General features: G+C 44.1%; 1 protein-coding gene across 1 annotated transcript; it reads right to left on the bottom strand.

Moving 5' to 3' along the window:
* Window positions 1–36,158: 36,158 nt before the first annotated feature.
* On the bottom strand, window positions 36,159–38,558 carry LOC147705840 (E3 SUMO-protein ligase KIAA1586-like). The gene has a single exon (XM_086929568.1). The coding sequence runs from the start codon at window positions 38,556–38,558 to the stop codon at window positions 36,159–36,161; it is 2,400 nt and encodes a 799-aa protein (XP_086785694.1).
* Window positions 38,559–72,089: the final 33,531 nt, after the last annotated feature.

Genomic DNA, 72,089 nt, shown 5'->3' with positions numbered 1-72,089 from the left:
ACATTTCTAGGAAAGAGATGCGTTTTTAACGCTTTCCTGAACGGGAAGTAGTCCCTGTGGCTTCTCAAGGAGAGTGGCAGGGAGTTCCAGAGTTTGGCCGCTGCAACACTAAATGAGCGGCCACCCATCCTGACTCTCTGAAACCTCGGGGCCACAAGCAGTTGTGCTGAAGAAGAGCGGAGGGGCCGCGAAGCAGAGTACCAGGCAAACATATTCTGCAAGGGCACTGGACCCTGTTGATGTACCGCCTTAAACACCAGGCACGCCGCTTTATACAATACATGCAGGTGCACCGGTAGCCAATGTAAATCTCTTAGAGCTAGAGTAGAAGAGCTAAAGTTAGAGCGGGAAAGAGCCAACTTGGCGGCCATATTCTGCACCCGTTGTAACTTCCCCAGCAGGTTTTTTGGGGCCTCCAGAAGTAGCGCATTACAATAGTCTAAACGACTTAGTATGGTCCCGCGAACTACTTCCGGTCTGGCCTGGGAGGGGAGAAGGGGCTGAACTTTACGCAACATGCGTAGCAGCATTATGCACGTAGAGATGGTTCTATTAACGTGCATGTCAAGCTGTAAATTTGGGCCGAAGATCACCCCCAAATTACGAGCTGATTCCACGGCCGACACTGGCTCGGGAAAAGTGGCAGGTCAAAAGTTCTCTGGAAGTACCCGCGGGATCCGGTCCATGGAGCAATAGAGCACCTCCGTCTTTGTGCTGTTAAATTGTAAGGAATTGGCCCGTAGCCAATCAGCTGTGGCTGCCATACAGCAATGAAATGTCTCCAACGGGACTGCGTTGTTTCCTTCCAGAGAAAAGACCAGCTGGGTGTCATCAGCGTAATTAAAAGCCGAGACACCAAAAGATTTTATAAGCTGGACCAGGGGGCGGAGATACAGATTAAAGAGTATAGGGCTGATGGTCGAGCCCTGTGGGACCCCCTGCCCTACTTTCCGTGGCTCAGAGCGAAATGGAGGGAGCGAGACCAACTGCTGCCGGCTACCGGGATAGGATATCAGCCAGTCTCTTGCTCCCTCTGTGACCCCACACTCCTCAAGTCTCCTGATAAGGGTCCGATGGCAAACCGTGTCGAACGCGGCCGACATGTCGAGCAGCACTAAAAAGGCTGCCCGACCACTGTCGAACGAAGATTGTCCAGTACGGTTACCAGTGCGGTCTCCGTCCCGTGCCCAGGGCGGAAACCAAACTGTGTCTCATCGAACCATCCGATTTCCTCCAGGAAGCCTGAAAGTGAGCGGGTCACCCATTTTTCCATGATCTTAATAGGAAAAGGGAGCAAGGAGATTGGCCTATGGTTGGAAAGACAGGCAGGGTCCAACATTGGTTTCTTGAGCAGAGGTGACACTACTGCTAGCTTCCAACACTCGGAAACAGATGCCAGATCCAAAGACTGGAGGCAGATGGAATACAAAGGCTGGAAAAGTTCCGCCTGGAAAACCTTCCAGAATTTGGGAGGCAGTGGGTCGAGCGGAGAACCCGAGGACACCGTATGTGCCATGCTGCAAAATTCCTCAAAGGAGGGACAGGGAAAAAGTCTTAGTTGGGGTCGACTGGAAGAGATGTCCAGAGCTCCCAAACTAAGAACTAGGTCACTCATCTGGGGTCGACTGGGTGATCCGTCCTGAGCTCCCAGACTAGGGCCAGGGGCACCCGGCTGGGGTCGACTGGACGGGCCAACCGGAGCTCCCGAGCCGAGAGCTCCCAAGATGAGAGCTGAGTCAATCAACTGGGGTCGACTGGGTGACCCGTTCGGAGCTCCCAAGCCAGGGCTGGAGACAACCGGCCGGGTCGACTGGACGGGCTAACCGGAGCTCCCAAGCCGAGAGCAGGGGGCAAAGAATTTTTTAAGCCCTCTAAGATCTTTGCGGTCTTCTCCTCAAAAGCACCCGCCAGGGAGTCACACAGGGCCTGCGACGCAAAGACCGTGTTGGCCACGCACACGGGGTGGGACAAGTCCCTGACAATTTTAAACAGGGCTTGAGACTTATTAGGCGCCTAGTTCAGAGTGGTTTCCAGAAAAGCCGCCTTAGCCAATTTAATCTGCGCCTTATAGCCCTGCAGTGCCAGCCTAAACGAGGCCCTTGCTGAGGTCGAGTACTGCTTCCTCCAAGCTCTCTCAGCGCGTTTGCAGCTCAACTTCAACTGCCGTAGCTCCTCCGTGTACCAGGGACAAGCCCGGTTCAATTTACCTCGAGACCACAAAGGGGCGCAACCTTGTCTAGCGTGTTAGTAATAGACCGGCACAAAGTAAGATAACTTTCCTCCACCGAGTTACTCAGACAGAAGTTATCTGGTAGTAAAGAAGGCAGTGAAGGTGAGCTGAGTAGTCGGGACCAACGTCTGCCCAGTTTATACAGTCCGACACCGGCTGGGTATTTGTAAATGATGTAGAGTTATCTAAAAATAAAATTATTATTTATTTTAAATACAAAGATTATTCATAATTATGTTGTATTTAACTTCTACGCTATCCAACGCTTTCCCTACTGTTGACCTCTCTGGAGTAGGAATAGTAATTTTTACCCCTACGCTAGCCAACGCTTTCCCTACTGTTGCACTCTCTGTAGTGGGAATAGTAATTTTTACCCCTATGCTATCCCACGCTTTCCCTACTGTTGCACTCACTGGAGTGGGAATAGTAAATTTTTCCTCTACGCTATCCAATGCTTTCCCTACTGTTGCACTCTCTGGAGTGGGAATAGTAATTTTTACCCCTCCACTATCCAACGCTTTCTCTACTGTTGCACTCTCTGGAGTCGGGATAGTACTTTTTTCCCCTACGCTATTCAACGCTTTCCCTACTGTTGCACTCTCTGGAGTGGGAATAGTAATTTTTACCCCTATGCTATCCAATGCTTTCCCTACGGTTACATTCTCTGGAGTCAGAATAGTAATTTTTACCTCTACGCTATCCAACGCTTTCCCTACTGTTGCACTCTCTGGAGTTGGAATAGTAATTTTTACCCCTATGCTATCCAATGCTTTCCCTACTGTTGCACTCTCTGGAGTGGAATAGTAATTTTTACCTGTACGCAATCCAAAGCTTTCCCTACTGTTGCACTCTCTGGAGTGGGAATAGTGATTTTTACCCCTATGCTATCCAAATTTTCCCTACTGTTTAATTCTCTGGAGTTGGAATAGTAATTTTCTACCCCTACGCTATCCAACGCTTTCCCTACTGTTGCACTGTCTGGAGTTGGAATAGTAATTGTTACCCCTACGCTATCCAATGCTTTCCCTACTGTTGTACTCTCCGGAGCGGGAATCGTAATTTTCACCCCTACGCTATCCAACATTTTCCCTACTGGTTCACTCTCTGGAGATGGAATAGTAATTTTTACCCCTCCACTATCCAACGCTTTCCCTACTGTTGCACTCTCTGGAGTGGAAATAGTAATTTTTACCCCTACGCTATCCAACGTTTTCCCTACTGGTGCACTCTCTGGAATTGAAATAGTAATTTTTACCTCTACACTATCCAACACTTTTCATGCTGTTGCATTCTCTGGAGTGGGAATAGTATTTTTTATCCCTACGCTATCCAATGCTTTCCCTACTGTTGTACTCTCTGGAGTCAGAATAGTAATTTTTACCCCTACGTTATCCAACGCTTTCCCTACTGTTGCACTCTCTGGAGTTGGAATAGTAATTTTTTCCCCTATGCTATCCAACGCTTTCCCTACTGTTGCACTCTCTGGAGTGGAATGGTAATTTTTACCTCTACGTAATCCAACGCTTTCCCTACTGTTGCACTCTCTGTAGTGGGAATAGTAATTTTTAACCCTATGCTATCAAACGCTTTCCCTACTGTTGCACTCACTGGAGTGGGAATAGTAATTTTTTCCTCTACGCTATCCAATGCTTTCCCTACTGTTGCACTCTCTGTAGTGGGAATAGTAATTTGTACCCCTATGCTATCCAACGCGTTCCCTACTGTTGCACTCACTGGAGTGGGAATAGTAATTTTTTCCTCTACGCTATCCAATGCTTTCCCTACTGTTCCACTCTCTGGAGTGGGAATAGTAATTTTTACCCCTCCACTATCCAACGCTTTCTCTACTGTTGCACTCTCTGGAGTCGGAATAGTACTTTTTCCCCTACTCTATTCAACGCGTTCCCTACTGTTGCACTCTCTGGAGTGGGAATAGTAATTTTTGCCCCTATGCTACCAACGCCTTCCCTACTGTTGCACTCTCTGGAGTGGAATAGTGAGTTTTACCTCTATGCAATCCAAAGCTTTCCCTACTGTTGCACTCTCTGGAGTGGGAATAGTGATTTTTACCCCTATGCTATCCAAATTTTCCCTACTGTTTAATTCTCTGGAGTTGGAATAGTAATTTTTACCCCTACGCTATCCAACGCTTTCCCTACTGTTGCACTCTCTGGAGTTGGAATAGTAATTTTTACCCCTACGCTATCCAATGCTTTCCCTACTGTTGTACTCTCAGGAGCGGGAATTGTAATTTTCACCCCTACGCTATCCAACGTTTTCCCTACTAGTTCACTCTCTGGAGATGGAATAGTAATTTTTACCCCTCCACTATCCAACGCTTTCCCTACTGTTGCACTCTCTGGAGTGGAAATAGTAATTTTTACCCCCACGCTATCCAACGTTTTCCCTACTGGTGCACTCTCTGTAATTGAAATAGTAATTTTTACGTCTACACTATCCAACACTTTTCATACTGTTGCATTCTCTGGAGTGGGAATAGTAATTTTTATCCCTACGCTATCCAATGCTTTCCCTACTGTTGTACTCTCTGGAGTCAGAATAGTAATTTTTACCCCTGCGTTATCCAACGCTTTCCCTACTGTTGCACTCTCTGGAGTTGGAATAGTCATTTTTACCCCTATGCTATCCAACGCTTTCCCTACTGTTGCACTCTCTGGAGTGGAATAGTAATTTTTATCTCTACGTAATCCAACGTTTTCCCTACTGTTTAACTCTCTGGAGTTGGAATAGTAATTTTTACTCCTACGCTATCCAACGCTTTCCCTACTGTTGCACTCTCTGGAGTTGGAATGGTAATATTTACCCCTACGCTATCCAATGCTTTCCCTACTGTTGTACTCTCTAGAGTGGGAATCGTAATTTTTACCCCTACGCTATCCAACGTTTTCCCTACTGGTTCACTCTCTGGAGATGGAATAGTAATTTTTATCCCTCCACTATCCAACGCTTTCCCTACTGTTGCACTCTCTGGAGTGGGAATAGTCATTTTTACCCCTACGCTATCCAACGTTTTCCCTCCTGGTGCACTCTCTGGAGTTGCAATAGTAATTTTTACCTCTACGCTATCCAACACTTTTCCTACTGTTGCATTCTCTGGAGTGGGAATAGTAATTTTTATCCCTACGCTATCCAATGCTTTCCCCTACTGTTGCACTCTCTGGAGTGGGAATAGTAATTTTTACCCCTACGCTATCCAACACTTTCCCTACTGTTGCATTTTCTGGAGTGGGAATAGTACTTTTAATTCCTACCCTATTCAACGTTTTCATTACTATAATTTTTTGGGACTTTGAATAGTAGTTTTATTTATTTAGATATTTATTATTTTTTTAATATTGTAGATAATGTAGTACATAATTAATTTTAAAAATATTGAAAGTATATAATTTTTTTTAATTTATTAAACATAATATTTACTTTTTATTTATGTTGTTTTATGTGTGTAGATGTATTTGTAATTTAGAATCTTTTTTAATAATTGATAAGTCATTAAAATAATTATTAAAACGTAATATTAAGTAAGTTTATATTATATATTTTATGTATATGGTTAATTAATGTTTTATTATATATGTCATATTTTTAACTATGTTTATTTTATTTATAAGTATTATTTACACATTGTTTTCAACAGAAAAAAAATATTTTTAATTATGATATTTTTAACATCGATATTTTAGTTTCGATATTTTTGTACTTACCATGTTGTAGATAGGATGTCGTTCTTCTTGCCTTCGATATTCCTGTGTCGACATTTCTGTAGGTTGATATTTTGTAGGTCGACATTCTGTCAGTGATTCGATTATTATCTAAGAGTTTTACTTTAGAGAACTTAAGTTAGGTAATGCTATTGCTAGAGAGACTCTAGTCCTTCCATTATCCTCCTGTGAAATAGTGGTGGATGGATTGATACTAAGTTTAGTTAATATTAGTTCATAATTTTTTGAGGTCTGCGTGACGCCTCCTCTGTCACTGAGTACTGCTTACCCCAGTCCTTCGTAGAACCTTTTGTAGTTTGTTTAGTGAGTGGTAGGCTTAGCAGTGTCAGTCAGTAGCAGAACAACATCAGACGCAACCAACCAACAATTTGGCGTACACAAATTTATGCACGTGTCCTCCATCTCATCTATGTATTTTTGAAGGCTAAAAAAATGGAAATGCAGACTTAGTGAACAATTGGCCCGTCTGGAATCAGTGGGCTAGGTCAGGTGGTACTTAGGCTTTGTTAGTATTCTGGAATCAGAATGATTATGAAACACTGGATTAGAGTTCATAAATAAGTAGACAGTACGTGAATCCCCCAAGCCAGTAGTCAATCTTATTAGATAAGGCAATTTTATTGCAATTGTTGTTTCCTAAAATGTTTTTGGAGCATTTTTTAAAAATAATGTATTTGTTTCACAGCACTCATTAAAGTTTGTCTCTTTCTTTATTATATCTTACATGATCAGCAGCACCCAGGGGCAAGAAGACGGGCTCCGAGTCAGCGGGACAACCAGAGGACCGCTCCTCTACTGAGGGCCCTGCTGCTGGCCCCAGTAAATCCTCCAGTGGTCAATATTAACAATTCTATTTCCCTAACTTTTACTGCACCTTATTTTTTCTGAACTATTAATTCTGGTTCCACCTCCTAATTCTATTTTTCACAAAAGCTTCTTTGATCCTAACTATCTGTTTCCAAATTCTGGTTATCCCTGCCTCTATGTTCCTTCTGACTGCCTCTGCTATGACTCTCTGTACTACTACTATTAGTCTGTCTGTAGCTAAGCTTCCCCAGTTGGCCACTCTTTATTTAAGGTTTTCTTTTTAATAAAACGTAGATTGACCAATAGCTCTGTCCTTTGGGTTGTCCTTTTCTAGACTTCTTAATCTTGAGGCTTTGACAATTCCCGCCAACAAAATGCCCAACCAGATATTTAACTAGTATTTTTGACAGGATAGTAAATACTACTACTGTTGTGGGGATTCTGCACAGCCACATACAGAACTATGCACAAGAAAATAGGATGTTGGTGATGGGAGGTTGGGACCGCAACCTCCCGTCACCAATCCCATCAGTCAGAACCCACAATCCCCTGACCGACTAGCTAAAGTGTCTCATTAGGTCCCGAACCCCCACACGAAGATACCCAATGATTACACAACCCAGAACATAACACTCTTTCGCTCACTCACTCGTGTAAGTCCACCCCACCACACCGAATACCACCGAGTCTATGTGTAAGTTCAAATGGTTTATTTTCGAATAACAAGCTCTGTACGTTGTTCTTATGCATTTTGCTCCAACAGCAAAATGCATGAGATTAAAACAGTGAACATTTGTTACAAGTGCATGATAGAAGACAAAAGATCTGTGTGAATTCTGGGAAACCCCTCACCATAGTACGTAGAAATACTGGTAACATGCATCATAAGCTCTGCAAAATTCTGGTTTGTAGAAGGGAATCTTCTGCCTATTATGAGAAAAATGGTACGCGTTAGATAGTATAATGCAATTATGCAAGCATTTCGCAGTCATGTCAAAAAGTGTAACATGTTATGGCTAAGCAATATGGACTAACTGAACTCCATAACAAAGTGGCTTGTTTTTCGACCTCTTCACTTGTACGCAACACTCACGTGGGCTCAAAGGCGTCTTACTGCACAACAAGTTGCGAGGTAACATGTGCAAAAGACATGAATCTAAAATGATTACAAGGCTCAGACTAACTTTCCATGCAGTAGAGTAGGACTATATGACCTTAGGGACCATAACACTACTATTGTCTACTGACTCTAGTACGCGATTTGGACTAGTGATGATTTATGTTGTATATGTATGTATTAACTTTTTTTACAATTGTCCTAGTGAAAACGAATGAACTGGGGGAGGTGTACAGGCATCTAAAATGTGTAATGCTTTTTCTAGGCGTTCTACCAACCACCAGTGCTGGCGGGGCCAGCGGCGATGGCGATGCGGCCATGCCGGAGGGGGCAGGAGAAGATGCGGTACTGCAGGAGCTACAGAGGGGAGAAAGCAGCTGTGGCGGGCAGTGGTAAGTTATATTCATTACTTCTTGACATTACTACTAGCTGGAAGGGTGTTCACTTCACTCACTGTACTGTTCAGACTTATTAAGTATGATGAGGTAGTGAACGGTTGAAGAAGACACACTATTAGTAATGCATTAGCAATAGCAGTAGCAACGTGAGCTGAGTAACCAATGGCCTCTTCTATCTGACTCCAATGCAGCTGTGAAAGTTTTATCGAGAAGACTAAAAGTCAGATCAGATGACCTTGATGGATGTGTTGAACAAAACGGGAAAGAAGGGTGGAATGAGGAAGGACGGGCGAGATGTACAATGACTGGCAGAGAAGGATACGTTAGAAGCATGCATAGGTGGCTGATAAGAATCAGATTAGATGCATGGGTTGTTTAAGGTTAGGTGGAAGGTGAAAGAAGATGCCTGCCTGGGTGGGCGACACAGTATGGGTGGATATTAGATAGCAAGAATCATCAGCGATGTTTGGGTCAAACTTAAAGCCAAGGCAAGCAAGGAAGGAGCGGACGCATGAGTGGTTGTTGGTGGAACCAACTAAGGTTTGTTAAGAGATATATAAAAAAGAATGATAGACATTTATTTTTAATGGATGGATGGGGGCCTGGATGTATTCATCACAGACAGCATAGGTGGAGACTGTCACTGGATGCAGAGTCTTACTTTGAAGAGAATGTAAAAGAAACTGTGCCAGAGTAGCAAAGCAGAGGGGGATATAAGTAGTATTTTCGGAATGCGGTTGACTCACAGTAGTTTGCAAGCACATCATATATATATTTAGTATCAAGCGCCTTCCTCCGACTCGAGGTCCACTCCCTACCTATGTTAATTTATTTGCGATTGAGTCAGCCAGCCTGCAGTAGGTGGCCTATTTGTTGGTTACACAATGAAAGAAAACAAAGTACCTTATGCAGTAGTGGTCAGTGGGGGGAGTGCTGGTGGGTAATGATATGGGGAGGGGGAGGAGCAGGGTGGGGGGTAGTAAACTATGAATTATGGCCAAATACAGGTAAGTAAACATAAACATAAATAAAACGAATTTCATTGTGTGCACTGCACCGCCAAATGCAATGCAGTGCACACTATGAAATTTGTTTAATTATTTATATGTTTACTTACCTGTAATTGGCCATAATCCATTGGTTACTACTCCCCACCCTGCCCCTCCCCCTCCCCACATCACTGCCCAGGAGCAATCCCACAACTGACCGCTACTGTACTGACCTTATGTCGTCGTTCCATATATAAGCAATGATAATTGGATCTGATATATAATAATAATCTGCCTTTTTGTAGTAGCCAGGGCAGAGAGAAAGTGAAATTGAGCAATTGCCCTTCATGTAACAGAGAGTATGGCCAGAGACACGCATAATAGAAAAATACAAAGCTTCCCCACCTGCAGACAGTAGTAAATAAAAACTAACGGGAGTCTGCATCATGACACGTATGTTTGTCTTGGGTTATGTAATTTAGCTAAACTAGAGATAAGAAAAAGACTTGTGTTCTGTGTACTGGAGAAGTGCTAGTATAATGCCTGAAACTCCAACAAATGTTAGAGGCCGAGGAAGTGGGAGGATAGATACTTACCACAAATGTTGCGTACTGCGCTTGCTAGTGCTAATGTGCCACTATGTGTTTAATTAATTTTGTGTTACTGTTTTGCTAAGAGTATTGGTTACAATTCTTCTTCTTTCTTGATATAGATCCTCTTTCCCAAGAAAAACCCTCATGGAAGGAGTCAGCAGCCAGGGCCCGGCGCCGGAAACTGGAGGTATCTGCCAAGAGTACAGTCGGCTGGTGCCTCAGGCAGAGGAGCTGCAGCCTCCTCCAATGCCCCGGGCCCCAGCCAGGCCCTGTCTCCAGTAGTACGGCGCCACGGTCAGGCAGCCGCTGCACTTTGTCAAGCACTGCTGCCCCCCCACCCTGGATGCAACTGCAGGGCATTTCACCACCAGATGCTCCTCCGGATAAAACGCCTAGAGGAGCAGCTAGAGGAGAGGGTTAAGATCCTGGTGGACAAACAACTTAAAGCCCGCTGAATCTTGAACTTTCTAGGACCCCATGGCATTGCCCCTTTTTTATTACTTTTGTTGGTGGGTGGGAATTAAGCATTGGAGTTTATGGACATTGTTTGGACTTTTTCATTTTGGACATTGGTTGGGGTTAGGGAGAGGGGTGGGTCAGTTGTGGGATAGTTTATTTTTGCTAGGGTAATACATAATATTTATTTATACTTAAAAATATGATGTTAATGTTTAGTGGGTTGGTTACTGTTTTACGGATTTATGTCACATGGTTTCCTTGCTGCTGCAGGGCAGCATCCAGTGTTGGATTTAAATAATCTGCCAATTTTGTAACACAAAAACAGATAGATGCGTTATCCCTCACTGAGTTAATATTTGTCCTACTAGTACTGTCAGTCTCTCCTCCTAGTCCATTATCCCTCCAACCAAACTTATCTTACCTCTGATTGTTGATGATTAAGTTCGGCACAGCGATGGCTGCATGGTTTCCCAAGAGAATGGAAAAGACCATGGTTGTGGTGGTAGTAGTAGACACTGGCAGTAGAATTTGCAAAAAAAAAGAGACAGTCACTTGCCTGAGAGAGACTGTGGGATGAGTATTAGAACTTAAGTAAAGTACAGTACAGAAGAAGACGGCCAAACAAACAAAATTGCAACTGCTAAGGCCAAATGAAACATAATGGAGGCGGAGACAGCCTAGTACAAAGAGGTTACAAACTGTAATTGTGTCGAGTGAGTCACTTAACACAATCGTAATTTGTAACCTTTACTGCTGTGTGGTAGGATGATAATGATGACGATGAAATCAATGCCGGCAATTAGTATTAGGTCCCTTTGGAAAATAAATTGGCTTGCACATAAACTGAGCATGGGTGGGCAAGCAGAAGAAGATCCTTGCCCTGCCTTCAAATTGAATTAGTGTTGCTTTCACCACATCTGTCCAGTCAAGCGTGTGATCAATTGTTGGTGGAGACTGGTGGTGTACGCAAGACAATGCAAATACATCCCCTGGTGAGGCACTCCGTATGTAATCATGAAAATGATTCAAAAAGTTGTAGTCCAAGTACTGTTTTTTATTCAAAGGTATTCATGTTAATGTCTTTTTAGATGATATTAACAGAATATCAATCCAAAGCGTGATTTCATTCCTTCAAGAAGATAAGTGTGAACTCCTCCAATGCATTTCGGGCGGGGGGCCCTTTGTCACCGAGCGCTGTAAGTAAGACGGGTAGGGGTAAGCAATGAGATAACGACGGGTGCGTAGTATTATCAATTAAAGTGCCGATCAATAGGGTTGTGTGGTGTGTGGTTTATATCAAAAACGTCCGGGTTGTGAGCTAAAGGAATAGTGGAGGGTACTGGAATCTGTGAGGGTGTGTGGGGAAATTAAGTCGCGTGAGGGTGATAGACTGGAAAATGAAATGCTAACGCGCCGGCGGCGCATCGGTCTGAATCTAATCGTTGCGATGGGCGGACTTACTTCATGTCAAAACGTAGCAGGGACCGCTACTCGGCTGTTCCAGGACCGGTGTTCTGTGCTGCTGCTATGCCAGTGTGCGTGGGATGGTGAAAGAAGTATGGTTTCAAAAAGGGTGGACATAGAAAGCGGACTGGGAGGCTACGGAAACTGAGGAGGGGTTAGGAAGGGAGCTGGATGGCCATATTGGAATGGTGTAACAAAAGTAAACAAACGATAGGGGAACAGGTGGAGGTTCGAAATCCATTAAACGAAAACATAATCTAAAGGAGGTGAGGCAATAAAGAGCAAAGCAAAACATAGATGATACAGTAACAATTTACAAATAACAACTGTATTCGATCCGATCATTGAGACCGTGTGGTTTCAAAGTCTGTAGGCGGTACATCCATGCAAGTTCTCTCTTGAGAAGTAATTTGCGATTGTCAGTTCCTTCTCTTTTGGTAATTATTTCCAAGACAATGAATTGGAGTTGTGCGATGGTATGGCGGGATTCCGCAAAGTGCATGGCAATGTTGGATTTCTCTAGTTTCAAGCGTATGTTTGATTTATGTTCGTTCATACGTGTCTTTATTTTGCGTTCCGTTTTTCCGATGTATAATTTCCCACAGGGACATTTCAAGGCATAGATCAAGTTCATGGAGTCACATGTGGCATCTACTTGTAATTTGATGGCATGGCCTTTCATGGGGTGTCGGATGATGTTACCCTTAATGATGCAATTGCAATGGTTGCAGTTTAAGCATGGTTGAGTTCCTCTATATTGTTTGGTTGCAGGGGTGGGTTTAGAGAGAATTTCTTTGATGTTTTTACTCCTGGTGTAGGCAAATAAAGGAGGATTCTGAAAAATGTCCGGAAAGTCGGGTTCCATTTGAAGGATCGGCCAATGTTTGAGTATGATTCTTTTATAGATGGTGCTTGCCGTTGAGAATTTGGAAACTAGAACCATGCGTTGATCCTTTTTTTTGGTGGTTTTTGAAAGTCTTTCTTGTCTGGTGATTTTTGCCACTCTGGTTTGAGCTTCCTTAAGGATGTCTTCGGGGTAGCCTCTATCAAGGAAGCGGTCATGCATTTCCTTGATGCGGATATCAAAGGTCTGTTCGTCTCAAACTATGCGTTTGACACGCAACATTTGGGAGAAGGGCAAATGTTTTTTGAGGGAACCCTGGTGGAAACTAGTGTAGTGCAAGGTGTTATTGCGGTCAGTACTTTTCCTGTGAAGGTCTGTAATTATTCCCTTCTGAGTGATTTTGATGTTGACGTCTAGGAATGTAATTTCTGTATCACTTATTTGCCATGTCAGCTTGATGCGTTCGTCCTGTGTGTTCAATTCATTTAATGCTCTGCTTAATGAGTCTTTGGTGTCCGTCCACATTATAAACAAGTCATCAATGTATCTGACGTACATTTTGATTTTGTCTCAAAACGTGGGGCTTTTGTATATGTGAAGATTTTCGAAGTTTTCCATGTAGATGTTAGCATATGTGGGAGCAGCGCAGTTTCCCATAGCCATTCCAGATAGCTGAAGGTACCATTTGTCGTCTTGTTGAAAGTAACTATGGTATAAGGTGTATACCATGAGTTCCATAAGAAAGGACTGCATTTGCATATCAATGTCACTATTGAGAAGGGCTTGTTCGATTGCTTCGATGCCCCCTTGATGAGGTATCGATGTGTATAGGGAGCTGATGTCGGCTGTACACAATATGAGCGGGTCTTTGTTGTTAATTTGGATTCCAGATAGTTTCAGTAAAAAGTCTGTGGTATCTTTAATGTAACTGGTGGTTTTGGTGACCAGGGGTTGGAGATATTTGTCAATGAATTTGTCGGTGGGTTTGTGTATTGATCCTTTCGTAGAAACGATGGGTCTAAAAGGAGGGTTTCGAAGATCTTTGTGGATTTTCGGACACATGTGTATGGTTGGGCTCTTGGGATGTTCTTGTAATAAGTAGCTCTTGGTGCGGTCTTCAATTATACCTGCTTGATGTGCTGTTATCACTATGTTATGCAGGATGCTTTGAAACTCCCTGGTGGGGTTGTTATCAAGTGGCATGTAGACCGTGGTATCCTGTATGTGTTCATACAATCGTTGTGTGTACATAGAGGTATTGAGGATGAGAAGAGCGCCTCCCTTATCGGCTTTGACACACCTGATTTTTGGATTGTTGCCCAAAGATTTGAGGGTGTCACGATCCTTAGTGGTGAGGTTTTGATGTCTCTGTGTCCTTTTAAGATTGATCTTGGACAGGTCGTTTCGTACTAGGTTTTCAAATAAGTCAATGCACTTGTGGCTGTTGGGGGCTTGGTACGTGCTGAGAGGTCGTAAGCCTCTGAGTTCATCATGTTTTGCTTTGGTGGTGGGTGGTAGGGTGTTGTCAAAAAAATGACGTAGTTTAAGCTTCCTGGTGAACTTGAAGGTACTCACTTCTAGTTCTAGGAGATTGGTGTGTGCCATTGGGATGAATGATGTGCCTTTCTCAAGTAGATTAATTTGATAGGGAGGAATGACGGTGTCAGAGATGTTGATAACTAAGTGTTCTTTTTTGGTTTGAGATCCTTCTTGGCAACTGTGCTCCGTGTGTTGGGAGGGCATTTTTCCTTTTCTTTTGTTCTGGCTCCTCCGGAGTCTTCGATTGTATCTGGGCCTGATTCTAAAAAATGCACCGCAGATGTTTGTTCGAGGCTGGTTGCGGATGTGCTGGCTTGATCGTGGTTTGGTGACTGTCTGGAAACCGAAGGTTTGCGTGGCGGACGGTATGTGGAATCGCTTTCAGAGGATGATGAGTCGGTTTGTATGTTGGAGGGTCTGTTACGGCGCCTTTGGGCATAGACGTCGGCCCATGAGTATACTTCATCCACCAAGTATTTGCATTGTCTTGCGTACACCACCAGCCTCCATGATTCTTTGGTGTTTTGACGGAAACACCACCCTTGAGAGCACCCAAAGCTGAACAGACTTCCACAAACTTTGTTTACAATTGCAGTGCACCACTTACTTCCTTTTCCTTATCAATTGTTGGTGTACATTTAATGTCGTCACATCACACCTCAATATAAATCACACAGCCCGGGGGAAGAGGGTTAGGGTTTGATGAATGGATGGGAAGGGGGTTTTGGGGAAAGGTTTGACAAGGAAAAACAGTATGCATGGACACAACAAAAGCAAACCACAATCTTGCCAAACAAGCATGATCGTATCCAATAACTCTATAAAGGGAGAAAAAGAAATGCATTCATGAAGATGATGAAGAAAACTTGATGGTTTATGATAATGAGTAGTACTTACTAACTAATACTACTACTAGACAGTACAGGGCAGCAGTATATTAGTATTCATTTTGCCTTGCCTGGGTGTATGCCCTCAGAGAGACCCAAATTACATGTTGTATTGGGCTAACTTTTAAAGATAGCAAAGAAAATTTAAAAAAAATAGTTGTAGGGATCAGTTAGCAAACAAACAGTAACAAAGCACACTGTTGTAATGATTGAAGAGAAAAAAAGAATCAAATTATTAAAAGACGTGATGAATGATACTAAAGTTACTGTATTTTCCTGGTCAAATTGTGGCATTGAATCTTGTCATTCCTCTTGGTCCTCCCTTCCATGGACGCTCCTCAGAACAATCTTGGTTGGGTCCACTGCATGACTGATGCGGATTGGTATGGTAAGTGTGAGTTGTTTCTCCCAGTATAGCAAAGGGTAAAGGCCGGCCTGTAAGTGTAGATGGAAAAGCAAAAGGAGTATTGAAAAATGAATGAATAAAAAAAAGCATCAATTACGTTGGAGTGCAAGAAGAGGAGAGAGATCACTTTCAGACTGAGGCGGCTTGGATACATTGTGCCTACTCTTCTGTTTACAGCATTAAGCTATAACAACAGGACAGAGCAGGCCCACATGGCACCGGGCCGTGACCCAACCTCCATTAAGCTTACATTTTGACAGAGCCAGACAAAGGCATAAACATCATCCTTGCATTTCCAAAATAAAGTGACTAAATCAATGCGCCGCTGTCAGTCATACCACTACACCCAACTACACCACTACATGGACATGTAGGTCTGCTGTGGTTCTGGTTGAATTGTTGTGTTTACCTTTTATGCCACTTCATGAAATGCAGTTATTCCATCAATCATCTCCGATCCTACTGACTGAGTGTGAAGATAGTATGGTCATCATCTGATTCATGGTATTGTACGTGTGTTGTTGTTCAAGTCAAACTCAGTCTGTAGTGTACCGAGTACAACTCTGACTAAGTCCACATTCCATATTCAATTCAATTCAAGCAAGCTTTATTCGACAATTGTCATAAAAGCATAAAATACATAAAATTCATCAGGGTTTTAGAAAAACTTAAGAATGTAGAAAGCTTAAAATACATAATAGCTAGTTATAATACAATTCATAATAGCTAAAATACACAATTTACAGCCGGACATTCCATATTAAAAAATTCAACGGATAAAGGCCTGCAGTAGTAGGAGTACAATTTGGTTATTAAACATGAAGTGAAACATAACATTGATTGTCACTTGAGTCACTTTGAGTTGGTAGATTAATTACTAGTACAGTTCGACTTCATTCATGCACAACGCGTCATCAACACAAAAAACAGCCATCACTCAGAGTCTGCATACAACGCATGCCATCATTACCTTTCTTACTCTTCACTTTTTCCGTCAAATGCCTGCATAGTTCTTCTGACAGGTGTGTGTTTTTTTACATAGGCAGTGGCCTCATTATTACTCCACATACATTTTGAGTGTTAGTCGTTGTTTTCGTATTCATCTGTGGCACTTTGTCGCTGTTGAAGTTGGTTCAGATGGTCAGTGTTGTGAGATGGGCCATGACCTTGATAGCGGTCATTGGTCAATTGACTTTGCAGAAATGTGACATGTCAGGCGTCAGCAAGTTCTTTGAAGAGCCTTGTCTTTCTCCACCAAGTACCTTCTGTTCTGACATTGATGAGCTTTTGAATGCCTGCTGACTCCGAGGTGATAGCCTAGTTCTGACAGTCATGAGTTTTGGCTCAGAATTAAAAGGTGGATAGCTATAGTCACGTTTCACATGTTCTGGAGGGACTGTTAGAGGCAACATTTCTTGTACTGTTCTCCACCAATGTCTGCCTTGAGGGAAAAAATTTATTAAGGGCGAGCCAGGAAGAAGGATCAGGACTTTGAGGAGTGGACAGTGAAATGCATAGAGGTGCAGCTCCAATATGGAAATCATATAACAAGAGAAGACAGTGGTGATGGGTTTGTTGTGGTTCGAACCAGAAAGACAGAGACACACACAAATAAAGTAAGGAAGAAAGTAACAATTTGAAAGCCTAGTTGTCAGGGAAGAGGTGCTCGTCCTCAAACTCTGGTGGTTCGACCAGAAATAGCAGGGTTATCTAACAGTAACACACTACTTGTGTCACTTAAGTAGCTCTCCTCTTCATGCTGTGATTCAGGCATTTTGTAATACGGTGATATAAAGTGCTGATTCATTTTGATCATGGTTAACCTCACCACAATTTTAGGGGAGAGATTGGTCCTTTTCACAGTTACAATGGCACCAGCAGCACTGAAAACACGCTCAGAGGAGACACTTGCGACCGGGCAAACCAGATACTTTATAGCCAGCCTGCTGAGCACTGGCCATTGGCTTCTTTTCCCATACCAATACACCAGTGGGCTTTGATCCATGAGAACCTCTGTTGTGTCATCCAGATAGGTCTGGACATCCGCTCAATGTTCAGGGTGGCTTCGATTTGCTTGGCCTGTTTTGCCTTTGCATCAGCAATGGACTTACCATACCCTTTCCGTAGAAACCAATCAGTTGCCATTTTTTTATGTGGCTGATGATCCTGTTGTTGCTGTTGTTGATGTTATTGGTAGTGTGGGTGACTGCTGGGAGCCAAACGCACTGCTCTCAGGCTCTGAAGTAGAATTTGACTCTGGATACCCTGTAGTACTTGTTCTGACCTGTGGCGGCAGGCCTCTAATTAGGAGCCGTTCGTTTTTTAAGTCAGTGGCTTCCTCAGCTTTCAAAGTTTTGTACTTGCCAACATCCACTTCTGAAAAAGGAAGTACTGCATTACTGTTCAGAAATACTTTTTACCATGGATCCAAAATTGTGGCAGTAATGTAATGTGGATATGACACAATGTTTTTTTGAATTCTTGTATTTTCAGATAAGCAAACGGCTAAGGTGTCTGCCAAATAATATGCATCTACTTTGTCATCCACACATGCTTACGTTTCAGACACCTCCTTCAGCTCTTGCTCTAGCATGTGCAACAATGGGATTGGTTGACCAATAGTACAGTCCTCCCTGCTGACTTCACGTGTGAAGACCTCAAAAGGAAGTAGCATTTCTAACAGGCATTTAACAAGGTCCAATTGGCCCATCTCAACGGTCATGCCTTTCACAGTAGGATCCCGTAATCTTTTCATGACATAAGCATTGAGTGGTATGTACTGCTCAAACAGACAATCAAGCATGTAATAAGTTGAGTTCCAACGTGTTGGCACCTCCTGGAATGAGTGCTTTGACTGGCATTTTATGCTCATGTTGAATGACCCTCAGCTGCTTCCGGGCTATAAAAGAATGGTTGAAATGTGTGCATATTCTTCTGCAGGTGGTCAGTAAGTTGCTGGCTTTGCTTTAATTTTTCAGAAAGTCTTGAACAACAATGTTAATGCAGTGGGCCAAACACGGTACCCTGAAATAGCCACAGTCTTTCATGGCCCTAACTATATTACTGCCTTTGTCTGTGGCAACAAAACCAATGTTAAGCCCTCTTGGTCTCAGCCACTCAAAGACCTTGCTGTTAAATGGTAAACTCATACAAAATGTTTGCCGCAGTATGAGATTTCTCCATTGCAAACATGGCTACAGTTGCATGTTTGCGAGTATCATTAAAAATCCCAGCAATGTCAACACCTGCAGATATCTTTTTTCTAACACCCGAAAAAGAGATCCAGTGTGCAGTGATGCACATGTAATTAGTGGCTTGGCAACTGGTCCACATGTCTTTCGTCAGGTGGATACTCTGAACAGCACTCTGTTTTAAGGCTTTTCCAAGCAATTCCAGCACGTCATTATGTAGTGCTGGAACAGCAACTCTGGCAAAATAGTAGCTGCTGAGAACCTTCCATTTTGGGCAGATGGTTGTCAGAAATTCCAGAAAACCCACCGCTTCAACAAAAGAAAAAGAGAGAAGGTCCAGTGCTAACATTTTAGCCAGCTTCGCATTGTACAAACGTGCTATTGGGTGGTTGCATTCGTACTGTCCCTCCAGCCTAGTAAACATGCTGATAATGGTAGGCTTCCTGGTATTCCTTTCTGTTAGGCTCAAAGCCGCACTTTTTTTCATTGCAGTCCCCCTTGGTGTCTCAGGCTGACTCTTACTCGTGTGTCACTGAGATGTTGCTGAGGGTGTGGGTGGTACCACTGCAGTGCTGGGGACGGGCTACTTTGTGTACCACTACGAGAGAGAATGTCTCCCTCTTCTTCCTGTTCTACCGTGATCGGACCTTCTACTCATTTAGCGCCACCAACAGCAATGGTTCCAGTTCTTATGTGGCGAAGGTGGTCCTCCCAGTTGATCAAATGGTATTTTTTCAGATGGGTCATTTGACCTCCGGTACCATAGTTTGTACCAAGCTTACCCCGACTAACAGAGGTATTACAAATGGAGCATAAAGCAATGTTCTCCTCCTTTTCGCTAACCGCAAAGAAGTCCCTTAGTGGGGAGCTTAACTTTTGTCTCCTGCTAGAGGTGACACTTCCAATGCCGGATGAACTGGAGGGTGCGTGTTGAATTTGACTCTGTGCAGTACCACTACCTACTTCTACTGAGGTGGTGCTTGTGCTGAATGTAGATTCAGAAAAAGAGGGGTGGTGATGGACAGAGCATCTGAATTAAGCAGACTACTCGTACCCAGTCAACAGATCAGGGCTTGATCCATCACCGTTTTTTAGCTCACTTCACCATCCCAGCTCAGAACCTGGCTACATGCAAATTAGTCTGTCCCTGGCCCAGTGCATCATGGGAACAGGGCAGACACAACTACCAAGCTAATTCTTATACTGGAAAGGAAACAAGCTTCCGGGGACCGGTTTCTGGCATTACAGCCGTCTTCGGCCCGGCTTGCTTGAAACCTGATGGTGCAGTGAGCAAGGGACTCATGTCTGAGCATACCCTACCACGCTTATGGTGGACAAAACGATTCAGAAAAAGAGGGGTGGTGATGGACAGAGCATCTGAATTAAGCAGACTACTCATACCCAGTCAACAGATCAGGGTTTGATCCATCACCGTTTTTTAGCTCACTGCACCATCCCAGCTCAGAACCTGGCTACATGCAAATTAGTCTGTCCCTGGCCCAGTGCATCATGGGAACAGGGCAGACCAAACTACCAAGCCAATTCTTATACTGGTAAGGAAACAAGCTTCCGGGGACCGGTTTCTGGCATTACAGCCGTCTTCGGCCCGGCTTGCTTGAATCCTGATGGTGCAGTGAGCAAGGGACTCATGTCTGAGCATACCCTACCACGCTTATGGTGGACAAAACGATTCAGAAAAAGAGGGGTGGTGATGGACAGAGCATCCGAATTAAGCAGACTACTCGTACCCAGTCAACAGATCAGGGCTTGATCCATCACCGTTTTTTAGCTCACTGCACCATCCCAGCTCAGAACCTGGCTACATGCAAATTAGTCTGTCCCTGGCCCAGTGCATCATGGGAACAGGGCAGACCAAACTACCAAGCCAATTCTTATACTGGAAAGGAAACAAGCTTCCGGGGACCGGTTTCTGGCATTACAGCTGTCTTCGGCCCGGCTTGCTTGAATCCTGATGGTGCAGTGAGCAAGGGACTCATGTCTGAGCATACCCTACCACGCTTATGGTGGACAAAACGATTCAGAAAAAGAGGGGTGGTGATGGACAGAGCATCTGAATTAAGCAGACTACTTGTACCCAACAAACAGATCAGGGCGTATCCATCACTGGTTTGTAGCTCACTGCACCATCCCAGCTCAGAACCTGGCTACATGCAAATTAGTCTGTCCCTGTCCCAGTGCATCATGGGAACAGGGCAGACCAAACTACCAAGCCAATTCTTATACTGGAAAGGAAACAAGCTTCCAGGGACCGGTTTCTGGCATTAACGCCGTCTTTGGCCCGGCTTGCTTGAATCCTGATGGTGCAGTGAGCAAGGGACTCATGTCTGAGCATACCCTACCACGCTTATGGTGGACAAAAGGATTCAGAAAAAGAGGGGTGCTGATGGACAGAGCATCTGAATTAAGCAGACTACTCGTACCCAGTCAACAGATCAGGGCTTGATCCATCACCGTTTTTTAGCTTACTGCACCATCCCAGCTCAGAACCTGGCTACATGCAAATTAGTCTGTCCCAGGCCCAGTGCATCATGGGAACAGGGCAGACCAAACTACCAAGCCAATTCTTATACTGGAAAGGAAACAAGCTTCCGGGGACCGGTTTCTGGCATTACAGCCGTCTTCGGCCTGGCTTGCTTGAATCCTGATGGTGCAGTGAGCAAGGGACTCATGTCTGAGCATACCCTACCACACTTATGGTGGACAAAATGATTCAGAAAAAGAGGGGTGGTGATGGACAGAGCATCTGAATTAAGCAGACTACTCGTACCCAGTCAACAGATCAGGGCATGATCCATCACCGTTTTTTAGCTCACTGCACCATCCCAGCTCAGAACCTGGCTACATGCAAATTAGTCTGTCCCAGGCCCAGTGCATCATGGGAACAGGGCAGACCAAACTACCAAGCCAATTCTTATACTGGAAAGGAAACAAGCTTCCGGGGACCGGTTTCTGGCATTACAGCCGTCTTCGGCCTGGCTTGCTTGAATCCTGATGGTGCAGTGAGCAAGGGACTCATGTCTGAGCATACCCTACCACACTTATGGTGGACAAAATGATTCAGAAAAAGAGGGGTGGTGATGGACAGAGCATCTGAATTAAGCAGACTACTCGTACCCAGTCAACAGATCAGGGCATGATCCATCACCGTTTTTTAGCTCACTGCACCATCCCAGCTCAGAACCTGGCTACATGCAAATTAGTCTGTACTTGGCCCAGTGCATCATGGGAACAGGGCAGACCAAACTACCAAGCCAATTCTTATACTGGAAAGGAAACAAGCTTCCGGGGACCGGTTTCTGGCATTACAGCCGTCTTCGGCCCGGCTTGCTTGAATCCTGATGGTGCAGTGAGCAAGGGACTCATGTCTGAGCATACCCTACCATGCTTATGGTGGACAAAACGATTCAGAAAAAGAGGGGTGGTGATGGACAGAGCATCTGAATTAAGCAGACTACTCGTACCCAGTCAACAGATCAGGGCTTTATCCATCACCGTTTTTTAGCTCACTGCACCATCCCAGCTCAGAACCTGGCTACATGCAAATTAGTCTGTCCCTGGCCCAGTGCATCATGGGAACAGGGCAGAACAAACTACCAAGCCAATTCTTATACTGTGCTGAATGTAGATCGCTGCCGGGCCTTTGCTTATGTAAATATGGAAGCTGAGGTCATCTTGGTGTTACCCGTGTTGGAGGTATGTGTGCTACATCCCTTGCAGTCATTTTGGATAGGGTAATAATGTTGGTCTCCATCTCCCCGGGCCGGGAGTGATGTTCGTGATGACTGGCTCATCATCATCATTATCCTGCTGTTTTACATCGACCTCCATAAGTGTAAGGCTTTCTGGAACCTTCCTTTTCCCTAGCCTGGTTTTGGGATGTGTCTCCCTCTCATGCTCAGGTTGTTGTGGCTCCCAAGTGACATCTAGATCATCAAAAGGGATGCTTAGCGAGCAACTCAATGGACTAACCATCCTTTTCCTTGTTGGGGATTTGAAAGAGAATGGATCTCCTGAATTAGTGGCTTCCTCTTCTTCTTCCTCTGCATGAGGCTCAATTTCCTGAACTGCCCGTACTTCGGGAGCAACAACAACTACTATTGCGGGCTTTGGTTGCGGCTGTTGTTGTTGACCACTTATCTGCTGTGTGCCCTCCTGCGTTGATTGTGTACTACTTTGAGATAGCGATAAGTATAGGTTATGCTCACCATCACTGCTCTCCACCATTAGGCTGGCTACCTCTTCCACACTCATTTGCTTGGTCCTGGGTTGGTGTGTTGGGGCCACTGATGAGGATGTGCTGCCCCCAGCTTGGCCCCCTGACCCCGCTGCTGGAGGCGTAATTTTTGGTGTCCCAAATGAGGTTTTGGGCGGCACACCAGACTTAAGTGGAGAAGTGTGGCTCACCGATTAGAGCGGCAGACCCTGAGGCAGAGGTCTGGTCCGGACCAGGGTTCATTCCCCGTCACGGCAGGGTCTTGGGCTCAATGTCCACGGACCCGATAATTCTCACCTCGGTGCCTACTCTAATCATGGGTTCCACTCTGCAACTCTGGGCAATAGCTTGCTTAATCTCCACACCGGCCCTAACAACGCTAGGATGCCTGGCTTTACCTTGGGGGTGCCCAGGAGTAGACACCTCACATGAACGGATAGAAAGGGTTCCACAGCGGTATTCGTACAGCGCTTAGAGACCCCTGGGTGATAGGCGCTATACAAATTCAAATTACATTTACATTTACATTACATTAAGTGACACTTCCTTCTTCTTCTGTTGCTTCTTCTCAATAGAAACTTTCTTGGTACTGGAGAACCTGGTACCTGCTTTCTTTGTGGGCATCTTCTTCAGATGTGAGCAGCACTCAGATGGCACCAGGTGCAGAGATGGCTGGTCAGGTCACTCACAAGTCACGTCGTGTACAGCAGCTAGATGTCTGTCTGGCACCACAATGGGCGATGATGACACACCTCCTCCTCAGTCTTTTGTGCACCTAAAAGCAAAAAAGCCAGAAGAACATCAGTCAAATGATAGTATAATCAAACTAATATAATATATAAATCCTTAGTGTGTGGTGGTCACAATTATTACATTTTAGTAACTCAGTGAACAATAATAGATTAGCCATTTATGAGACTTTGACAACAAGGCCATGACTTGGTGTACTGTACTGTGTACACTCAGGAAGAATAAGAATAGCAAAAAACAAAAACATAAATGTAGTGGTGCCTGTTTCCCATAAATTTGTGCATCACTTGGGATGGATGCAGCATCAGGGAGCAACAACAAAACATACACAAAAAAGGCATTTATTTAACACACCCAAAAAGTGAAATATATCCCAGAAAAAAAACACATTTTGCAATTCAATCCAATGCCATCCATGCCATACATGTTGTTAAAATTCAACAGACAACACAAAAACAGTTGTTTAACTTTCATGCACCCATGATTATTGATGAGTAGTATCTCTAGGGCTATGGGCAGACTAGGCCACAAGCTTGGAGGCCTATGGCAAAAGCACAGTGTCTGGTCCCACAAAATGGCTGCCACCACATTGCCAGGCCACTCACAAATTGAAGAAAAGGAATACAAGACAGACAAAGCAGGCCTATGGCAAAAGCACAATGCATGGCTTCACAAAATGGCCACCACCCACATGGCCAGGCCACCCACCACAAGAAAGTGAATACAAAGGACAGGTACAGGAAGTTGGAATCTCAGGGGAACTTCCTTCCTCTTTTAAAAAATTGTAAAACAAATGACTCCATGCTCCAAAAACTACAGCCAAATGACAACCTGGGGAGTTTTTTTAGCAAAATGAACAAAATCATCATTTTTGAGAAGGTTTTATTCTGCTCAAGAGATATTGTTTGCCAGATTGCAAATTCTGCGTGTTCGGCATCGCGATCTGTACAAAAAGTCATTATAGCGTGCGTGAACAAGCATATTGAGCACGCAAAGAAGACAAAAACTGTAAGTCCGTGTTGTCGCGCTGTGCAGAGTTGCCAAAACTACGCAAGCTGAACGCCCAGGGTTACCTACTGGCTGAAAAGCCCTATTTATTTAACACAGACCCAAAAACTGAAATTCCACTACAAAAACCACATTTTGCAATTCAATCCAATGCCACCCATGATGTTAAAATTCAAAAAGCTGAAAATCAAAAGGAGAGAAAGGGCAAGAGTAGGCACTCCTGTACCCCAAACAATATGTCATACACAACTAAGGAGTGACTCTGTGAAAAATATAAGGTGAAAAAAATATATAACTTTAGTTTATTTGGTTAATAATACCCCCCATAAACCAAAAAGTGGATCCAATGAAGGAAAACGGCCACTGGAAGCAGCCTATGCCCAGTTGTGCCTATAAAAAAGAGAGAAAAGTCTCTTTCTTTGGAAAAGGACCCTCACTCACCACTAGTTGGTGACATGCTTCATCATTGGGTCCCCGCTGGGGTGGCCGAATGCCTCCCCAGCCTGCTACAACGCCTGAGTTACAGCGTAGCAGGATAGTGTTGAGTGTGACAGTGCTCTAACTAAAATGTGAGAATAACTGTGAGTGCCAATTAAAAAATACTTCCGGGCTGACAACAACAGAGAGTGTAGGTACCGAGCGGGGAGTCGCGTGTGTTCAAAACTGACACCGCGTGAAGGTTTCCCGCGTCGTCAGAACCCAAGGAGAAAATATCTCCCTCTCGTAATGTTTTTTCGCTCCTGTGAAATTCAGCGAGCTGTCACGGGCATCAACCGTGAGTTATTCCTATTTTTCACATCTAGGGCCTCACGGGAGGGTGCGCCTTAGCGCGGGCACACCACCGGAGGCCTGTCTTTCATATTATACTAGGTCCTGACGAATGCTTAGCGAAATTGCATATTTAGCAGCAGAAACATGTTGACCGTTTATTTTCACTAAGGACACAGGTTTCCTAATATAGAACCTAGTTTGTCCGTTTAGACTGTTTTTATTCAATACGGGTTGACCTTTATTAAAAGTTTTTATAGGTTTGAACCTTGTATTTTTTAATTTGCACTCACAGTTATTCTCACATTTTAGTTACAGCACTGTCGCACTCAACACAATCCTGCTCCGCTGTAACTCAGGCGTTGTAGCATGCTGGGGAGGCATTCGGCCACCCCAGCGGGGACCCAATGATGAAGCATGTCACCAACTAGTGGTGAGTGAGGTTCCTTTTACAAAGAAAGAGACTTTTCTCTTTTTTTATAGGCACAACTGGGCAAAGGCTGCTTCCAGTGGCCGATCCACTTTTTGGTTTATGGGGGCTATTATTAACCCAACAAACTAAAGTTATTTTTTTTTTACCTTATCTTTTTAACGGAGTTAAAATTCAACAGACAATACAGAAACTGTTTTTATGCACCCATGATGATGACTACCTCTGGGCCTACTGGCAGACTAGGCCACAAGCTTGGAACTGAAGCCTATGGCAAAAGCAAGCAAACGGCCTGGATGGCTCCACAAAATGACCGCTAGCCACCAACAACAAAAAGAAATGGAAGACAGACAATGCAAGCCTATGCCAAAAGCACATTGCCTATCTTCACAAAATTGCTGCCACCCACATGGCCAGGCCACAACAACAACAAGCATAAGCCAAGGGGAACAAAGAAAATACATGCAGACCTATATGGAAAAAGAAGCACACTATTAAACAACCACCACAAAATGGCCCAAGCCACATGGTCACTCACAGTCACAACAGGCCATGGAAAACAATGAACTGAAGCAGGCCTATATATGACCAGACAAAGGAGGCCTGCTAAACAACACAGCTTTAATACAAAAATGCAAAAACGAAAATCAACAGGGCAACAAAAGGATTGGAAACTTGCACATAAGCACACACACACACACCCAACAAAGGTATTTAACACACACCCAAACAGTGAAATACACCACAACCACATTTAGCAATTCAATCCTATGCCATCCATGCCCTACATGGTGTTTAAATTCAACAGACACCACAGAAACATGGACCAATGGGTACCTCTGGGCCTACTGGCTGAAACGTCAAAGAAAAAAAAATAGGCCCCTACTGAAAGTACAGGCCACCCACAAAAATAAATTTTTAAAACTATGAAAATCCCAGAAAACTGTAGGTACAAACAAGCGCCAATGAAACAAACATGTACACCAATTCTCCAACTTACTTGTAAAATGAAATCTCAAATCCAAAAGTCCTCAAATCCAATCCAATGATATGATGCAGCAGACAGACAAAGTAAACAGCACATGGACAAAGCACTGGGAGGAGCCTGCTGGACAGGAACAGGAAGTTGGAGACTCAGGGGCACTTCCTTCGCTTTTAAAAAAAGAGTAAAAAAAAAAGGACTCCTTGCACAAAAGACTACAGCCAAATCACAATCTAAGGAGTTTTTCAAAGCAAAATGATCATTTTTTAGAAGGATTTATTGTGCTCAAGAGATATTCTTTGCCAGATTGTAATTTCTGCGTGTTCGGGAACGCGATCTTACTAACACTGCCGCCGAAAGGAAGATAGCGCATCCGAATGACGTGTCCGATTTCGCACAGTCTTGTGGGATCATGTGGCCGGATTCCAAACCTCATGGCACACGCAAACGGATAGAAAATCAATTCAGCGAATGCAGAATCACGGTAAGTCGTTATCGCACCCATGAGAACGTATATTGAGTGCGGGAGGAAGAAAAACAACTATGCTCCGTTGTAGATTGAGTAGTATTCGGTAACTACGCGCTCTACGCGAACTGCGAAGTTACAAAAATTTCACAAACTCCGCGAGCGGAGTGTAGTTCACCACCCAGGCTTACATATAGGCCTATGGCAAACTACACACTGAATACCACACAAAAAGGCCACCAGCCACATGTTCAAACAAAAAAAAAGAAAGGAGGCATGGACCACAAAGAACACGGGCGACCCAATGGACACTGACTACATAAAATGGCTGCCAAGCAACGTGGCATGGAGAACAAAGACAAAATGGTAGCCTATGACAAACATACATCCACACATAAAACATAACATACCTATTATCATGAGGAGAGGTCATTAATTATAATGAAGTGTGTAATTACTATTCTAACTCCACAGGTGCTCTGATAGTAAGGAAGGTTATAAAGCGGACCAAAGAAAATCGAACTATGCTTTTAGTTTTTTTATAGACTCGCTTGAAAGTACCTAAACACACTACTGCAATCAGTCTTCAAAACGCACCAGTCCTCACAAATACTGTGCCTAATTCACAAAAGGTAAACTGAGAAGAAAGTCTAACTTTACAACTTTCAGTATTCACAAAGGTAATTTACAAGTAGTAAAGTTAGACTTTTGTCTCAGTTAAACTTAAGTTGTGGTCTTAAATTTAACTGAGACAAACGTCTAACTTTGCGACTCGTAAGGACCCTTTGTGAATACCGAAAGTCGTTAAGTTAGACTTTTCTCTCTGTATACCTTTGTGAATCGGGCCATAGTGTTTATCAGGTTCAGACAAGGTTAACCCATGCTGTGAGGACCGAGTATATCCCCACAGTGTGGGTTACACATGCCCACACAAACACACTCACAGACACACATACACACTGGCCAGATAAAAAAATGGTCACCTGGCCCACACACAAAGGAGGCATGGTATATATAAAAGAACACACTAACATTAGTACAGCAATGCCAAAACTAAAACGAACTCAAGTGTAGAAATTCCCCACTAAAATACACTATAACATTTGTGAAATATAAAAAATACACATTTTACATTTAATCCAAGGCCATCCCTAAATCATAGTGGTTTAAAAAACCATATCCCAAAGACACTGTTGTTTTATATATCCAATGTACTGGCTGGACAGCCTGTGGGCGGACTTGGCCACTTGGTAAAATGAATAGTGCAGATTTCATAAACATGGAGAAAAATGACTTAGCTGTGCAACTTTCCCTTATAAAAGCAAAAAAAGGGACTGCAAAAAAATAGGCCCCTACTGCAGCTCCAGGCTATCCACAATCAAATTTAAAAATTAAATAAAAACCAAAAAGGTACAAATATGTACTGGTGTAATCCCTCCGTCAAACAACGCCACTATACAAAACTTTTTAACTGACTTGATTGCTATGTCACCAAAACAATGTCCTTAAAATCCAATGGTATATGCAGCAGGTTTTGAAGACAAAGAAAATGATCCTTCCATTTCGAAATCCAAATGGAAAGTGATCAGGGGATGGACAAAGCCCTGGGAGGAGCTTTCTGAGACGGAAGAGGAAGTTAGAGTCTCTGAGGTACTTCCTTCCCATTTTGGTAGAATATTGTCTCGAAAAGGTATTTTAAAGTTGATTTCGCTGCTTCTCAAGTAGAAAATCCATTCGAGAAGAAGACCCGACCACTCGTCCCCGCTGGCAATAAAAAAATACCACCGGAAGGCTCCTTGGCAACTGCAAATAGTGCCAGTGCCACCAAATCTGGCTCATGCTGGCACGCTCGCTTCATGGAGCTTTGTATTCTTCATAACGTCATTGCATTTCTAGAGCAGGAGACAAATTCCACCATGCAGCAATTGGTGGAATTTTGCCTGTAACTCTGCTTTAAAGAGTAACAGGGAGGGGCCAAAATTCTGCCAATATCGCATGCAGAATGAACTTTTTCCCCTCCCTTAATTTTTTTCCATGCTTTGTTCTTGATATTGTGTTCCTTCAACATTCTGGGGTCAATATTCTGGATGCACACCAAATTTGATAAATCAGCTTCATTATTTCACATTTGTTTTCAAGCTATCCTTCATAAATAGTCATCACGTGTGGTCAATTTTTTATATCACTAACCCACAGTGCACATGCAACTCTTTAGTGCTCATCAGTGGAGTTAGGAAGGAATTAGTAGTTTATAAACAAACAATTGCATTATATGACACTCTAAGACTTGTTCACTGACAAGGTGGGGGTGGGTGGGCGTCAGACTGACACCAAAAATCTGTTACGGCGCACCAACAATAAAGCAAGGCCACTGACATGTGGTCACTAACACTGTCAATGGCTTGCTGCCACAGGAAGATCAAAATGGACATGGGTAGATTGACAAGAGTACAGCACCAATGTAGACTGTCACTAGGACACATTCAAGGGTCACTGACACAGAGGCAAATTAGCACTGCCACTAAGAAAATGACAAAGGCAAATCCGCATGCGCACTGAGTCACCAGCATGAGTCACCAGCATAGGTGATACTAAACAGGAGGACCAATACTGAAATGGGAGCATTGACAGTGGAGAGCAGACATGGGCATTAATTGCTAATGCTAGGACACTGGAATGGGGGAGATTCACTTGGACATTGACACAGGGATGCTAGGACGTAAGCGTATTGTCCCTAGGCCACAATACAAATACAATAACTTAACAGGGGGACACTGACCTAGGGAGAGGAGAAAATAGAGTTCTGGCGTTGACTTGGCGATGCTGACACACAGACACCCCTGAAATGGAGACTGACTTGAAAATGTTGACATAAGGACTGTAAAACTGGTGAATTAACATGGGTCACACATATTGACACTAGGAAACTGATACAGGAGCACTGACACTGTAACACTGACCTGTTTTAATTAACCCCTCCCATGCTCGTGACGGAACCGTTCCGTCACAAGCCACGGGTGGGCTGTGCTGGTGAAGGAACGGTTCCGTCACGGCCCTCTCGCCGCGCCTGCGCGGTGCAAATTCCGTGCCTGCGCTAACGTTCTGTAGCGCGGGCGGGGCCGTGACGGAACCATTCCGCCACAAGCACAGCTCACCCGCGTGCCGTGACGGAGCGGTTCCGTCACGAGCACGGGACCGCCGCGTGGTCCCCCCACCCCCTTAGCACTGCGGCGGAATAGCCGCCGCAGTGAAGGGGTTAAAGAATCTTTAAATTGGACTTCCATGTAACTGTACATTCAGCAGTTTCAAAGACACGTTTTCACAACATTATGCATTTAACGTTTTTTTTTTTTAATTTCAACATATTTTTATTACATATTGTACATGAACATATTGGCGGATCTGTTACAGGGTTAGCACAATTGTACCAATTGCAGTTTTTGCTTCAGTATGTTGAGACGTTATGCAGGGGTGGCCTTAGGCATGTGCAAGCTGTTCACCTGCACAGGGCCACCAAACCCCAGGGACCGCCACACCAATATATATCCTTAATATAATAATCCTCTGAGGATGGATACATATTTGCGTGGCGGCCCCTGGCAGGGATTTGGCGGCCTCCGGCTCTGTTCCACTTCCAAACACCCTGACCCCCACCTTCCTAAGCTCCGGGGGGCTCCGCCCCGCCCGGACCCCTCTTCCGGGGCCCCCTACCTACGCTCCCTGCCCGGGCCGCCATAAGCCTAGAGCCGCCCCTGCGTTATGTCCCATTTGTTTAGCTTACCCCACCTGACGATAGTTAGAGAAGAAGAGACAGGTAGAGAAAAGGGATAGAAACAAGGAAGGAAGGGGGCGACAGGAGACAGACAAGGAGAGATACATATATTATCAATTAACATTACATATGACATTTCATTACGCATGATATTCTGTGTGGGTGCTTTATTTTTTTTAATGGTTTCTGCATTTATTCATTGCCGGCAGTGTGTGAGTCTCATAACTTTTTAGCGATTACACATTATTCAGTTCTATCCAGTTGCGGGGTTAGTGGGTTGGGGTACCCCATGATTTTATTTTTTTCAAAACCATCTTTCATAACTATGATGATGAAGTGATTATCATGTATACTTCCCCAGGCATGCATGCTTCATCTTTATCATTTAAGCCATTAAGACAATTTCAAATAGCTACTTCGTATAAAATTGATAAGGCCCGAATCAAGTGCCTAGTTATAATCAGTTTTTCATCTTGATTGGTAGTTTGTGAATTTATTGATATGATTCTTGTCACCTGGGTTACCGTGGGGATGAGGGAGTTACACCACAGCCAAGAAGCCATTAGTGATTTCAGTCTTCGCGATCTGGGCATTCAGCCTAAAAGGCTGCATAAGTTAGTTCTCCCATAAGACATAAAAGATATATGGGGCATATTATCAAGAACGGCGTTAAAATTATCGCCCGTTTAGCGACAGAAAACTGCAGCTAAAACTGCGATAATGGGCTTGATAATATGCCCTGGAGAATTTCAATAGAAGCCCATGTTCACACCAGAACATGGACTTCTATGGGAATTCACAAGGACATATTATCAAGCCCATTATCACCGTTTTAGCGGCAGTTTCCTGCGGCTAAACCGCCGATAATTTTTAACGCTGTTCTTGATAATAATAGGCCCCTATACCTACCTTGGACACCTTGGAGTTAGAAGCACATATGTTAGCCCTGCGTAAAATTTATTTCACACCTCCGTAATTCGCAGAAATTCGTGTTAATCTTCTTACTCGAAGTTCCTGAAATGATATCATTAAGCCACGTTGGGTAATTATGCACCATTTGTGGTAAAAATATTACAGCAATGTCACAACTTGTGATAATAATTTACCACAAACGCATGTGAATAAGAAAATGTGAGGGGTTGTTGTTCGCGGTGCTGTTTAAATGCATCTTCAAGACAAGAATTTACATGAGACAGATTTTGCGCTAAAGTGTGGTCCAAAATTACGGATTTGCATTTCACCCTGTAACGCGTAATTGTGAGACAATTTTGCTCAGTTACGTGAAAACTAATCAGATGAATTTCGTGCATCTTTGTCATTTACTTTACGAAACTTTCTGTGGGTAAGTCAACTACTATGAAGAATATTGCCCTGCAGTACGTTAAGCCTGACATTCGGGATATCTTAGGCAACACATGAACATTGGCATAGGGACACCAAGAAGTCACACAGCAACACTGGTAAAAGGACACAAGAGCCCCGCAACTGACATCGGGTTATTGACATGGACACAGTGACACTGGAATGCTGATGGGCAGAACAAACATTGATACATGGACAACAGCAAAGGGCAGTGACCATGGAGATTGAAAAGGAGATACTACAATAATTACACTAAAATGCTGATGTAAGAACACAACACCAGGACAATGAAATGTCACAGGGACTGGAGGGACAAATACTTGGGTACTAATCCATGGTTGATGTCATGATAACTGACTGGGATATTGAAAGAAGGACACTGATGTGGAGGCACTGATATAGGGTCACAAGCAATGATACTGACACTGAGATACTAACATGGATAGGCACCGCAACACTTCCAAGAGTTACTCCCACAGTGACACTACCTGGATGCACATGCTCTGGGATAAGAAGATGCGGACACAGGGATACTGATAGCGGGATGCTGCCATTGGCACACGGACAATGACACTGAAGAACTGACATGGGGCAGTGATGCTGAGACACTGACACCAGGATTTCGGCACTGCGTAGATGTAGAAATATGGGAACTGTCCATGATAGTGAAACAACAAGAAGAGAAACCGATGGAGGGATGTGACACCTTTGCATTAACACTGACCTTTGCACATTGACCCAAGGACCCTGACAAAACCACAAATATTAACATTGAGGTACTGGCACAAGGGAACCAGCATTGGGACACTAATGCAGAAAGCTACAACACATGGATACTAACATTAAGAAGGAACATGATACCAGGGAAATACCATGGAAACACTGAATTGCTGGCACAAGGGCACTAAAACTGGCAAGGGTAAACTGCCAGGGGAGGTCTATATTGGCACACCAACACTTACACATGAATACTGATGGTGGAGATACTGACACATGAAGACTGACACTGGGGCAGTGACAAAAGAGCACCTATACAGCTATATGGATAGAGGAACACACAACTGTCAATACTGGTACTGAAAAAGTAGCATATGCATTGAGAAGTTAATTGTTGCCATTAGCTCACAGACCCAGATGCTGTGAGACACTGAAACTGGGACAGTTATGGAAACCTGGACACTGACATTTGAATGGTGACATTTGAGGTTGGACACTGACACAAACATGTAGATATTGATTCTGGTACCGGGACCCTGAATTGGGGATACAATCTGGTACTATTTCAGAAACATTGTCATTTGGACAGTGATGTAGGACACTGCCATGTGGATATTGTGACTTGCACTGAAAGGCACACTGCCAAGTTGATGCTGGGGCATGGCGATACGGACACACAGTGTAACTGACAAGGGCACTGAAAGTTGTAGAAGGTCATTGGCACTGGGACATGAGGATATAGGGACTCTAATAAATGGATACAAAACTAGGCCTGGGCAACAGACCAGGAGACCATGGCCACTATGCTCATGGACATAAGAACAAACAAGTCAACGGTTTCAACTTAGCAACATTGTTCTTCAACAGGTCTTAGCATCAAGGGTACAGAACAATGCAAATGCTATTCATCAGCAATATTTCCTAATCTTTATTCATGAGACAATGAGACAGTCTATCAGGTACCTTGGGCCTGATTCACAAAATTATCTGACACTTTTGAGTAAGTTGACACTTTTGAGTAAATGTAATACTTTTCAATATTCAAAAACTGCACTTTTGTTTAAACTTATCATTTTTAGTATTGCAGTGTATACATAAGCAGTACACATGACCAACAACACATACTACATACCCTGCCATAAAAAGTAATGGAAGTAGGGAATTATCGCAAAAGTGTGAGTAACTGAAAAACTGCAGCTTGTGAATACTGGAAAGTAGTAAAAGTAAAAGTGTAAGTTACTAAAAAAGTACAGTTTGTGTCATATGCTTTGTGGAACTGTTTTGTAGAACTGCTGTAGTACTACAAAACTCAGTACAAAATGCAGTTTGTGAATCAGGCCCAAAGATGCATCAGCCCTGCCCAAAATAACCATAACCCTGCCTCAGACTGCAAATTACTACCATATATGGTTTTAGTTTTCAGCACTGTGAGAAGGTCATTTATGCTTTGACAGCAGGAGGGCTTCAATCAGGATATGCCCCCTGGATTTGAAGGCGAAGAAGGGCTCTTCTTACCCTTGTAGTTGGGGCCTTTCTCATTATTCAAATTCCACTTGGCTAGTAAAGGTTAAAGCACTTTGAAGGCCTCCACAGAAAGAGAATACACCAGTACAGAGGGTGGTTGTGAACCCAACATTTATTGCTGCCATTCTCTGTCAGTGATTGGGGTCCAAGCACTGATTAATTTGTAAGGAGGCCGACACAGTAATACTCAGTGCTTAATTTGTAAAATATGAAGTGCAGGTGCTGAAATATTTTTCGGAGGCCACACCCACTTTTTCAAGCCCCGCCCCCTCTCGACACTGGCTCCACCCACTTTATTAGCCCCACCCACATCTTCAAGTGCCACTGCTAAAAGTCAAATATAATACCTGATCTGAATTTCAGAAAGGGAGCCTTCGTAAGGTTTTGATAGGAGGTTCCCCGTGGCGTGAACCATTTTGAAAAAGATGAAAGCAAATGTGCATTTAAATCACAAGTTTGGAATAAATTAGCTAAAACCACTAATGCATTGAAAATGGACAATTTCAGTGCTCTGTGTGCTGATTTGGGGAAGGACAATAAACTGGGGTAGGGCATGCCATTTTAAACAGAGTCTATGATTTCAAAGGTACAACTTGACATAGCTTAAGTTATGTGACAAAATAAAACCCAATGTTGTGAAAACACTAGTCCAAACAGATAAACTGAATAAAATCATGCAATACACTTGAATGAGTCAGTCAGCCACTTTCACTTCCAGTGGCATGGGGTTAATCAGTATAGTGTAATATTCAGTTAAAGCGACTGCTTTAGAGAAACAAAAACAAAAAAGGATGATTACCAATTGGGCTTGTACTATAACTTCTCTCTGGATCTATATGTGCATTTATTAGACATTAAGAATAGTAAAAAAGAAAATCATGAAACTATGTAGTTCTGTATGACACAGGCAACACAGATTAGAAAAGAGGCATATGTTCAAAATATGACTTTTTAATTAAAGATTTTAACTTAAGATAAAGCAAAGAAAACTGTGATCTCCACCAAAATGTGGTTCGCGCTATATAACATTTTATAAATAAATACTAAGGCCAAAGGAATAGGTAGGGGGCTGGGCAGTTTGAATTTGACCGTATCTTGAATAAGTCATACCTATTAGTGCAAAATAACCAGGCATAGTGCCATACAAACTGCAATTATATGAAGACAAACTAACAAAAAATTAAATATATAAATACAAATAGATACATGTCGTAAAATGAAAATCCAAAAAGCAATTAAACTGTTATAAAAACAAAATAAATAAAATATATTAAATAGAACAATAAATAGAACATCCAAACTAAGAAGACACATAAATATAACAAAATATTAAATAAATTGACACTGTAAACAAAGGGGTATAAATGCAAATAAATAACCTATATAAACTAGAACAACGAAATATCCTAACACAGTAAAGCAGCCTAACTTTTCCAAAACATTGCAATGACACACATTTTCTCAGTTGGAATGGGCTACATCTATTTTTCTAGAAAACCCCAGAAACAGTCTAAATTGCTTGTGCATTCCATGTCCTCCTCTTTCCTTGATTTACTCCTAGTGTCATCAGCTGATCTTCGTCCTTTTGCAAGCCAGGACTGAACATAGGGTAATGGGTTGAATCTCCTAAATGGTGGACCAACAAGATTTAAAAACATTAAAGAAGATATTGTTTGAGTCACCAATGATGCTCTTGTGGATGTGCATATCAGATTCATTTGAGAAAATCCCCGCTCACATTCTGCAGTACTGATAGCAATAGTGTGTATGGCCATCAAAAGTTCCTTGAACTGCCTTTTAATTTCTTTGCCTCCAGATTCCTTGTACTCTCTGTAAGCACGTATGGTTTCTCGGCTGGCAATGTTGAATCTTTTACACAGAGACTCAATATCACTCTCACCATAAAGAACAGGTAGCTCATCAGGCCAGTACTGTTTGTATAAAACTTTCACTTCGCTAATGAGTGTATCATACTCAGCCTTTTTGTCAGCAGAATTCGTTCCTCCTGTAGACAACAAACGATGTCTTAGATTTTCTGCAAGGCTACGAAAAAACTGACCCTGTTCAATTATTTTGTCCGTGGTCTTTCCTTTGTGCAGCACCACACCTTGGAATATATTTTCTTCCATGGCCTTTTTACATAGTGAGAAATGGTTCCCTTGCCTGTCTACCATTGCCTCAAACACAGCTATTTGCCGACAAATAGCCCGGTGAGAATCAATGATTGTAGAATCACGTTTCTGTAACTCAAGTGATAACTCGGATAACTCCTGAAGAGCATCATACATGAGGCCAAGATTAGCAACAAACTGTATAGATGATAACCGCCTTCCTAGGCCTGTGTACATATTTCGTGTTGAACTGTCACGGGAACCATCATCAGCTGCACTATTAAAGTGCTTGTAGAGAGCAGGATAAGCATTCCAAATAGCCTCCACTGTTCTGAAGCTTGATGCAACCCAGCGAGTATCTAACACTCTACCTATTCTGCAGAGCTGAACGTCAAGAGCTTCAGCACATTCCTTAAGCTCCAAACAGTTTTTAACAGAGGTGGAAAATAGAGAATAGAGCTTATCGAGTAAGTTTTTGAAATGATTTGTAGCACCAATATCTTTCATGACATCATGAACGGCAAGTTCCAGGCGATGTGCTGAGCAGTGCCAGGCTACAATATTGGAAGAGATTTTTTCTTGCAACTTCTTTACAACAGCACTGTGGCGGCCAAACATCACTGAAGCTCCATCACAGGCAACTGAAACCATGCATTTGGAGAGAAAGTCCTCACTTATATTAATTGGATCTTTTTTTAGTGCAGACAGTAAACTGTTTACTATGCCATCAGCTGACAAATCACTCAGCTCAATGAGGTCAACAAACATATTAGCTGGGGAGTCCATGTCAGGTAGCTGCATTCGCATGTACACAATTAAAGAACTTTTCCTATTTAACGCAGTGGCTTCATCTAGTAAAAGACTTACTTTGGGGGAAAGCTCAATCATTTTGGCAAATATCTTCCTCTTCATTTCTAAGGATATGTGGCGTTGTATGTTTGAACAAGCTACATTGGAGTGCAAAATTCGACCCATATCTAGTCCATTTAACTGGTGGCAGTCTATCTCCATTTCAAAACCATACGCTGGCCTGTTTCGCTTTGCTTCCTTATAAGCTACACGGAATATTCTGGCTGTTGCTGACATTTGTACAGATTGTGCTTTTGCAGTTACTTGCAATAAAGTATCTCTCTTAGCGTTTTCTAAGATTTTTAAAGTTGCAACATGAGCCTTGCTTAGTGCATGTTCTCCAATCTTTTTCCTCAATGACTTCTGCTGCTGTTCTATATTGGTGCCATATGCCTTCACAGTAGAGTCAGTCCATTCTTTGGACAATTTCATTCCCCTGGATTTCTCAGCACCAAGATCACGGATTTGGCGACACACAGAACAGCCAAGGTTAGGGCCTTTAACAATTAACCATGGATGCTTGCGTTGGAAATATATTTTTTGGTCATGTTTCCAACCTTTAGGAAGAATGCCTTTCCTTAAAACTCTGTCTGAATGTGGTTTCAGTGATAATATGTCAGACTGTTCGCTAGTGCTTGGAGTTTCCTCCATCTCTACAGCAATCTCCACAGCATGATGCGGCTCATCTGTAAGAGGACGATCTTGTGTCTTTTCTTCTGTAGGGGTGATGATAACGCTGCTGCTAGTAGTGGTGTCACTCTCATCATCTAGTGCCTTCTCTCGCACTTCATCTTCCTTGTTCCCTTCTTCCACTGTAAGTGTATGGTCTTTTCTAGCAAGTTTGCTAGCAGGCTCCTCATCAATCTTGGGCTTAAATTTTGTGAAGTAGCTTGAAATCTTCTTCTGTCCACTCTGAGACATCTAAGGATGCAAAGTGAAAGAAAACATGCTAGACATGTGCGAAGTGTGATGTCAATTCATCAAAGTAACATGCACCAATAATATTTATTTGCAGGTTTCACCAAAGACATTTCTGCATCTGCACATATTTAACATCCATGTGGAGTAGCTACCAGATATCGCTAGTTGTTATTTGTTATTGATGTGTGTAGGCCATAGGCTACCTCTTTGAAACAGCTGTAAAGATTCAAGATGGCTCGACTTAGGTCTCTGAAGCAAAGTAAATCCTGTGAGGAAGACAGGTTGTATAGGGACCCTACTCCTGCAGTCACATTTGCTATGGTACCTCTAGGGCTTGGCACTCTAACTTCAGGCAATCTCAGGCTCAGGAATGGGCTAGTGAGGTGAGCTGACCTCCCTAGAAATGGGGGAAACTCACTTACCCAGATAGGAAAAGCAGACCCGTGCCTGGGTTAATGCAAAGCCTCAAGGGCACTTTGCAGGCAGCTTGTAGGCTAGGCCTGTGTTTAATGGTAAGAAGAGTGAAACTGCAAGCTACCCCAATTCTCGAGCCTATCACAGAGATACTGTACTGGCTGCCAGAGATTCTTTGTTGAGATTCCTGCAACAGCTGTGTGTTGTAGTAGCAACTATTAGGTGTGTATCAGTGTGAGGGATAAGTTACATCTATGTGTTCTGGCGTGAGCACCTGTGCTGACTTATTTAAGGCATCAAACTTACACATTTGAAAAATAAACTTCAATGTATTGACATTCGGGAATAGGAATCCAATGCCTAAAGTATTATAGATAATTGGGACTAGAGTGTTGTTGCATGCCACACTAGAGAAATATTATTTCTATGCAGCAAAATAAAGTACATTTCAACATTGTCCTAAAAAAATTAGAAAAATCGCTCAAAGTTGCTGAACAATCACAGACATGTAACGCCCTGATTGGGAGCATAATGTAGCAGAGTCCTCAGTATTCTTTCACTCCCTTACTCGCTTCTATTTTTCTCTCTAACCCCCTGTGTACCACCAACTGATTGTCTTTCCTTTCTCTCTATCTCCCTCCCCTCAACACCCTGTCTTTCTATATATCTTTCCTTCTCTTCTCAGAGTCCTCGCCCATCTAATGCTCCGTCATCTCATCTCTCTCTCTCTTGGTATCTGACCTCACGGTTCACGTGTCGCTCATCCCTCTTTACCTCAGTCTCTCAGACAGTGCTAGTGTAGCAGCACCACCAACTAGGGGAATATACAACAGGGCACAGACATATGATTTGTAGCAAGAGGCAGATTTCACAGAACAAGTAGTGTGCTTGCTTTTACAGTCTTTCACATACTCCAGATCACAGGACAACATTTGTGAGCTCAGCTGCCACAACTTTTTTATAATTATATTTAATTTATGCCTGGGTTCAAATAAACTGCATACACACAAGTTGTATACACAGTACACTGCAAACGTGCACAGTTAGGTTCAAGGAACAGGGTTACTCATACAGTCATAAAAATGAGAAGTTACTTCAGGGCAAAAATCCATTGCTACAAATAATCTGCTCAATTTAAATATATAAACACATTTAATAACAAGCATTTGCAATGCAATCGGTCTCGCGTTTACGCAAGTTTAAGCTATTGGCATTGTAAATGAAAATAAATGCCTTTTATTTATGTTTTAAAAAGAAATAAAAGGCATTGTCATTTGCAATGTCAATAGCTCAAACTCGTATAAATGCGAGACCTAATTGCATTGCAAATTTTTGTTTTTTTTATAGCAGCTTCCGCCATGTTGCCAGACCTCATGCATCATGTCCATATGGTAAACCACAAAAAACACCCTTTAAACCATCCTCTACCAGGTGGGGGGGGGGACAAGGGCCTGATGCAAATTAACTAAGGTACTTCACACTTCACAACCTCCCTCGGGTTATATATATTAAAATCATACAACAACAAGGCCTGCTGTGCAGTGGAGGTTTAATAAAAATACATTTCCTGGGACAGTTTATAAAAGAGATACAGCCTTTCATAAATACAGACTAGAGACTTTGACGCATAGCCCTTGGTGGCGGTGCATACACCGGTGGCGTAACACTAAAAAGGATTCCCCCCTGGGCCCCGACAGAGCTTGAAATTGGAATGTAATGCTGCCTGCGCCTGGCTGCCCCCTTATCATTGAAATTAAAGTTCTATTCAGCACCTGCCTTCACCTCTCCCCAGCGGTGCAACTGAACTTAGGAGTAACAGGTTAGCAAAAAATGCTCAGTTTTATATATTATGGCCCATTGGCCCGAGTCGAGTGTTACTTTGAGCTAGTCCGTGTATTTCAATCAGCAGCACTAAGCATTCTGGGGCATGTAGGCCCATTCCATTCTTAACAAGGTTTACATTAGAAGTGCACTGCAGGCAGGTTCATGAAAAGCAACTCTCGTGGCAGAGTAAGTTGATAGCCATGCAGTATTGGTAACATTATGCTGCGAAAATAGTAAATACCAATGAAAAATATACCAAGTGTGCAAGGGTGTCCAATGTTTTTTTCCTTTAATCTATGTATAACTTTTATGGAAAAAAAACGTTAATTTAATTTTAAATACTCGGACTCCAATCAAAAATTCACACAAAAGCATGATCTAAATGTAATCGGGACATTGTTTCCTTCTTTGTACCTTCCACTGTAACTACACCCTAAATGAAAAGCTTTGCAAGAAAGGTCCTTTTACAAACACGTCAGCATGGCATTGGCTCCTGGAAAATATTCGTGGCTTGAGTGCTCGAAGTTTTCAAAAATAGCTTAAATACTGTTTTGCACTGTTGTTGCTGCTCGAGTGATAGGAAATCGAGCAGACAGATTTTTTTTTATATCATGTAAAGATTTTTGCACGAGGGCAAAAGTGGAGGGATATTATTGTGAGCCATTGTGAAAATATATTAAGCGTATTCCGAATTTATATCTTTTTTTTATTGTGGCACATATTTTATTGCCAGTTTGCTTGCCAACAAGAAACTCATCCCCACCATTCCCCGCCCTTCCTTCATCGCCGTCCACCTGACCAGAATATAAGTGTGGTGGGACTGGCTGGGAGATCACGATCACCAGATGAGAATGAGATCAGTCAGCTGAGCTGACCGAACTTAAAAACTAAGTTTAGTGCTTCTAGTTTTCTCTGCTTAATTTTCTTACCGATATGGTGGTGGGGCCGGTCGGCAGGCCAGGAGTCAGACACACACACTGTGGTAGCTCAGTGGCTGCAGCCAGTGCCACGACGAGCCCAGGCCAGCTCTGCTCTGCCTCTGCCCAAGTACGTCGACTGGTCAGCGCGGTACTCGTTGGTGGAGCCGGCTGGCTAACTTATTGTGGACTGGTGGGTGGGTGGGGGCCTGAGTCGTGGCGTGGGACTGGGGAGCTGCCTGCCGCTGTAACTGCGCAGCGCGGTTATGCTGGGGCGTGGCTATGGCTGGAAGAACTGGTCTGGACTGGTGGCAGAGGCTAAAGTGAAAAAAATCTGCGCGCGCTTCCGCGCGCACAGCCCCCGACTGGCCCCCGGCCCCAACCCCCATCAGAACCTCCAGGGCAGCTCTAGCCCGTCCCCCAGCCCCCACCAACTTCCGCGGCCCGCCCACCCAAAACCGAAACCATCAACAACTCTACTGTGGCCGGCTCCACCACCATGATGAAATACGAAACGAAAGTTACAAAGAAAGTGAAACACAAACACTGTCTACTCTGCACACATTATATTTTTTTTATCACATATATATTTTATTTATTATCAATCAACTCAACTGAGATTCTCTCATCGACTTGGCCTGGCTTGGGGGCGACGTGCGACTGCGAGGCTCAGTCCCACTCCCTCCCTCCCTCCAACCAAACAAGTGTTTCTAGTTTTCTCTGCTTAATTTTCTAATCTTACCGTTATGGTGGTGGGGCCGGTCGGCAGGCCAGGAGTCAGAGACACACACACTGTGGTAGGTAGCTCAGTGGCTGCAGCCAGTGCCACGACGAGCCCAGGCCAGCTCTGCTCTGCCTCTGCCCAAGTACGTCGACTGGTCAGCGCGGTACTCGTTGGTGGAGCCGGCTGGCTAACTTAATGTGGACTGGTGGGTGGGTGGGGACATGAGTCGTGGCGTGGGACTGGGGAGCTGCCTGCCGCTGTAACTGCGCAGCGCGGTTATGCTGGGGCGTGGCTATGGCTGGAAGAACTGGTCTGGACTGGTGGGCAGAGGCTAAAGTGAAAAAAATCTGCGCGCGCTTCCGCGCGCACAGCCCCCGACTGGCCCCCGGCCCCAACCCCCATCAGAACCTCCAGGGCAGCTCTAGCCCGACCCCCAGCCCCCACCAACTTCCGCGGCCCGCCCACCCAAAACCGAAACCATCAACAACTCTACTGTGGCCGGCTCCACCACCATGATGAAATACGAAACGAAAGTTACAAAGAAAGTGAAACACAAACACTGTCTACTCTGCACACATTATATTTTTTTAATCACATATATATTTTATTTATTATCAATCAACTGAGATTCTCTCATCGACTTGGCCTGGCTTGGGGGCGACGTGCGACTGCGAGGCTCAGTCCCACTCCCTCCCTCCCTCCAACCAACCACAACCAGTACAACAACTTGCAAGTAAGTGACTGTGAAGACACGCCGGTTACGGCCCGGGGCCTCACATGTGTACTGTGCAGTGCACCACGAATTGTGCTGCTTTAACATGAAACTTAACTGACCCTTTAATCACAAAGTACCAATTGTGATGACAGTGCACAGATACACAGGGTGCATTGATTTGCCGCACCAGTGCACATTTCACCGACAACGGGCGGTCCGCGTAGGGGAGGTGAGGTGACCCGCCGCTGTGTCTCAGGTGTTGGAAGGGAAGTGCTGGGGCGGAGGGAGGGGGGCCAGGGCGGTAATTATTCTGAAAAGTGCACCAGAGTCACAGAGTCTTTAGGGGTTCGTTCTGTTCTATATTTATAAAAGAACTTAAGACCAGTCAATAATGGACTGGTGAGTTGAGGACGGGCAGTGCGCACTGGGACACCTGTCCCCAGTCACAGTGAGGGCACCGGGGTCTGGACACAGCCTGAGGGGCACAGAATGATTCAGTGCCACTGGTTAGATAGGCTGCGCTGCGGCTGGTAGGTTCATGGCTCTGCCGCTGCACAGAGTCAGAGTGGCATCTCAAGGGCGGGGGCGGGGGGCCCGATGTTCACAATCACAGCCTGGCTTACCCTTACGGTCGGTGTGTTGATTAAGACTGACTGACTGAGAGAGTCTGTCTGTTTGAAATAATTCAATTGACACAGTCACAGACAGACAGCCAGTTGTTCAGTATGATGATTGATGAGACTAACTTGGGCTCTCCTCGGAGGCCGGGCGGCGGCCGCGGGAACGGGATAATATGACAGTCAGTGTCAGTCAGATTTTGATTCTTGATCTTGATTACGTGCAGACTCAGAGTACATACTGATTACGGGTGGTCTCTGGTCTGGTGGGTCGGTCGGTACTCGGTAACCCAATGAACACAAGCACGACGAGCACCACCACACGCACGCTGCACAGAGACAGAGAGAGAGTACACGCAGCAACTGCAAGCAGGGGAACTAAAAACACATCATCAATGTGGGTATCGGCGTGCGCACAGCAGATGATTCATAGACCCGGCCCTGAGATTTAAGTGCCGGTGCTAAGCACCGGATAGCACCGGCACAAATTAAGCACTGGTAATACTGAATTCCAAACCCGTTGATTATCAACTCTAACTTTCATTCTGCATTGTGTCTCTTTGTTTCAAAACCCTACACTTTCTCTTTTTCTTGCAAGCTGTTTTTCATTACACCCCCCCCCCCCTACCCCATGATAGTCTCTTTTGATTTGGGTTCATGACCGATGATGAAAATTAGGCCTGGGTCTCCCGAAATTAAAACTGGTGTCCACCACCTTCAACCTCATGCACACATTAAGCACTGGGCTTGCAGCTCTAAGATGATAGATTGGCGGCCGCCTGGCTAGTTCTAGTTCCTTTTGATTACTGTAAGTGGCCACATTGCCACATTCACTCCTTCAGCGAAGCCCATGCTCCTCCAGCAACTTATGCCTGCCTTGTCTTACTGTCCTGCTGACTGTTACACTAAGGTCATTCCTGAGGAGCCATGTACAGTGAGTGCAGTGCTGACACACAGTCGGTTCATATTATTGTATGCATTATCTCTATGTACTCAGAACTGTGCCAACATGTATAGAACTGCCTTGAAAACCCATTCAATTATTATCAGTGATTGTTAATAAAATGTGCCCCCACATTTGCCACACAATTAACCAAAAGTGTTGTGATGGGGAACACACAACTCCATGTATAATTACATCAGTGTTCTACTCAGTTTTCATACATTTTGTTGCCCAGAAGGGCTTTCAAAACCCTATTTGATGCACATTTTCAGACTACTTATCACACATAACTCATAAAGTACAACACTTTATATATACTGGCAAATATATTGTGCTTTTTAAAATCTCATTTAATTGTGCCCTTTTTTTAAAAGAGGTTATGGGGAAACCATTTTTCTGTCCCCCAACACCCTTTCAGACTGTAGTTATCCTCTGGGGCCCAGACTCCCAAAACATCTAATCCTATCTCTGCTCTTCCTTGCCCCAGTCCATTTTTAAAAGAGGATTCTGCAGCTCCTCAGAGGGGTGCCTCTCTCTCTATTTTGTTTTTATAAAAGACTCAGCACAAACCCCTCTTCTTCGAAGAGGGCGCGAAAAGTCAACATCTACCATCAAGTCCTCTCTTTTTAGTGTCCCTTGAGAAATATTTTTGTTAACCTGTACTACTTGAAGGACCATACACTGCATCTTTTCTTCATTTTTCAAAATATGTATCCCTACGTTCAAATCTGTCTTTCATGGCAATCTAAAGTGTGTCTCACTCTGCTTGAGCCTCAGTGCTTGCTGGAGGCTACCCAGACATACAATGCTCTTTATTTGAGAATTTTGTCGGCGCCTTGAAAGAACCATATCAATGCTGAAGGATTGGATTTGTACGGCTGTTTCACAGTTCAGCTCCATTTAATAATAGGATGTGGTGGTAAGAATTCAAAGTAGGACAATCAGGGGTGTTACTGCTACATTGGCAAGTACACAAGGGTAGGCCAGGGTGGTGAACTTCCCTCCGTTCACAGAGTTTTCAGAGTTTTCTGCACTCCGCACTCTGCTGAGTTCGCAGAGTGCAGAAAACTCCGCTTCACGATGTGTGCAGAGGTTTTTCCCCACTCGCAATCGCAAACGGTAAGTTCGCTATTTCGCGAGCGTGAGCTGCCGCCCGGGTAGAATTTCTACCTGAGGAGCACGAATACCAGCACAATCTGCAGTTTGCACTGCACTCTGCCACTCGCGGAACTTCGCGGGTTTATTTGTAACTTCGTGGAGTTCCGCGTAGCAAATCTCCACAAACTACGCCCAGGCCTAGAGGCTTTCTTTTGGAAATAACCTCACCCACCCTTACAATACATGCTTGTTTCAGGTCTAGCAGGGTACTGATATGGGCTACTATCCTGTTAAAGGGGAGCTCTTGAGGTGCACTTGTCAAGATGGGAGACTATCCCTTTTTATAAGGTATGGGTGTGGATTTAGAAGTGAAAGTAAATGTGTTGCAGAGGGGAAAGTACTATGACTACCTCTTGGTAGACTACTAGCCTTTATTTTTGTCCCCAATGGTAGAAGTTAAAAGATAAATCGGGAACAATTCAACCCAAGAGACAGGTCGACTTGTTTGTTTCAGCCTGCTCAATGCTCTTTATGATGGGGGCTCAGGCACCTTTCAGTTGTGCCTCTCTGCTTTGATAACCCTCAGCCCAATGATGAAGCACACCTTCTAAGAGTGGGTGAGGGCATCTTTGAAGACATCAAGGTCTACAACATCGCAATACAGTTTGCTTGTACTTTAACCCGGGAAAATTTTTCCAAATTTCCCCAAAGGCCACCTACATCTGGATAACATATCCTCTATTATAAGACTCAATGGTGCTAACATTAATAATACATTCCCTAATAAATATGGCTAATTAAAACCTTTAATTATAGCATCAGCTAAAGTAATCAAGTGTTCTTGGCTAAGAGTTACAAAAAACTAAAGCAACTTAGTCAAAGTTTCACTTAGAAAGCATACATCGTATATATCATTTCATGGCTTCAAGCATGAAGTTGACATATCTTGCTACCAATGTGTATATTTCTTCAAGGTTACTCCTGAAACAGAACAACCTCTCCGATGTTTCAAAAGCAGCATCTTCAGCATCTGCATGCTCATATAATATCTTTCCAAGAATGTCTAAATTCATCTAATGTGATGAATACAGATCTGAAACTCATGAAGTCAGGTCTCTGTTGGAAAGTAATGATTGCAGCCAAATACCGCTGGGGAGTAATATCTTTATAAGTAGAGAGAACATGTTTGGAAACTGTGACTTTTTCAAGCAAGAAACAAAGAACAACTTGCTGGTGTCTCTTTAACTAGATTGGTAAAGAAAAAGAAGCCTAAATCAGTAGTGTTTCAGGTCACTATGAGTCTAACAGTGGTCAGTATGCTATTTGGATTCATGTTGCATACATTATGCAGACTGACATTTTTGTCTTTACTGATGCTCCAATGGGTTCCAAATTTACCTTTCGAGGTGTGGGAAGATAAGGAAAGGTGTTAAAACCAAACGTGTACGGCCTAATGTTGCATCGATTAGTCTCAACGTTGGGATAAGGGAGGAGCTTGGCAATTTCCAATTAAAAATTAATAAGACAAAAATAGTTTAAGTTTATCATAGCCTCCATCATTGCCATATGTTTGTACAGGCAAATGCAGCATAGAATTAGGCTGCTAACTATTGATAGTGCATAGTAATGTACATGTTTGGAGAATCTAGAAACCATCTAAACCAGGTTTTCCTTTTCTTAAATATGATCATTTTTGTTTTAGCGTTTCCTTCAAGCTATTTTATCTATTATACGTTGCTAAAATGTTTATTAGATAGTGTGGGCTAACAGGAGTCTGGCCCAATAACACTGTGTTGTTTGCATGCAACATTTCTATGAAATGCCAAGTCCAGTTCTGAGATGTACTGGAGAAATATTAGGGAAGCTAATACGCATCCTTGGTTTAAATGCTGAGTAGTTGTGGTTTCAACAGCTATTAAAGTTTATCACCCTGACTTGTACCCACGTTTAAGTTGTTGTAACAGGTACATTTGAACTACTAATACTTAAGAATTCCAATGCCTGCCACTTGGTGGTTCTATCTGATTGTTCAAAAGTGTCTGGGTAGTGAATAAAACGGACATACATAGGATTGTGGTCAACCTTCACAAATATATATGCGTCAATAGATGAGATAACATACTAAAATGTAACACTTTTTGGGTACTACAAATAACAAGCCTGAAAGCAGTTTGATTGAGGTAACATGCAACCTCCGTCCACCTAGCTTTGTCACTTCTTTCATAGAATCATTTCTAATTGGTGTCAAGTAGTTCTATTATTCGGTAAATAGAACGGTTTGTTACCGCATATTCCTGAAATATCAGACATAAGAGAGAATTCCTCTAAGAGTCAGGGATATGATTGGCATTAAAAGTACTTCTGAAGAAAAGTGCAGAAAATGGAACTCAAAAGTCACCATCTTGTTTGAATAGTATCATTGTCAAAGTAACAAAAAACCTAACAGAACACTACAAATGTCACCCCATATCCGGCAGTAACGTTGGCCTACTGTATACAATTTACATTGCTTGGTGAGGTGGACACTGCTCACATTCAATCAGAATTGCTTAAATGGCATTTGATTAGAAAATTTCAAAAAATTCGACACATTTCTTATACACAAATTTCCTCTTTGCCTCCCAATGACCTTCGACCTCTACTATTCTTTAGTTCCATGGCCAAACTGTGCTGGCATTACACCTAAAAATTCTAATATTTTATCTACAGGTTAAGGCTAAAAACAGAAAATGTGCATTTGCAGACGTTATTGTGCTTGGAGCAGGTATGAAAACAAATTCACAAATAGTAATACAAACAGATAGGTATACGAACAAAAAAAAATGTCATGTCCCCATTACTCACCTTAGGGTGAAAACGTACAACAATTCAATAGAATACAGTCTAATGTTCTTATAATATATTCTTATATTCTTTATATTCTTCATTGTCACAGTTTACATCACCTTCACCAACATTATATGGACATTTTGGCACACATGTTGGTTGACGCACAAATTCAGTTTAATCAATCAATCAATAGATCTTTATTCGGAGTCGTAAAACCGAACATCCATAAAAGTGATTACACATAAAAAAAATCAAGCAGCAGTGAAAACTACATTGGTACATACATTTCATTTCGCTTTCTAGTAATAAATAACACTTCTTACAATATAAAACACAAGGTCCTCATATAAAAACTCTCGTCCGGTTTATTTATTTATGTTAATAAATTAGTATCATATAAATGTAAACATACCACGTCTTGTTTAAAAAAGTGTGATTGCCTCCTACAATCGATCCTTCCTTCTTTATACTTGTTCTTTTTACTATATACTAAGTTGTAGGAACTAGGATGTTTTTTTTCCTAGCATAAAAAACAGAGACAATCTAAAGCACACCTCTAATGTTGGCAACAATTGTAAAAACAAGTTTGCAGGGCGACATTGTAGAGTGGACATGTGTCTAATAAGTGGGATAACCTACCTCCTTCTGTACACAGTATAAAATGTACAGAAAAGTACTGCATGCATAGTATCATGAGGCATCCTGTCATCACAAGGCCAATTTGGGAGATTTGGAAACCAAATATTCATAATGGGAAAGGTAATTAGCCGGTGACATATGTCTAATCTTAAATGCGTTAGCATATACCTATGACGGGTATTTAAAAACACATTTAAGATCTGTTTGTATATTATTCATTAAAATCGGTAGATTTTTTACAACACTAGGTTTACAAAGTTCAGTGGTCAGTTTTATTGTATCCAGATGTACCATGGCTACTGTTTTTTGTGTTTTTCTACTAATCATTCCCATTGATTCCGGTTTCTCAAAGTACTCGGGTGGGCTTGTCACAAAAGAACCTTTGGACATACGCCAGCCATGCAATACGTGAGTATGAGGCTGATTTTAAACAATGACCAATTAGTGCACGATTAAGATCTGTGTGGTCTGATGTCCAGATTTTGTGCCACAATAGAATTGGTTCTATTGTGATCATGTCTGTGACAAATGGAACACCAAGTTCGGCGTGAGATACATATTCTGAGGTGCTTTTTGGAGCTGACAAAAGGTATCTAAAAAAGTCATTTTCTACTACATGCACACCTTCGCACTTCCTATGTCCCCATATACTCGCCCCATACATCGCTATGCTGAGGTACTTTGCTTTGTAGATCTTCAACATCATCTTGGGTGGAGGTTAGAACACAACCTCATTGCGAAGGTTCTAAGAGCAAACACAAGGAGATGATGGACGGAGTGCTGAAACTTTTCAAACACTCACCCCCAGTCACAGATCTGGAATTAATCCATCATCGTTCTTTAGCTCAGTTCGCCACCCCAGTTCAGACACAGCCATATGCAAATCAGTCTTGATCCTGTGCCTCATGGGAACAGTCCAGCAGAACTGCCAAGCCATGTCTTCCCTGGTCCGGAAACAAGGATCCTGGGACTGGTTTCGGGCTGACAGCCCTCATCAGCCAGGCTAGCTTGAATCCAGTGGCAAAGTGAGCAAGAGACCCACTTCTGGGCATACCCTGCCAACTTAGGTCAAATAAAGCAAACACAAGGAGATGATGGACGGAGCGCTGAAACTTTTCAGACACTCACCCCGTGAGCTAAAGAATGAGGATGGATTCAACCCAGATCTGTGACTGCGGGTTAATTTCTGAAAAGTTTCAGCTCTCCGTCTATCATCTCCTTGTGTTTGCTTCAAAGGTTCTAAGAGCCCAGCATGCCTTAGTGAATAGTGTCTGTCTGTTGTTGATTGCATTATTCCAAGAACTGGCTTTATCGAATAAGACCCATAGATAAGAGAAGGTGTCAGTAAACTCAATCTTAGAACCAGATATTAATATGTCCCCACATTCCGTGGCTTTCTTCGAGCATTTCATAATGTATGTTTCTGATTGGTTCACCTGAAGGCCCGGTTCTCTCATAACGTCGACAAAGTTTGTAAGCAGCAACTGCAGGGCCAGTGGGATACACGTCATAAGGACTGCACCAGCAGCGTAAAGGAGGGCCAGGACAGGGCACACACCTATTTGTGGAAGATCTATAACAAGTGCGGCTAGCTTCTCCCCCACTCTGTTGATGTATAGTGAGAAGAGGAAAGGAGCCAGGACACAGCCCTGCCTCACACGCCAAATGATTCTGTGCATTCTCCTCTGGCACCGTACCTCACCCCCACTCTGCACCTCATGTATATTATTATATTTAGATTAAGGCTTTGTTATATCGAACCAATCCCAGTGCGGAACCGCTATTGAAGGTCAAACAATTTCTGATGTGTTTCCGCCCAATTCTGTAGCCTCTCCAAGATTATACATCCTGCTATCTTGGCTAGCGAGTCAATCAGGGAGATAGAACTGTAACAGGTAGGGTTTAAGTGATCTCCCTTTTTGTAGATAGGGACTATGATTGATTCTCCCCATGTTGTTAAAAGACCTCTAGTGCATGCGGCCCTCAATACTATGGTCAATAGTGGGCCCCACAAGGCAATATTGTTCTTGTATATATCGACTGGGAGGGCATCGGGTCCTGGAGCTTTGCTATTCTTACTAATTTGGATGGCTTTGGTGACTTCTCCAAAGTAAAGCAGCCATTTAACCCCCCACCTCCCTTCCAGTGATCTGGTCCCAGGTTTTACAGCGCCAAGATGCTCCCTTCGGAGCGAACGTTTGCGCTCTATAAATACCTATCCAATATCCAATATCCAATATCCACGGGGCAATCGACGCAGTGCGGTTGTGAATAAATTCCTCACTTTTAGTGACTCCCTTGACCTGTGTGGGTATCGCGGGTGGTGCAGTATAAATATTAGAGAAGAGCTTGATCGATTCGTCCTCTAATATTGCTAATTCGATTTAGGGAAGGTCATCTGTACTCCATGGGGATAATCAAAACATAAAAGGTTTGTACAACAAGAATCACGCTTCCACAATTTAAATTTAAAAATAAACAGTTATCGAAGACCAGATGCCACTCCTGCTTAAGTCTATTTTATCTATTTGCACAGGAATACTCAAGGAGGTGTTAGGGGGATGAATGCAACGCTATGACCCTACTAAGGGGCAATCCCCCTTCGGCCACAAAAAAGTCCCCCCATGGCTATTCTATTCTGTAAGAGCTTTTTTTCTGGACCTCCATCTGATCAGTTATCAGGCCTAAAGAGTCACTGCAGCATTTTCTATTCAAATATTTGAGCATTGAGACTTGCTTCATTGATGACTTGACCCACACCATAGTTGTGGGAAAAATAGAGAAGAATCTGTTAGTTTTGGAGATCATATGGGGCGCCCCTATTGTTGAAGGGAATGAATGTCAGAGTTTCAGATGGCAGTGACCATATAACTGTTATAATAGTCACCAGCTCTGTCTTGGGCACCAGGGATATCTTTCTCCCACAGTTGAAAGACATACATGTTTCCAATAACAACTTCTGTGAAACAACATGCTGGTGAGAAAATAGTGTTCATGGGTGCGGTCTTGTAATGTTTGGGCTCTACAGGGGGTGGAGGTGCAGCACAATTGTACTGGGACGAATTTACGCACATCAGCAGTCCATGAATCTTCACAGCTCATTTCGGGGTGAACAGTACAATGTAAGGGGCTCTCCAGTGGGGCTGCACAGCGGACTTCCTCTGGGGGACTTTGGCAGACTTCAGATGGACAGTCAGGTAACACAGCTTGAACTTGAGAACAGGATCTGTAGAGAAAATGTTATGTTGTCTGCCGTATTGGAGGACAACATCTTCATTTAATTGCAGGTCTATCTTAAAAGCTGAGACGGGTTGGTTTGTAGACAACATCACAGGGCATCCCATAACCAACTCATGGGGGCTCAGTCTCATTATTTGAGTTGGCATTGCTCTTGTGGACCATATAGCTAAAGGCAAGGTGTTGAACCTCTTTACTTGGGTCTCAGGTACATCTTCTCTATCTTATACTTATGTGTGTAGTTATTTCTCTCTACTTTCATTGTTAATCTCCGTTGATAAGCAAACTAGAAGTGTCAATTGGTTCCTAATGCTTTGCAAAGCTCACGCACTAATGCTGGAATGAGGTCTGTTCTTTGGTCACTCAAAAGGTGACATGGATTCCGAAACAGGGATAACATTCCTACATAAGTCCTTGGCTAGAGTTATTACCTCTGCCCTGGTGTAAGCTTCTACACCCCTAGAACATAAAAACAATTACCAGTGCATAGGATGAAGTGCTGTGGACACAATTCAAAATGTCTTCCTTTCAAGGTCACTCTTGTGTAGGTTGAGCAGTAATGTCATACTGTTGCCCTCCAAGATCATTGCGGGCAACTCTTACCTTCGGAACGGGTGCTTAGCAAATCCTTTATTTGCTCTCCTTTTCAGTCTGGGGTTTGCTGAGAGTTCAATTGTTCCCTCAAATTAAATGACACTGCATTACTCGGTGGGAATAAAAAGTTTCATTTTTGCCATTTCTTCTAACTAATGCTTTAACTGAGACTACGTTTTCTTGTATTGACATGAGATATTTAGGCACCCAAAAAATACTATCATCCTATTATTGATGAGTATTAACCCATCCCAAAAATGTGACACTCCTGGTTGGGTATATGTGTTGGGGGTCATTTAGATGTTGAGTCTGAGTCCAGTTCTTTTTTCAACGATATTTACCATATGATACGTTGCATGCTTTAGTCAGACACATTCAATACATTTTCGTCATCCATTCACTTTTATTGCTAAGTTAGGCTGTTATTCTCACCTACTGTGTAATAATACTGGACCAATTTATTATTTTCAGTTTGTTTCTCCGAGTCCTGGTTACTTGAGGATTGTTTGATTTTACCATTGCTATATATATAAATCAATCACTTATAGAGCACTGCTTCTCGCCTGAGAGGGTATCCAGGTGCTATGCTGAGGTGTCAGCCAAAGAGCCAAGTGTTGAGACCCTTCCTTAAGAGGGTCAGCGATTGTGAAGTGCAAAGGTGGAAGGGAAGGGCATTCCAGGTTTTGTCAGCTAAGTGGCAGAAGGAGGGTCCTCCGGGGCTGCAGCGCCGAATGCATGGTATATGTGCGAGACAAGCAGATCAGAGGTTCCTGGGAGATAGGTGGAAATTCAGGTGGTGATTCATGTAGGTGGGTCCTTGTTTGTGGAAAGCTCTGTAGGCGAAGTTCAGGAGCTTGAATTTACATTTTCTGGATGGGAAGCAAGGCAAGTGGATGTCCTTCTGGTGCTGGGTGATGTGGATCCTCTTTGACAGGTTGAGGATGAGTCTAGCTGCTGCATACTGGATCGTCTGGAGTCTCCTCATGATTTTGGTGGTGGTACCTGCATAGGGTGCATTGCCTTATCCAGTTTGCTGGAGCTGAGTGCCTGCGTCATAGTTTTCTTGGTGTGATGGGGAGCTACTTGAAGACTTTGAGGAGTATGCAGAGAGTGTGGAAGCAGCTGAGGAGACAACGTTGGTCTGGAGTTTAATGGATAGTTCACTGTCCAGGATGATGCTAAGGTGGCTGCCATGGTCTTTCCGAATGGGATTGGGTCTGAGTTCCGAAGTTCACCAGGAATTGTTCAATAATGAGGTGTGTCTGCTGAAGATCAGTACTTCAGTTTTGTCCATGTTGAGCTTGGCAGGACCTGCTCACAAGAGCCGTGCTGTGGCCTTCATTAAATAGGTCTGCAGGAGGGGCACTTGGTAGGCAGGATGCAAGCAGAGCAAGAAGCGGTGGAAAAGCAGGCAGAGCAGGAAAAGCTTGAGGAAGAACAGCACACTCTGATGAGGTCAGAAGACAATGTATTAGTGATTAAAAACTAAAGCAACCACTGGATATAGAACCAAAAAGGAGTATGGGTAGACTTAGAAGCTCTGTCCATTAATATTCAATGATAAGACGTCCCCTTTTCTGACAGAAGTTAATGTTACTTAGTCTAACGGTAAATAGAAAGCAGTTTGTGTTAAAGTTGGCCAAGAAGTATCTTAAACTGGTGGTGTGGCTACCTCAAAGTAGATGAGTGAGCATGAGCTACTGGCAATCTTCCCATGTGTTCGAGAGATGGGTAAAGTCAGGATTGTCTTTGGCTCAAAACCTTGGAATCTTATTAATTTTATTTATTACCCAGGAATGTAATTAATGAATTTGCATGTGGTGTAAAAATTAATTTAGGTGATTATGTGGTAAGGTTGAGAGGGAGAGAAAATAGTCCCTCAGATGCAATGCAAGGTCTGACATCTGCAGTTAAAGGAAACATGCCCTCCAGCGTTGGTCAGTATATAATTTGTATACAGAGCAGAATGTCGGAGTGGATGCAAACACCGTTTTCACCTTATTTTACAAACTGTAAGTGGTCTTAGAGATGGTGTCGCCTCTCTCCAAAACATCCAGGATATTGTTTGGGACCTCATCAATGGAAAATCCTGATTGTATGAGCAGTTTCGTTTTTTGAGTGCCTCCCAACCATCACAAAGTTAACCCCTTCACTGCGGCGGCTATTCCGCCGCAGTGCTAAGGGGGCAGGGCGGCCGCGCGGCGGGCGCATGCTGGTGACGGAACTGCTCCGTCACCAGCCGCGGTTGAGCTATGCTCATGACTGAGCGGTTCCGTCATGGCCTCGTCCGCTCAATAGAACGCGCCGCGCAGGTGGGGCGGCCGGGCCATGACGGAACCGCTCTGTCATCAGCACAGCGCCACCGCGGCTGATGACGGAGCGGTTCCGTCATCAGCATGGATAGGGTTAAGATAAAAACCTACTTGAGATTGGCAACAGGCCAATATATACACTGGAGGAACCATCATTTATAATGGCCACATAAATGTGCATCTTAAATTAACCCAGTTTTAAATATTTCCAGGTGACCAGAAGGATGATCCTGTTTTCTCCAGTTTCTGAAAAGACCTGAAACAAATTTCAGGCTGCATCTTACGCAAACATGCTTTAAATCTACAGATTGTAATTGAGGTCACAACCTGACATATCCTGTGTAAGGACATACTTACAGCTGACATTGAGAACTTTTTTTGGCTGTGTCTGGTGGCAGTGTCTTTGGACGATATCAAAGATGGCATGATGATTACCTGGGTTAAAAAACAGTTACAGTGCTTTACGAATCGTCATTAGACACATTGACAATCAATGACGCTCGAACACTGAATTTTCAAATTGACAGTGAATTACACCACAGATTTGTACCCTGAACTAAATGTGTTCATTTTCTATATAAAACCCATTGTGTTTATATGAAACAATATGGACAGGTAATCTCTAGTATTCTGCAGTGCTTAACTTGAGCCAGTGGTTGCAGGTGGCGCCCACCAGCACACATTTTTGTGGACTGGCATTTATTTTTCCTCATCAGACTTTCACCCAGAACAAAAGAGAGAAGAAACATAAAATGAAGAAAGTAAGAGTTAGAAAAAGACTGAAATCTGTGACAACAGTAGAAAACAGGGGTGAAAAAGAAGGTGCAATATTGCAAAAAAAGGGTAAGAGAGTGTCTTGTAGCGGACAAAAGAGGCATGAGGTGGATTCAAGACTATCTAGCCTTGGTATTCAGCGCTGCCAATTTTCGTAAGTCTGGCCACCGTATTTCCTGAGCAAAACTTTGGGCCCTGGCACCTGTTGTTTTATATGAGCCCCAAAGATTAGCCTCTTTTTTAACAACTTTCCTGTATACGTCTACATGAGCCCCCTCGCGGCCATCGCACGCCAACACAACCTCAACATAATCTCCTACGCCGACGACACCCAGCTGATCCTCTCCCTGACCAACGACCCGCCGCCGCCAGAGCTAACCTGCACGAAGGGATGAAAGAGGTAGCCGAGTGGATGACGACCAGCCGCCTGAAACTGAACTCGGACAAGACGGAGGTCCTCATCCTGGGCTCTTCACCCTCCGCCTGGGACGACTCCTGGTGGCCTCCCGCCCTGGGCACCGCACCCAAACCGACAGACCATGCACGCAACCTGGGCTTCATCCTGGACTCCTCCCTCTCCATGACCAGGCAAGTCAACAACGTCTCCTCGGCGTGCTTCAACATCCTTCGCATGCTACGGAAGATCTTCTGGTGGATCCCCACCGAGACCAGGAAGACCGTCACCCAGGCCCTCGTCACTAGCCGACTGGACTACGGCAACGCCCTCTACGCCGGTACCACCGCCAAGCTCCAGAAGAGACTCCAGCGGATCCAGAACGCCTCAGCCAGACTCATCCTCGACATCCCACGAACCAGCCACATCTCCGGACATCTGAGAGACCTTCACTGGCTCCCCGTCAACAAAAGAATCACCTTCCGCCTCCTCACCCACGCACACAAAGCCCTACACGACCAAGGCCCGAGCTACCTCAACAGCCGAATCAACTTCTACGCTCCCAAACGCCACCTCCGATCAGCCAACCACGCCCTCGCCGCCGTCCCCCGCATCCGAAGAGCGACTACAGGAGGAAGGTCCTTCTCCTACCTGGCCGCCAAGACCTGGAACTCCCTCCCGACCGACCTGCGCCTGACCCAAGACCACCTCTCCTTCAGGAAGAAGCTGAAGACCTGGCTGTTCGAGCAGTAGCGGCACCCCCCCACCCCCAGCGCCTTGAGACCCTACGGGTATGTAGTGCGCTCTATAAATGTCATTGATTGATTGATTGATTTATACCTTGTAGATTCTGAGCAAGTTCACTAGATTTTAAAGAATATTATTAAAGATGATCAGGCATTCTTTTAGTAAGCCATCAGTGAGGATGGCCATTAATTGACCTCCAGTTTCACTGTTTGGGTGAATGGGGTGCTCGTGTTTCTGCCAATACTTTGAAGCTATCAAGAACAGCTCGGACCCTCTTGAATCTCCATTGGTCAGTAGTTCATAACCCTCTCCCCAAGCCGTATCACCATTTATAACTCTCAGCACTCAGCGTTCCCATTCCTTGCTGTGATGCAGGGGTTTGGGGCTATTCCTTCTGTCAGTCACTACAGGTTGAGGAGAACTGCATTTGTAGGAATCTTCTGAGCTAACCTTACTCTACTTCAAATGTCATCTGCCATAGTGAAATGCATTTACCCTACTTGGAAGATCCCATCAAAATGGCTCATATTCTATGGTGGACATGAGTTTGTCCCAACTCTGTGACTGATCAGAGAGATTATCACCAAATGCCTTCATCAGGATACAAGCAAAAAGAAAAAATGATGGACGGAATGCTGAACAAATCAAATATTTACCCCCAGTCATAGACCTGGGCTTAATCCATCGTACTTTTTGCTCACTATGCCGCCCCACTTTGGACCCAGCCATATGTAATTAAATCTTGACCCTGTTCCTCATGGGAACAGTCCAACCCGAACTACCAGGTCCTCTCTGGACCAGAAACAAGCATCCTGGGACTGATTTTGGATTATCACTCCTCATCAGCCAGGCTAGCTTGAATCATTTGGCACAGTGAGTATGGACACAAAAGTGGGCATACCCTTCCGCTTAGGTCAGCAAAAGCAAAAAAAATAAATGATGGATGGAATGCTTAACAAATCCACTGTTTCTTTGCTCACCATGCCACAGCGCAGTTTTAAAAGATATAGGCCACCCGAGATGTTGGATTCTCCGGCCTCGACATGCCCCACATTGAATCGTAAAAATGATTTTCCAGAAAAAAGACTGCCCTAGAGGGAGGGGTCAGAATGTTGCATGGTCACTAGAGGTGGGCGGTGAACTCCACTGGCAGAGTTCACAGAGTTTTGTCACTCCGATTGGCAAAAAAACTCTGCCGACTGCTGGCGGAGCGGAATTCATTAACTGGCACTCACTCAACATACAGAGCAGTGAATATTTGTGGGCACCAGGGGTGCTCTTATGCACATATGGACTTGAAATCGTCCTCCTTTTCCCAGGTATGTGAAAACAGTGAGCTTCTAAATACATACCCATTCGTTGGGGCTGCCCTGAGGTAAATGGTCAAATAAACTAAGCTCAGTGGCCCAGCCCGCTGAATCATTCCACCCCTCTTGGTGCTCTGAGCTGGTGGCAGGAGCCCCATGGTGGAGGGGAGATGCAGCTCCAGTGCTAATGAGTGGACCGGCGCTGCCTCCCGTCTTATAAGAAGATAAGCACCCTCCCCTTTCTCATGCTAGAGGTGAGAATGGAGTATGCATCGCTCGCAGGTGTATGGGAGCCGTGAAAAGGCTTGAGGGGTGGTTGAGGTGCCAGCGACATTGGGGTGCTGGGGGCTTGAGCCACTGGAGGGTGGTACAAGATTAAGCCAATCAGCTGTAGATGGGAGTAGGAGGGATAGTCTCTGCCAGAAGCCTGTCTCTGGAGCTGCGGAGGAACTGGAGCACCGCTTGTGCCTGCTGCCAGAAGAAGCACCTCTAAATTAGAAGATGCTGAAAGGGCCCTTGGTATTTCTGCTGCATCTTGTCTCGCCCCAGGCCTAGAGAGCCTGCGGTGTTGCAGTCAGAAGTGGTGGCTTCCATTTGGATTGGCATCTGCACAGAGGCACTTCCCTTTCAATCGCTAACTCATCCTGGATGAAGTTGTTCAGTCCGGAGGGCACATGGAGGTTATATCTGCAGGCTGAGGACGTGCCTTGCAACCTTTCAACACCTGGGAGAAGGAACGCTGTGCCTGGGGAACAGACCACTGATCTCTGCGGTGCTGCCCCGGCGCTCTTGCAGCCGTCCCTTGGTTGAATGTAGCCCCTGGAAGCTGAGCTCGGGGGACATGGTAGTCCTGCTGCTTGGCTACACCTCCCGGGGTGAGCCATGGGGTTTTGCAGCGCCTGCTAGCGAATAAAGGCTAATCTTACACCTAAACAATCCAAGCTTAAAACACATAGGAAGCTTTAATTCCAGACCTCTTCTATAGGGGATGAACGACAGACATGCCTGATGAAAACAAAGCAGTGTGGTGATAATGCCTGCTGACAGCAGCCCTTAAAGTACAGTAGAGCCATTAACGACCCCATGAAGCTGAAGAGGGACAACAAGATAGCATAAACACAACACCCCAACCAACACACCCTTGGTGGGGCCACTTTCAGTGCATCGAAAGAGTGCTAATCAATAAGTACTCCCACAGAGCAAGGATTAATTACACCAATGTGCACGAGCCACACTTCCCCTGTTTTGATCCACAGTAGTCAGCCTCAAGCTGGCAAACAAATGTACCTTTTAAACCGACTGAAGAGAAATAGTACTTACCTCACATGCCTGGACCACACTCATACACTGCCAACAAACACACCACCACCGAAGCACACACAACTTAAATATCATGACAAGAGCACCACCACACTAGTCAAACCAATACACTGCACACCCACATGCTTTCAACCAAGCACTTCCTTGGAGCAGTGTGCTTTATAGGCTGTGAAGTGCTACAACTACCACCACACAGAGCAAAAATATATAAAACAGTGAGCATGCCAGGAGATGTGCACAATTTGGCTGGCCATATGTTTACAACTGCCCACAGCTATACGTGGGGGCTGATCTTGAGACAAGAGAGGTCAAAAGGCACTGGATACACCACACGCTGCCAATTTATACTAAACCCCTCACTTTAACACTGCAAAGCTCACCTGCTATAAACATTGGAATCAAAGCCAACGGCCATGTGAAGGTCTCAGAGAGAGCACTATGCAAGCTGGTGACAGGCCATTAACAATCCGCAGCGCGTGCTCCGTGCAGAGGCCATATCAATTATCAAAGTTCCTGTGGGTAACAAAGATGTTGTCAGGGATGACTATGTTCTGTGTCCCCGATGAACCCTCACTAACATTTGGTTATATGCCATAAAGCACAAATAATTTGTGGTTGTCAGGGTTTCAGCTAATTCCCAGTTTCCCACTGAGAGGTCGTCTGTCTGACGTAATGAGAGCCGTAAAGTCCTCTCCGCAATATAATGAGCACTTACTTAGGACATTCTGGTGATCAGTCAGCAAGAAGCATCAATCGCAGGATGGCTGAACCCCATGGCACAGCATCACTGGCTGTGAGGAAAGTTATGATTACTTTTACCGGAGGCCTTCTTTCATTCTAGTGTGAACAGTGCACATTCAGAGCCCTGCACCCTTCCTTCATGTAAGGCACCTCTTCCCTCCACAGAGGATACTGGGTCCGGCCTTACATGCGCCGCTTACAGGACAACCCACGAGGATCCTTACAACATCGCTGGCTTCAAATTGTAGGCATTCTGTGCATAAACATAAAACCTACTCCCTGGGGGGCAAAGATAAGGGGAAAGAAGAACACTGCGGGACACACACTCCTACATAGGTGAAAGCACTGCAAATAGAGGTTAGCATTCTAGGGCCCTTATTTATGAGGCCTTACGTCAGTTTTGCGCCGCCTGTGCGTCAATTTTTGTGACGCACCAGCGGCGTAAAGTATGCGCCTTGTTGCGCCATATTTAAAAAGTGACGCATCTAGGTAGATGCGTCACTTTTTAAACCCCTGCGCCACATTATACCTGCGTCAGGTATAATGTATGCAGAGGGGGGCGTCCCCCCGCAAAAAGCCTCGTAATAGTGACGCAGTGAAATCTATGAGATTTCACTGCGTCACTTTTAGGATGCTGTTGCGTCAAAATCTTGTGCCTGCCTCACTGCAGGCGTAAGACTTACGCAAGCCCTTTCACATGGGGCTTTCCCCATGTGAAAGGACGCATTGCTGGAGTTGCGTCACTTTTGTAACACACTCCAGCAATGCGTCACTTTTGCGCTTACAGATGCGTCAGAAATGCTGACGTATCTGTAAGTCCTTGCAACATGATGCATCATACATTAAATATGACGCATCATTGGTGTCGCAAGGAGTGCGCAGTGAAAAGTGACGCACCGCTGTTTTCACGCAGCGATGCGTCACTTTTTATAAATGAGGCCCTGGGTCCTTATCGCAGCCCAAATGCTGTGGTCCCTCTTCTATGTTTGATAATTATGACTGCTCCTCTCTGATCACCTTATCTGCCCCCTCACCTCTCATTCGGTAAAACAAAAAACAGCATAACCTGGCTCCTCATGCTGACTGACGCGGCGCAATCGAAAACAAAAACTCGTATGAGATAGCAGTTGTGTGACATGTGCGTGCACAGCAGAGACCTGTGCTTCCAGCGCACTTGGAGTTTGCAAGGCCATGGGGAAGTAAAAGAAACATGGACCAAGGATACGTGGATGAGTGCCTCCTGTGGCGGGGGCGGGGGGGGGGGGGGGCGGTGCCGGAAACCAGAGCCTTTGTAAATGGACAACGACACCAAAATGAGGTAAAATGTTTGCCACTGCTGTGTTCACCGCTACAGCGCAGCGCTGGGAAAGGACTCTGCAAAAGGCGCTGCTGGGTTGGGCTAATGGTTTGCTACCCTTCCCGAGGGTTAACCATGCTGCACCAATACATACAGTGGGGGATTCGTCGGTTCTTTCGGGAGAAAGACCTAAAAACCTTGGTCCAATCGCTAGTTCTCTCTAGACTGGATTATTGTAATTCTCTTCCGACTGGCCTTCCCAAATCTCACCTCTCATCCCCAAAATCCATTCTCCATTCAGCAGCTCGCTTCATTTTAGGGTCCAAATGAAGTGACCACACCATTCCAATCCTGTCTTCTCTCCGCTGGCATGCCATCGAGGCTAGAGCTATTTACAAAATGGCTTGCATCACCCACAAAGCCTTGCACTCTTTCTCTCCTTGCTATCTGGGGAATAAACTGAAATTGTCTGGAGGCTTGAGACCTTCTCGGAATGCACAAAAGTTTCTGCTTGAGCCCCCCCTCCTTCAAAAGGGAAAAATTAATTGCTCAATCATTCTCAGGTAATGCGGAGAGAATCTGAAACTCGCTTGCTCCATTGCTCCGGGTCACCAACCCAAACCGAATCTTAAAATCGGACCTCAACTCTCTTCTATTCCAAAGACAGTTTCAGAATGAATTCCTTCATTCTCGGACCCCACCAGGAAGTTGGTTAGTCATTTTACATTTGTAATATTTATTTATTTTTGTACATTCCTTGCTTGCTGTGTTTGATATTGTGTTCCTCTTGCCTGCTGTGTTTGATTCTGTGTCCTGCTATTTTTGTACGTTCTATTTTGTAACTTTTCTCTCATGTAACATAACTGGTTCTATTGTACAGCGCTCTGACATCTTCGGGTAAAGTCTGCGCTTTACAAAAATGCATGCATAAATAAATCAATAAAAGTAAATGGGTACAGGATATCGGTCCGGCATGACCCTTGGTGCAGTTCACACATAAGGGGCTGCCGGAACTCCATGTCAAACATTATTAAACCCCATTGAAAACCACCCTGTTACGGCTCCATTTCATCGTGTAAAGGTGAAAAAGAACAGACTGGCGTGCCAGCGAAAGAAGATGAAATAAATGTCTTTTTTTGTCAAGGTCATGTGCTAAGCATGTTTATACTGTACCAATTGTTCACATTGCTCCACACGCCCACAGTGCTCTTTATTTTTAGGACCAGGCAGCTGCATTCCGCTGCACACGGAACTCCACAGAATTTCACAGAATTCCTAGGCAACTCTGCGGATTTCCACGGAGTAAAACTCCGTGAGCTCTGATCACCCCTATATGTCGTCAAAAAAGATTCCCTTTGGGCACCTTGTACTTGAAATGACAATTTTCTCACTCACATAAAACAAATATTAAGCAAACACATATATTAAACTGTAGAAACAACGCAACAAATATAACACAACTATTATAAAATAATCCTGCACAGTTTATTCATACACATTTAAAATTCAATTAACATTGGGAAATAGACATTAATCGAAGAAAAATAACATACAAAAAATCACAAATTTCCTATCAGTAAAAAAAGAGATACAAAACAAGAAAATAATTCAGCCAAAAGGTCTGAATTATCCTCAGTTCATGTACGGTTTATTTCTCCTTTGGCATGTTATATTTGTTGCATTGTTTTTAGGATTCCCCTTGGGATATTATAATTATACTCAAAGGGGTACCTCTCCCAGTGACGGCGCCACAGAGCAAACCGTGCTCCTGATTGTCTTTTTGTAAATGTAATATACTACCCTCCAACCACATTTTAATTCCTTATTCTCAGAAAAATTATTTGGACCAATCTAGGGTTGCCTTGTGACACTTGCAAATGTAAAGAAATGTGGAGGTTGTTATCACGTGGATTATGTCGGATGTTAGCTGCTTATTCAAGTAAAAGTATGTTATACTGTATTAATGAATTTAATTTATTTTTTTAAATTTATTATTCTGTTCTATTGAAAGTTCAAAGATGTCAGGGCACATCACAATTTATACAATTCAATTTTCATTGCCTGATACATAATTTGAATCTGTGCACACACCTTCACCGTCTCAATTTCTTATCTGAGTCTGTTACATTCATCCTTTCCCTCAAGGGGGTTATCCCCTTTACCCGGTCGATGTTGTCCTCCCCCTCCCGGGAACCCACATAGGTTACCACAGTAGGTATTCCACCTGATCCATATATTGTCTAACTTCCCAGGGAAGCCCCTGCCCTCGTATACTGTTTTTTCCGCAACCATGCACCAATCAAGGTCTGCCATCTTGTCACTTAGTTTTGGTAAGTCTGGCGCTCCCCACTTTTTGGCTATGTTGTGTTTAGCTATGACCAATCCCAGTGTAACCCAAGTTTTCTCCTTCTCACTAAGACCTCGTTGTCCCCATACATTCAGAAGACACCATTTTGGCATAGGGTTCAATCTCCCTCAGTTTCCAGGCTATGGTAACCCAGTATTGTTGAATGCAAAGGCATTCCCATAGTATGTGATAGTAACTTCCTTCCTGACCACAGCCCATCCTGCAGAAAGAGGTGTCTCTGCTACCCATTTTAACCAGACTTTGGTAAGAGTAATATACTCTATGGAGAACTTTCAGTTGTATTAACCTAAATTTGATTGATGTGGCTACTTCCCTCGGGGATGTCCATGCCTCTTGCCATACCTCATCATCCAGGTTGCCTACGTCTGTTTCCCATCGGTCTCAGAGACCAGTGAGTGGATCTGGGGAGTTGTTAACTAATTTTAGATATGTCAGGGAAATGGCTTTGCAGTCCATGTGGTCTGTCAGGACTCTGTCCTCTAATGGGGAAGACTCTGGGAGTTCTGTACCGTTGGGTATTGCTGGCTGCAGTGTGTGTTTGATTTGTAGGTAGCGAAACGTCTCGTTATCAGACAATTAATATTCTTGCTGAAGTGCCGCAAAAGATTTCACGTCCCTCCTGTCCATAAAACATCCACGTGAGATATACTTATTAGGTCCCATTTGTCAAATCCATGAAGTTTGCCCATGTTTCTCAACCTTTCTGCATCCCAAAATGGGGTATGCTGTGTTATTCTGTTACCCCATCCCAGCTGTTTCTGGACCATGTTCCAAAGTTGGACTGTAGTCTTTGTTGGGCTTGTTAGCAATAGGCCTCGGGGAAGGTGTAGAGTGCTTTTTAATTTCCCATCTTACCTTGTACATATCTATCCAACCGAAAAGCGGGCTTGGTTGGCGGTTGATATATGCATTGGTTGATGGCTACTAATTGTGCCACCCAGTAACATTTCCTTATGTCGGGCAATAGAATACCCCTGTCGTACCACCCCCAGATGAATTTCCATAATGCCATTCTCTGGAGCTTCCCACCCCACAATAATATCCTCTGATTAATTTCTATCGTCTGAAAGTATTTGGGGGGCACTGGATAGGGTGTATTCTGTAGAATTTATAAAAAATACGGGGAGCGCAATCATTTCAAAGAGGGCGGCTCTCCCTAGTAGGAAGAGGGGCAGGCTCCTCCAGTGCTGCACATCTCGGTGTAGGTGCTGCAACGGTGACAGAAGGTTACACCGGAAGAAAAAGTCGGGGTCTACTGTGATGAAGACCCTGAGGTAAAGAAACCCCTCTGTCACCACCTCTGCCACACACTCCCTAGGAATTGTAGCTCGTAGATGGAGGACTTCGATCAGTTAATATTGTAGCCTGAGGATATGCCAAAGTTGGTGAATATGTTCAACACTCTGTGTATTGAGGTTTTGGTGGATGCTACATAGAGGAGTATGTCGTCCGCGTATGGGGATATTCTACCCTCCCAGGTGGCAGTCCATCTAGGCCTCTAATCAATGGATCTCCCTGGACCCAGATAGCCAGTGGTTCTAGAATTAAGGCAAAAATCAGCAGCGACAGGCGGCAGCCCTGCCTTGTTCCCCTCTGCAAGGGAAATGTACGAAACGTTCGAATATTGACTACCACTTGTGCCATAAGGTCCGTATAAAGGCGTTTGAGCCATGCCATAAGTTGGGACCAAATCCCATTGTTTCAAATACCGCATACATGTAAGGCCATTCCACTGTGTCGAAGGCCATGAGGGCATCTAGTGACATAACCACTGCATCCTCCTGAAGCGTACTCACTCTCCCCACTACTCAGTGGAGTTTACGTAGATTAAGAGCTGTATTGGGCCCTGGTATGAAGACCGATTGTTCTGGATGATCTGGACTAAACATCCGTCGAGCAATTTTGCTAGGATTTTGGATTACAAATAGGATGATAAAATGTACAGGTGTCCTTTGGTTTACTGTCCTTGTAGATCACTACTATAGATGCTAGCTGTAGATCTTCTGGGAGTACCCTAGTCACTGCTTTCTTGATACATATTTTTGAGGTGGGGGGCGACCGTATGGGCTGTTAGTTAATATAGCTTGATTGGGAGTCCATTGGGCTCTGATGTTGTCCCGGATTGAATCTTTCGAATTGCTTGTGCTATCTCTTCCTCAACTATTTTGCCTTCCATGAGTGCCAAGGCCTCTGGACTGAGGGTTTGGGAGGGGCACATCCCCAGTAGGTCTCTAGCCTCCGCTTTTGTCGCTGTCCCGGAGGGTGAATATATAACCACTATAGTATGTGGCGAATGCTTCTGCTATTTGTTGCAGATCAGTGAATTTCTTACCCCCTTCCGAGATAATGGTAGTAACTAGTCTACTCGCCTTCTCTCGCTGGTCTAACCATGCAAGCAGTTTCCCTGTCTTGTATCCTACTTCATATAGCTTGTGTCTAGTAGTCGTGTAGTAGGCCTTTTCTGAGTCTGTAGCTTGCTCTTTGTACTCCTTTTTTTTATATCTTGGATATGTTCGATCTCTTTGGATTTGCTGCTCCCTAGGGCTTCTTTCAACTGCTGGAGTTCACATTTGAGGCTTTCGATTGCCGCTCTCTTTTCTCTTTTGTGTCCCTCTAATAATGAGATGGCCTCTCCTCTCACCACCGGTTAGTGTGCCTCCTACAGAGTCTGCGAAGAGTGTACCAATCCTACAGTTTCAGCGAAATAGTTTTGGATTGTCTGAAGTAGTCTCTGCCTCACCCGGGGGACTTTAAGCCACCAAGGGTTGATTGCCGACCTCCCTCCCTGCTGCGGTGCCCCCCGAATCGACTGCCCAGAGTGACGAGTAGTACAATATTATCTTGGTGAGGTGGCACACCTCCATGAATCACCCAGCTAGTTTAGCCGGTGTGATCATGTAGTCTATTCTGTAAAGGCTATTATGGGCTCCTGAGTAAAATGTATGATGCTGTGCTATTGCATTGTGGGTCTGCCATACATCTACCAGTCCCATCGTGGTCAGGAAATCAAGGAGTCACGAGCTGGCACTGTAAGAGGCTCGTGGGGGACATCTATCCATTTGGTCTTACAATGTTGCGTTAAAATCTCCCCCATAAATAGCTCCCCAACGGGTGATCCAACACTAGGTCATCTATATCCTGAAAGGCCTGTGTGTGCAGCGTCGGGGGTAATACACTTTTTTGCTATACTTATCGCCTTCCCATCCCATGTTTCGGACACCGCCGCTCACCAGCCCTGAGCGTCCACCCAAGTATGATCCACCCCAAGGGGGAAGGTTTACCTCTGCATTATTCCCACCCCTCTAGAACCGGTAGTAAATCCAGAATGCGCTATCAGTTTATATCCCCAATGGTCCAGGGCTTTGCAGGAGTTCCCAATCAGATTTGTCTCTTAAAGCAATACAATACCGGGGGAATGGCACTTAGCATATTGGAGTACCATTCGTCTCTTAAGCCTATCTCCTAACCCATTCACAATCCAGTAGAAAAGTTCAACCCGGGCCCTTGTCAGTATGTATCCTGTCTATTATGGCTGTCCCTCCAGCCCCTCTCCTTTGCATTGGGGCATGGTGATGTGTTTCGCTTGAAATGCGGAGTGTCACGTTTGGCATTGTGTACCCTGTCTGTCATGGCATCTTCGACATAGTAAACTCTATGCGTCAAACTCTGAAAATTCCCTTCAACTACCATGGAGTATCTGTACAACCCTTCTCTCCCACTCCCTTCCGGTCATTAAAGTAATTGTAATATATCTTGTAACGTAGAATACCCCCCTCTTCTTCCTCGATCTGCGGGCACCCTGAGCCCTGCAGCATCTGTTCCTAAAGTGCTGGCTGCTATTTTCTCCATCGCCCATGCTGGTCCTTCGGGCTGCTGCTGTTATCCCCCACCACCATCCGTTCCTCCAGCCACTCCCATGCCTTTTCTGGTGTTTCGAAGAACCATGGCTTGCCTTCGGCCTCAATTCTCAATTTTGCTGGGACGAGTATGGAATATTTCATCCCCCTGCCGCGCAGTTCCTGTTTGACTTCTTTGAAAAACCTTCTTTGCTGTTGGGCTCTGGCAGTAAAGTAGGGAAAAAAGGTGATTGTGTTATTTTTATGGTGTACTGGTGGGCTACACATTGCTTCTTGCAGGATGACCTCTCTGTCCAGCTAGTTAAATAATCATGATAGGTCTAGGTGGGGCTCCAGGTTTAGGCCTGCCCCCTGGGACATGGTGTGCCCTTTCTACAGAAAATAATTTTGAGAGGACTCGTGGCTGTAGCCATTTAGTTATTAGTTCTTCCACAGAGAGGTTTACCTTCTGGCACTCCAATTATCTGAACATTGTTGCGTCATGACCTTCCCTCATAGTCCTCTAGTTTCACTTTCAGATCACAACAAATGGTCTGTAACTCTTGAACTTGCTACCTCGTAGATTTTGATTTTTCTTGGAGCTCAGTCACATTGGTCTTGACCGTGGTCACTTTATCGCTCATCTTTCTCAGGTCCGTTCTAAGTAGGGAGACTTCTGTTGTGATAGTATCCATTCTCTGCTCCAGAGATGTGTGTACCGCCGTGATTGCTTTCATGATGTCCCTATGGGTGGGATCTTTGGCCTCAAACTGTGGCTGACTTGTCGGCACCAATGAAGCCGATATCTCTGTTTCCACCATCTGACTTTTATTGGTCGGGAACGTGTCTAGTTTTGTTTGATGTGTTCCTTTGGGCTCTCTTCCCCCATCGTCCCTCACAACTAGGAGACTTGTGGTGCTTCCCCAATGTTTAGGACTCTTTGAGTGGGCGTTGCTCCTCAACCCCTAGTCGGGGGTAATGCCACGCATGTGGCCTTTCGGGTTTATCCTCCCTTACGACTGCTTGGACTGCGTTGGGGGCTCCAAAGGTTAGTCAAACTGAAGTTGACTTTTTCACCCTTGAGTCTGATCGCCTTAGTGACTGCAGCCACCGAGATGGGTCTATTGCCTATGAGGACTGTGTGTCTGGAGCGAGGGGACTGTGCCTTCTCTGCCTCTATTGGATTATACGCTTTTAGCCATGGGTGATCTACCCCTGGTGGGATCCTTATTATCTTGGCTCTTACTGATGATTTTGGCTTCGGTCCCCCCTCTCTCCACACCACTCATTTGCTAATAATGTAGCCGTGCCAGTACGTCAATCCGGGTCACGCGGGATGCAGCAGCCTATGCCTGCGTCACACTCTGGGAGCCGCCCCACGCTCCAAGGCTCCGCACCTACTCTGAATGGAGGCTTCGATAGTGAGGGCCTCTGACCATTGGGGCCAACACTAGACTTTCACGGTCTCTGTCATCTGTTCTCCTGCACTGACACCACTCAGCTTGTACAAGGTCCGGTGGGTCCCTCCCGCACCTTTATGTGTCCATGGTGGGAGTAGTTGCCTTGAGTACGCAACTCATTGCTCTACTGCTTGCTTGTCCCTTTCTTTGTTGTCCACAAGTGTTACAGGTGCGGTCTCTCCCCAGTGCTACTATGGCACAGCTGCCTTCAATATTCTGGTTGGGAAGAGGGGCGCTGTTTTTGGTCTTCGAGAGCCCTTGGGCTCTGCTCCTCTGTCGGGGGGGAGGAAGGGGAGGGATGCCCGCCGAGGGCCGGGGTGCCGCACGGTAGTGAGTTGCTCTTCTCTCGCCTCTCGGATTGTCTCTTCCACCCGCCCTCCCGATCCACTGCTCTGCCTCCAGGCAGTTACTCAAGTTCCTGGCTTCCCATCCCACACAGGCTGCTTCTCTATCATCGCCGTCCCCTGCTCTCCACTTGTTCTTACTGTGGCTGCGATCGCACTAAGGGGAAGATTAGTTGGCTGGTTATCCAAATTTTGGATCAGCTAGACGGATTTGGATGGGGATTAGGTGATGGTACGATGGAGCCCCTCTAATGTGCAGCCATTTCCTTTCAGCGCTTAGCCAAGCGCCTTATTGAATGAATTTGAATGAATTGCTGTAAATATTATATTTAACTGAGTGTTTAAAGTTAGCCAAAGAATATGCTGGTTTTTCATGGGAATTATCTTTGAAGTTTACAGTTCATCCAATGGAAAAGTACATTATAATGCAATCATTAATTTTAATGAATGAATTGTAATGAATTGCCGAAAGAACTTTATTGAAGCTAGTGTTAAAATATTGTTCCATGTATTTTAATCTGCTTTTAAAAGTACCACCAGTATCCGAATGAAGATTAATGATGAAGAGGATGATGACCTCTAGTTATGACAATACAGTTTCCAAAACATAAGATAAAATATCTGAATGGTGAGTGACCAATGAAAAAGCTGTATTTATACTCGATTTGGAGGATAAACTCAAATCAATTTCTGAAATGTGCTTTACAAGCGTATCTGTAATTTTGCAATTTCGTCTGGTCAGGAGTAAAAATGTGGGCATTCTTCTAACGATACTAAAACTATTATTTGTGATGCAGTCTATCACCATACATAAGATAGCATTTTTAGAAAATTGTTACTCTGAGTAATCTATAATGTATACAGGTATTGAAAAGGCCATCAGAGAACAAGTGAAGCTGACTCAGTTTAAACCACATTCTGCGTGGGTTTCCCTAAGGAAAGAGCATTAACATCTTTCAGCGAGGATCCCATGCATGCAAATATTCGTAAGAGTGGGCCCTACAAATACTTCATATAAAGTTTTATTAGCTGTATTAGAAGCACAAGTTTGTAGGAAAACTAAAAATCATGAACTTATTTAGCCTCCAATGCATTAAATTGCGTATGGGAACCCACCTGATCAGCAAATAAATTGCAATCCAAAATACTTCAAATTTCTTATTTCTCAAACTATTTTTAAGAGTGCATTGTAATAAGAGATAAACTGCTTATGAAATATGGAAACATGTTCGATACAATGTTATTTTACCCATGCTGCAACCGTTTTATTTATCATGCTAAAAAAAAATTCAATTTAAAAATAAAAGAAATCAAACGAGTCCATATTTGATACAAGTTTTGCAGGTTGGGTTTAGCAAATCATTTCACTACAGAAAGCTTATTTTGCTACAATAGAGCACAAAATACCAGATCTCATGTTTACATGGAGTAAAGCCAAGAACATTTGTTTTGAACAAACACACAAAGAGTGGGATTTGGAACATACCTCTTCACCTTAATAATTTTATTATTGCCACCTCTTTAATTTTATTATGAAAGAGGGACGGACACAGGCAAGCTGTAAGGTGGATTTCTTGATATGGTGCTCGCCCCAGAGACTCTAAAGGGACTGAAGTGAAGATAGGGGTTGAAGGTTAGTGGGTGCGCAGATTACAAAAACAAGCCATGAAGGGGAGCCACAAGTGGTGTAATGGGCCACAACTAGAAGATAGGGAGAGGGGAAAGAGAAGCATCACATTTTAGCTGTACTAATGCTGTTCTCCTTGTGTGATACCAGCACTGCTCACAGCAACACCTCAGCTTACAGCAATTTCACTTTTCAAGTGGTATTGAATAATAGCAAACCTCATTTGCACAAAATGATTGAAAGTACCTGCAGCGCATGGCATAGCCTCTTCTAACAAGCATTGAAAATGCAATAGATCTCTGAGTAAGATGGCGGGTCTGGCCATAGACCGTAATGCAGCACTACACTTGAGCTCCGCCTGAGCTCCGCCAGGACCAGAGGAAAGACCGCGGTTTTATCCTGTACCCTGTCCTCGGTGCATGGACCTGATCGGGAGAGGAGAATGCTCGCTTG

This window comes from Lissotriton vulgaris, chromosome 7, assembly GCF_964263255.1.
Source record: "Lissotriton vulgaris chromosome 7, aLisVul1.2, whole genome shotgun sequence".
NCBI classification, from domain to species: Eukaryota; Metazoa; Chordata; class Amphibia; order Caudata; family Salamandridae; genus Lissotriton; species Lissotriton vulgaris.
The sequence above is the reverse complement of the archived record's forward strand: the minus strand, read 5'-3'. Positions and strand labels throughout refer to the sequence as shown.

What these genes read in the sequence shown, in the direction of transcription:
- LOC147705840 (XM_086929568.1), bottom strand. Translation starts at nt 38,558, where the DNA reads ATGTCTCAGAGTGGACAGAAGAAGATTTCAAGCTACTTCACAAAATTT.